We start from the raw sequence: 60,948 nt of genomic DNA, 5'->3' as shown, positions 1-60,948 counted from the left end.
AGGTAAGAAAAATCTAGATACTCTTGGATATGATCAGATAAGAACAAAAAAAGAATGATCAAGAAAGTTTTGGATCATACACGTGCAAATATCAAAAGATCCTCGTGCTAATAACTTTTACATCTAGGGACACTTTTTCACATTTCAATTACACTCCAAGGTACTTATCACTTGAAGCGCACATTATTCTATGTGAAAGACATTAGTACCCTTATAGGTCTCTCATTAATTTGACTTATCTTCTTTTCTCTTCCCCGACGACTCAGACTGAGTAACCCCTAACATCTCTCTGGATTGAGAATTTTCTTGACACCTCGTCCAAGATATCTTGCAAGCGTGTTCAAGTCTGACTCCCCAGCTTCGCCGATGGTTATTCTCCAGCTTCTTCTATCCACAACGGTGAACCAAATTGGAGTTCTCAAGTCTGGCTCCCAGATTCGTCGATGCTTCTCTCCTCCTACCAGTTGTTTCGACGTGTACAGCAAAAGCCACTGTATAATCAACGTTTCCCTTCTATCCACAACGTTTTGTATTGAATCTCAGGAGGTCTATAAGAGAGAGAAGAAAAAACACAGAGGAGCTTTTATGCAAATAAATGGTTCCCCTTCTTGGCAGTTACAAGCAATGGTATCAAAAGGTCTTGGCTTTGATATAATCCACAACTTGTGAGATCAAAATAAAAAAGTTAGGTGTAGACAAAAAAAAAATTCTTATTTTTTTGTTGAGGGTTTTGTTCACATGAATCCATGCCCACATCTATACTTTTGGTGAGGGTTTTGTCAAGATATAGATGTAGATGTGTTGGTGTCTACGCCCATACGAAAGAGAAGAAGAAAAACATAGGAGCTTTTATGCAAATCAGTGGTTTCTCTTCTCGGCAGTGACAAGCAATGGTATCAATAGTATCTGTCTTAGCTTTGGTTTTGTTCACAATTTGTGAGATTCAGAGAAGTTTGGTGTAGACAAAATCTTGTTTCTTCTTCTTTTGGTGAGGGTTTTGTTCACATGAATCCATATCCACATCTACATTTTGGTGAGGATTTTGTCAAAATATAAATGTTAATGTTTTGGTATCCATATCCACATTTTTCATGTTTACACTTTCTCATAAAGACATAGTTGTCCAAAAACTCTATTGACCCCACAAGAAAATGCCTCACATGTGGAAAGTGTCTTTGAGTATAAGGAAAAATCAAAATATGTCCTAGAGAGTAATCAACTCAGAAATTTTTACATCTAGAGACATTTTTTCACATTTCAATTACACTCTAAGGCACTTATCACTTGAGGCACACGTTATTCTATGTGAAAGACATTAGTACCCTTAGCTCTCTCATTAACTTGACTTATCTTCTTTTCTCTTCCCCGATGACTCCGACTGAGTAACCCCTAACATCTCTCTGGATTGAGAATTTTCTTGACACCTCGTCCAAGATATCTTGCAGGTGTGTTCAAGTCTGACTCCCCAGCTTCGCCGATGGTTTCTCCAGCTTCTTCTATCCACAACGGTGAACCAAATTGGAGTTCTCAAGTCTGGCTCCCAGATTCGTCGATGCTTCTCTCCTCCTACCAGTCGTTTCGACATCTACAGCAAAAGCCACTGTATCTGCAACGTTTCCCTTCTATCCACAACGTTTTGTATTGAATCTCAAGAGGTCTATAGGAGAGAGAAGAAAAAACACAGGAGCTTTTATGCGAATAAATGGTTTCCCTTCTTGGCAGTTACAAGCAATGGTATCAAAAGGTCTTGGCTTTGATATAATCCACAACTTGTGAGATCAAAATAGAAAAGTTAGGTGTAGACAGAAAAAAATTCTTATTTTTTTGTTGAGGGTTTTGTTCACATGAATCCATGCCCACATCTATACTTTTGGTGAGGGTTTTGTCAAGATATAGATGTAGATGTGTTGGTGTCCACGCCCATACGAAAAAAAAAGAAGAAAACAGAGGAGCCTTTATGCAAATCAGTGGTTTCTCTTCTCGGCAGTGACAAGCAATGGTATCAATAGTATCTGTCTTAGCTTTGGTTCTGTTCCCATTTGTGAGATTCAGAGAAGTTTGGTGTAGACAAAATCTTGTTTCTTCTTCTTTTGGTGAGGGTTTTTTTCACATGAATCCATATCCACATCTACATTTTGGTGAGGATTTTGTCAAAATATAAATGTTAATGTTTTGGTATCCATATCCACATTTTTCATGTCCACACTTTTATTGTCCACGTCCACACATTTTTATCTAAATATTAAAATATTTAGAAATATATTGAAAGTAGATGTTGAAATATAGAGAATTTTTTTTATAATTTAATGTAATAAATAAAATATTTTTATTTATTAACATGCAAACTTAAATGCTCAAAGGATTTATAAAAAAGAAACATCTCAAAAGCAACTCATGAAACACAACCGGTTCACCACAGCTGCACGCACGATCTTTCTTTTTTCTATAAGCACATAATTTTCCAAATAATATGTTGGTCCCACCAGAATGTGCTTCACATGTGGTAAGTTTATTTCATTGTAAAAGAAAGACAAAAAGTGTTATATTGTGTAATCAACTCTAACTAGATACTTTTATATTATCAGATTTGTCAAAAATACAATTCTCATATATATTCCTCAATACCAAGTCAGACCAAGTCTCATGCAAAGGCCTTTTTTCACGGCGTGAAAATCTCAACTGTTTCATTTCTCCAACAGAGGCAAGCACGAACAAACGTTGTAACATGTAGTAATGCATCTATAAACAATCTCTTCTCCTTTGGGTGGAGAAACTAGAACATAGAAAATTCAGAAAAAGGGGAACTCGTTCAAGCCTAACCAGCTCGTAGACAAGGCAGGCATTTCACTTATTAGAAAACAAATGAATAAACTTATGATGATTACGATTGTTTATTTGCGTTTATTTTAGGATATACGTTAATCAAAATTAAACTTCAATTTATTAGTACTTTAAACATAATTTGGTCAAATATAGTTTGCATTCACATTTCACAATTTTTGTAAATGTTAATTCCTTTAACTTCAGTTACAAAAAAAAAAAAAATTCCTTTAACTTTGCATGAATTGCCTTTTGAAAATAATTTTTTCACACGTAAATAGAAAGGTAAAAAAGGCTGATGTATGTCGTGACATGGTGAGGGACATTTGTATGCGTAACAGGAGCTGAATAAGGTGAAGGAACAGAGACGAAGCGGTTCGTGCTGGTTCATGGTGGAGGCGTCGTCGGGGTTTGGTGTTGGTACAAAACCATAACACTCTTGGAGAAACATGGTTTTCAAGTAGATGCCGTTGACTTAACCGGTTCTGGTGTTAGCTCTATTGACACCAACAACGTCACCATCTTCGCTCACTACTCCAAGCCTCTCTTCCACTTCTTCGAATCCCTCAAACCCACAGAGAAGGTGCCAACCTTTTTTTTGAGCATTAATTTCAACAGTTAGATCATGTTTAATTTAAGACCATAACAAGTTACATATATAATACAGGTGATCTGGGTGGGGCATGATTTTGGAGGGGCTTGTATTGTATGTCTTATGCGATGGAGATGTTTCCTACTAAAATCTCTAAAGCTGTCTTTATCTCTGCTATGGTCAAAGCATTCTTGATCTCTTTAATCAAAAGGTACATTTTTCATATTACTTTATTTTGTCTTCTGCTCATCATCCTCTTTTTTAATTGCATTCATTATATTTTTTTAGCTGGGATCAAATGATCTGATGCAGCAAGCTCAGATCTTCTTGTACGCCAACGGCAAAAAGAACCCTCCAACCGCCGCTGATTTCGACGGATCTTTGCTTAAAAAATTTATATTTAATCAGAGCCCTCCAAAGGTAAATACAAACCGAACCATTACAATTCGGTTGATTACTGAATCTAATCTTTCATTTTGGTATAGGACATTGCATTGGCATCGGTATACATAAGACCCATCCCGTTCGCACCGGTTGGTGAAAAGCTTCACGTGTTCTACATAAAAACCATGGAGGATTACGCTGTATCGGTTCCTCTTCAGGAGGCAATGAACACAAATTGAGCCCGCCTGAAAAGGTTTTTGAGCTCAAAGGATCCGATCACGCACCGGTCTTCTCTCGGCCTCAGTCCTTGAACCGATTCCTCATCAAGATATCTCATATACCGTTCAAAAAGTTATCATGATATGTTTGAGCCGTTGATTGTTCTTTTGAATCGGGTACAAATTAAAACCAAACCGAGTTTTAGGATCTCGTAACCCCCAAAATTGGGCCCCTGTTATTATTTTGGGCAATTCTACTCAATAGACTATTTTCAAGTTTTGGTCACAAAATAGACTACAACGAAGAAAATGATCAAAATATTTCATTTAATAGATAAAAGAGTATTAATACCCTAGATATATAAAAAAAATAAAAAAATAATTTTTTTTTTATATAGTTTTAGATTATATGTTTTCAAATTCGAACTTTTTTATAAAAATTTTTTTTTTGAAATTTTTTTTTTCTTTTCAAATTTTCTAGATTGTTTTTTTTAAGAGTTGGACAATGAGCATAATATACCCCCAAAATTGGGCTCCTGTTATTATTTTGGGCAATTCTTCTAAATAGACTATTTTCAAGTTTTGGTCACAAAAATAGACTACAAGGAAGAAAATGACCAAAATATTTCATTTAATAGATAAAAGAATACTAATACCCTAGATATATAAAAAAAATAAAAAAATAAATTTTTTTTTTTATAGTTTTAGATTATATGTTTTCAAATTCGAACTTTTTTATAAAATTTTTTTTTTGAAATTTTTTTTTTCTTTTCAAATTTTCATTTTGTAATTCGAAAATACTTTTTGAAACTATTTTTAAAATTTTTATTTTCAAAATTTTAATTTTTAATTTTTATTTTATAAATTTTAATTTTTAATTTTTATTTTATAAATTTTTAAACCTCAATCCCAAATCTCCACCCCTTAACTCTAAACCCTAAGGTTTGGATTAGTTAACCCTAAGGGTATAAGGGTATATTTACCGCTTTAATGAAACATTTTGGTCATTTTGATTCTTAGAATCTATATTTGTGACATAAACTTTTTTAGTGCTATTCTAGGGTATTTCCCTTATTATTTTCTTATGTTATTTGGTCATTTAGTTTTAATATAGAAAAACTAATCTATCTGATAATCTACTAATTTTATTTTTGTCTTTTTTTACCCATCTCGTTCTGTTATGTTTCTGTTCTTTTCCGTGTGTGATTTGAGTGCTGATCGGGCCTTCCACTAGAGAACAAGTGTTATAGTAGTCACAAAACCATAGCATTCTCTAATCTCTATGATAGCAAATCATTGATGTATCTAACCTCAATATCGAAAAACGTTTAGTGACAATTGATATTGAAGAAGTTTCCTATCACAATCAAGCTAAGGTATGGCTCAGGTCGCAAATGGAACGAAACAAGCACGGGGAGGGAACTATCGCGGTTGTATTTTATGGTCAGTTTTGGAGTTGAACCCATGAGCTGATGGCGATAATGAACTAGAGCTTGTCTGGACATGAGCCGGCCTAACACAATTTCTTTCAAGATATTCAGTCACTTTTGTCTATGAGACCAATGATAGGACTGTTCATACTGATGTTCTGCTGTCCTCGCCAAAGGCTCGGTCAAAGGCTGTTAACAAGAGAAGTGAGATTGGGGATACAGGATCAGAAGCACAGACAAAAGCAAGTGAGAAGTGGTCATTACGAGGTGAAAGCAACGTACGTGATTTTCATTATTTAGTCTTAAACTTCACTAATAAAATTACAATATTTCTTCCTATTTATCAGATAAAAAATGACTCAATCTTTACTAGAATTTTAAATGCTAAAAGAGAGTGGAAAAGATTGCTCATCATAAGAGTAAGATGAAAACAAACAAGGACCACACTTTTCAAGTACGATTTCAAGTACGATATCTATAACTGTAACCAATACAAATTAGAGACACTAGAGTAGAGGTAAGTGTTAAAAGATTGCTTATCATAACAGTAGGATGAAAACAAACAAGGCCCACGCTTTTCAAATACGATATCTATAACTGTAACCAAAACAAATTAGAGACACTAGAGTAGAGGTAAGTGTTAAAAGAATGCTTATCATAACAGTAGGATGAAAACAAACAAGGCTCACGCTTTTCAAGTACAATATCTACAAGTACAACTGTAACCAAAACAAATTAGAGACACTAGAGTAGAGGTAAGTAAAATATTAGGGATCTGCAGTTTGATCTGTTTAGATATCCGGGAGCCCGGTACCAGATTTAGACAGCTACGTCCATTGCGGCACCCAGGTGGCCGGGTTTTCGGAACACATCCTGTATGTAAACGCACCAAATTTTCGACAAAAGGAGAGATAACACAAATATCTGAAGAGAGGCAACAGAGGAAGTCCGTCTCTGGCTCATATTTGAACAACCTCTTCTTAGTGTCATAGAAGAAAAGACTCCCTTCCTTAGAAACAGCCAATGGCGTGAACATCGTTGACCATTCCTCTATAACTCTCCTGTGCATTGGAATAAATCTATGTGCTAAAGTTATGGAGTAAGTCATACTCCATGTTTCTTCTTGTGCATCCATGATCCATATCTCTAGATTCCATCCAGGTTTCATCATACAGATGTCAGCTATGGCTAGACGATCATCAAGGTTCACTAACCGAGCTGCGGTCGAGTGCAAAGAGGGCGGAAGTACCTGGACATCCCGAAATTCTTCTGTGTGAAGATCGAAAGCTAGTATCTTATATTTACGAAAAAGGTCGAACCAGTAGATGGATCCTTTCAACACACGCCGACTTCCTTCTCGTATCAACCTTGTAAGGAGGTGGGACCAGTTTCCGCCATTGGCCAATGTCAACATCAAGAATCTGGTAATGGTTATGATCAAACAACATGCTCACTACTTTATAATTCCCGGTAACTTCGTCCTTACCGAATCCCATCGCCGAGTTTATATTGAATTCGCTCCACCATACTTCTGATAATTTCGAAACCTTGAAAAATTAATATGATAAGGAAAATAAATAAATTTATATTAGACTTAATTACGTACCGGTAGACATGTCGTTCTCATAGTGGAAGGGGCCGCTAATCTATTGAATTCTCCGGTCGAAGGATTCAAAACGCTGACCCAATTCGGTTCCGGTATGCAAACTACACCGTCACATGTCAAAGAAGGTCGTGTGGCTTCATCACACTTTAAGTAAACCATCTCGATCTCTTCGTCTCCTTGGAACCGCGATTGGGCCTGATTTCCGACAGCCAAGAATTTTCGGTTCTTTGGAACACTCATACGCCTGTCCGCGAACCTCCTCGACTCCATTAATGATCTCCATTCCCTCGAGACGGTTTTGAATCTGAGAATTTATTTTAACGGCAGCCTAACAAGTATTTCTTCCACCACATCGGTAGTTATGTAGATCTGATTAGGGTTTTCTTCTTCTTCCCCCATTATCTTTTTTGCTCTATATTTCCAGCATATCTTTCTTTAGCCCTTTTTATATCGAACGTAATCATTATAGGGGAATTGCGCTGTATGACGTTCAATAAGCGCATAATTCACTCGATGGCTAATTTCCCTAAATCACCGATATATGGTTCACCTTTTATAAAATATTGCCATATTGCCCTTCTTATTAACCAGGAGTAACTGGCAAAAAATAAAGATTAACTAAAAAAAATTAACTGTTCACTAAACTGTCGTGGCGCTTCGTTACCCCACATAATCCTTTTTTACTTTACCATACCTTTCTCTGTAAACTAAACACTATTCTTCTCTTTCATCACCACCCGAAATTCACGTTGTGTGTTGCCAGACTTTAAACTGCTCGTCACCGCGATATTACTTCACGCACCGACGAATCGGAACCCGGAAGGCATTCTACAGTTCTTATTCCGTCAAGATCGCATCCGGTACTCCCGTGAGTTCGATTTTACTTTTCTATTTTGTCGAAATTTCCAGTTACTCCGACCGGAATTGAGTCTTCTTCTCCGTTTCTTTGTTCTTTTCAACAATACGAGAGCTTTAATTGTCTATATCTCCTATGTAGTGTATCGATTTACTGGTCTTTGCACGTGGTAGTAAATTCCAGATAGAAACAAAAATCGATTCCGGGCCTTTGTTTGGAAGATTGTAAATGTGATTACTGCGTGGTCGCTTTCGGTTTTCTGTTTATTTGGTTTTCACCCGTCATTATCTGTACACGAAAATAGGATTTTGAATGTAAAGTGGTTTAATTGTTCACTCTGGGACTTAGGATATTTCATAAAACTGACCATACTAGACCATTTTCGTATTTTCAATTGCAATATAGTATGTGAATAACATAGTAATGCCGTTTGCTATTCCATTTATTGTGAATCTCTTTTTTTATGTGTGGTATTGTTTTCATTCTATAGAGTTTGTTATTGCCATCTCGGTAAGGAGAGATATTTAGTATCAGATAGCAACGGAAATCGGTTACATCAATACTAGATAGAGGATTATGAAACCCATTTCACTGTCTATCGTTTTCATTTTTTTTGGTTTCTTTGTTTTGATCCGTAATTATCTGTACAATATATGACTATATTGAATGGTAATTGATTTTTGTTAAGTTTGCAAACTCTTCTACTTCATATTTCTGCACATACTAGACCATTTCACTAGCTGGAATCGCATTCTATATGTATATAGAATAGTAGTGTACGTAGCTACTGTATTTACTGTCTCCGTTAGTCTTATGGGTTGTATTGTTTTCATGCTTGGCAGTGACAAAATGGACGAATTAGGTCTTCCTCTGAGAATGTTTGAGGCGGGTTCAGAACCATCAGGGCGGAAACGGGTTAATAACTACTTCAACCTACGGTGGATTGACATCATAAAGAGTGCACTAGAGGAAGAAGTCTTGGAAATGTTGAATGAGTCGCAGTTCCAGAGAGTTTTGCAGATGGGTTCGCATACTTTTTCAGTAATGTTCCTCCATTACTACCTCTCACGTCAGTTGCTAACTGCAAAGGAGTATGAACTTTGGTGGATCTTCGTTGGGAAGCCGATAAGCTATGCCATACAAGACTTTGCTCTAGTCACCGGACTGAACTGTGGCGACGGCGTTGGGTTAACTGGAGAAGCCGCCGAGAAAGGTATTGGGCGAGGGAAGGCGTCCGGTAAAGGCAAATCATCTATGTCAATATGGGATGATTTATTTCGTGGGGAAGAGAAGCCCACACCTGGATGGATCGTAGAGCGGCTTATGAAGGGTAAAAAATACAAGGATCGGTTAACCCGTTTGCGGCTTTCGTTGTTGGTATTGGTGGAAGGGATTCTGTGTCCAACTTGTGGGACAACAAAAATCAGACCCGAAATAGTGAGCATGCTTGGTGATCTTGACGCTTTCATGAAGTATCCATGGGGCAGGGAGTCATTTATACTGACTGTTAGAAGTACAAAAGCAAGATCTGCTGTTAATTATGTGAAGGATACAATGGCCATTCAAGGATTTACCCATGCGATGGTATTGGTTACTGTGACTGCATGTCCTTCTATCATTATTAAGACTGGCGGTGCGGATCCTCTAGCAGATTCCACCCTGTCGAGCGAAGAAATTATCAGCAGGGTTGTTGATAGAAAGGTGGTGGTCAACATTGTCTCGGCCAAGACGGTTGATCAACTGGGACAGGTTAGTCAATATTTTTTTACTATCTCATATATATGTCATTCCATATGTCAATTAAAATCATACTATTTCCTTTCCATGTACCTATACTTGATTTTATTTGACCATACTGTGACTACTTACTTTCTCTACCGTATATTTGTGTCGCAGGCATATGTACGGTCTTTGATTAGCACAGATGAAGAGGGTGAGGATCTTTATCGTGGGTTGGGAGATAAGGAAGATACGAGTGTTGATACCATGGTTGCTTTGATTGACGATGATTACCCATTTGAGCATAATACTTGGTCAGGTGGTGTGAAAGCGGATGAGGTTAAACTGAAGAAGGGTCATGCACAAACTTCGGAGTCAAGTGATGAAAATGTTCCCGAGCCGGTTGAAAAGGATAACGCTCATCATGGTGGCGTAGAGAGTGGTGGTTACCCTGGAGATCCGAGAGGGAAATCATCAGCTAACCCCTCGGGTGCCCCGCATGGTGGTGAGAGTTTCCATTTTGATGTCCAAACATTACTTAGGCGTGCAGCTGACGCATACGAGGAGAAGGTTATTGCAATGTATGAGGGCTATATTCTGAGTTTGAAGGGCCATTTTAATTCTGAAGTGGGAGGCCTTCGAACCAACTTACAAGCAGCTACATCCGCGATTGCCCCTTTGGAAAGTAAGGTCACAGGGGAGTTTGATAAGATCAATCAGTTACTGAAGTCTCGGCTTAGAGGTGCGGATATGGGACCAACGTATGGGTTCAGTCCTGAGAGACATTCGTCACCATTCCCAGGTCAGAATGATGATTTCAACAATCCAGAGGTTAATCCCGATCGACCCACTACACATACTGGTGCTCCTGATGGTATGGGTACCCATACAAAGTTCGTTGTAAGTCTCAATACAATGAAATTATTCTTATATAGTCTGCCATTCCATAAGCTCACCAGACTATTCCATTTCTTATTCCTTGTTTGTATTATTCTCCAGTCAACACAGCGAGATGGAGAGGATGTTGCAGGAACAGGGACCGCCTCGGTTGGTTTGGGTCAGAATCTGGATGAAGGAGAAAGGGGTGGAGGACTATCTCCGGGTAAACAGACCGACTCAACTGATGGAGTCGAATTTAGAGCTGAGACAGGGGGCGAGCATAGGGGAGATGCTCACATTGGACATGACCCCATAAACATGGAGGTTTGTCCTTTAAATTATGTTGTGTTTTATACCATTCTATGCAGTTTATGCAATTAGATCCTTTTCATATTGATATTGGTCACTGACATTTCCATACTATTTTAATTTAGAATCCCTCGCCTTCGGTAAATGTCGCATCCCCTGACAATGCTGATGCCGCCAATCCTCCATCTTGAGTTGATGTGGTAAGAGTGAGTAGAAACGTGATAAGCAGTCAAAATGTCGGCTTTGTCTTAATATTATAATAATGTATATTGGCTCATTAAATTGACAAATGTGGTTAATCTATCTAGGACCAAGTGAATGTATCATCGGAATGCCGCATTGATGACCCATTGTCTGGCGTCGTTAATAAAATTCTATCAGAAGCCGGCGTTGATAAAGTAAGTTGTCTATACTTTATTGCATACATAAATCTATATATCTACTCTATTTTGCAATTAATTCCTTTCTATTTGCTTTGCATTGCCAGGATCCACTCCGACCCTCTACTGGCTCTGGAACTGATGTACCTCAGACATCAGCAGATGTCATTCCGGAGAAAGTGGGTCTTGATGGTGTGCATGACGATCGCAGTGAGGCTGCTGTTGGGAAGAAGGGTGAGGATGTGGATGAAGATGATGTTACAATTACTAAAGTTCAGGTATAATGCTTTAGCATCTTTCCCGCTCGTATGTTAAGTGTGTTTGCAGATTTGATAACTTTATGTTAACAGGTTGGACGAGGGAACACTGATGCAGCCGGTGGTCAAGTAGATGGTGGGAGACGTTTCAGTAGACGTACGCATACAAGTACCAAACGCTACACTCCTCCTGCACCCACCGTCCGTAAGAAAGAGGGAAACAAGAAAGTGCCACGTCAAATGGATGATAATGTTCCACCTCTTAAACGGGTTAAAAAGGTGTCGGTTGAGCCAAATAACCCAAAGCCTCGTCCTCAAGAAAAACCCACATTTATAGGTGGCTTCTCCCCATTTACTCCTCCAACCCCAGCTGCAAGAGAGGCATTTTTGAAGATAATGGCAGAGGCAAAGTAAGTGGAAAACATTTCATGATTGCTATTCCATTTGAAAACTATATATTCCATATGATATAGTATGGTATATTTATGAAATAAACACCTAACTGTGTTAGCACTTTCCTTCAGATCAAATGCACCATCCCTCGGGTCAGTCATTTCCATTGCTTCTTTGGATGATGTGTTCAATTGTACCGGTGTTTGTTCGTATGAGGTACGTTATAACCCTTACTGCTTCGCATAAATTTTGTCTATATGTTTTCGTTCTTATTTATGTGTATATTGTAGACTGTGGATCGTGTTACAGGTTGGATAAGAAAGAGGCGTGACAGCAATCCATCTTCAAAATTTGACTTCATCCCTCCAACTTTTTTTATGGATCTAATCCGCAGTTATCCTGCTTTTGAAGCCATGCAAGATAAGGCCGCCTTCACTTTTCCGATGTCTCTGCGCAGCCAGTTCATGCACCGGCCACAGTGGTTTACGCAAGTAGATTTTCTCTACACTCTGATTCTGGTTAAAGACAGACACTGGGTTGGCATGATAGTATATTTAGCTATGTGGGCCATCTATGTGGTGGACGCGAACCAGACATGTCCTCCTATTTCTGTGGTGAAAGATGTCGTCAACCCGATATCGATTATGATGCCTCACATGATATCGAGGTTCTGTCTAACTTCCCGACCTCGTGAGTTGAATTACCTTCCGTTCCCCATATCTCGCATAGATATACCAGTTCTACTTGAACATCCAGGTATTGGCCGCCTCTCTATAAAATTTTTGTTTATCAAGCTCTAGTCTATACCATACGCATAAGCTACTATACTTTATGGGGTAGCCAGTATAGAATTCCACACTAAATTTTTAATAATCTTTTTCCTGTTCTTAGGGTACGCCACGGTGGTGGCACTGATTCTGTTAGAGATCGCTGCGTTGGGGAATCCTTTGATTGATATGTCTCTAACTGAAGAGGAGGTTCGTGTTGCAGCGGAGAACTATGCGATATCTACGCTGGGTATGTTTAAGGTGGTCCCCACTAATCCTGCAGTTTAGTCATTTTCAGAACTGTACTACTTTATGTTCATTCGTGTTTGATGTTATCCACATTGTGTTACGGAATTTCCTTTCTCCTACCTCTTTATGTTTTTCTCTGTGATGCTTTGTTTCTTCAGAATAACAAACGATGGTTTCTTATGGTTAATTTATGATGTCCTCAGTTACATGTTTCTTTATTCCATTCAAAAAAATAGTATATTTTTAAGCAGTTAGTGTTTACCGTTTAGAGTACTGATTGTACAACATGTGTAACGAAGGTTATCATAAGTCAGTCTATCTTGAGTCATACCCAAGTTTATGTTCATCTCGAAAATATTATATAAATACTACACATTCCATCTATATTCCATTCTATTTAAATTATCTTCAGAAAATAACTATTCTATATATGACGATTGATATTATCACGTTATAAGGGGTAATGGTAATGGGTATAGGGTTAAGGGATGGGGGAGGGTTTGGGTTTAGTTTTCCCTACGGGTTGGTTTGGGGAGGGGGGGGGGGTTTGGGTTTAGTTTCCAATAAGCGTGGGGGTGTTGATGTTTAGGTTTTGTATTATTAAAAGGGGTTATTGTATTGGATTTAGGGTTTAGGGGGTTGGGGTGGGGGTTTGGGTTTAGTTTTCCCTACGGGTTGGTTTGTTGTGCTTTGGTGAAAATGTTAACGTGTGTAAAGGTATTGGGTTTAGTGTTGATGAAGGGTTGTTTGGGGTGTTGGGGTTGGATGTTGGGTTTATGTGTCTTTTTATGGGGTGTTTTGCAATTTTTTTTAAACGGTATAGAGTTTCTTTTGTAAGGGTTATTGGTTTGTATGCGAATTTCAGTTTTAACCATATTAACTTTTAATATAGTATAGTGTTAAACAATAATGGTATAGTGCTTCATCTATTTGAGTTACTTCTAAAATGTGTATTTTGTTTAGGGTTAATGTTGGGGGAGGGGAGTTTGGGTTTAGTTTTCCGTAAGGGTGGAGATGTTGTATGCAAATTTCATCTATAACCATATTAACTTTAATATGGTTATGTGTTGAAAAATGGTATAGTACGTCATCTTTTTGAGTTACTTTTGACTATGTATTTTGTTGAAGGTTAATGGGGGGGGGGGGGGGGTTGGGTTTAGTTTTCCGTAAGAGTGGACATGTTGTGTTTAGGATTTCTATTGTTAACGGTTTAAAGGTATTAGTTATAGTATAATACTGAAAATAAATGGTATAGAAAAAACAACCTAAAAGCTTAAGGCTTATAAGGTGTGAGCAAATAGTGGAGAACGGCATTATTAATATTAGACAAAAGAGAAGGTCTGGGGGTGTTCCGTACAACAACCACAAGAGTTGTTATTTAAAGGAGTCTATATAACATAATGTGTACATACCAAATAGATAGATATATCACTGTAAAGCATATACCATTCTATTTGGTTAAAAGACTGTTTTCCCCCCCTTTCCACTTCATGTACATGCCCGGTCTTTATACGACACTGGCTACTGCATAATCACCCAGTTCCCAAAAGATTTCACGGAACTGCCTTCTGCTGCCTTTTCCATAGTTATAGCTTATCATATTGGGTTGCGGCAGGATGCCCTGTTGTGTCCTGAACGGCCACAACGTTTGCATTTCCTGTTTGACGAGCTTCCTCCTTTCTACAAACCAAATTTAAACATCTATCATTCTTGCGTAAATGTAGAATATATAATGTTCCATATTAATAGGTATTACGACAATATTTACATATTGTACTTTATATTTAGTCCATTTGAACAATTACCTATACGGCCTGACTATTCCATAAGCTGATCTAACTATTCCGTTCAGTAATTAGAATTTTCGTAAATGGTAGAGTAGCTTACCTTGTACTCCCCACGTGATAGGATGCGGACTTTCCTAGGACGCCCAGGTGGGCGGCGTACTGCCGGTGGAAGTAATGGAGCTCTAGTTCCAGATCCGAGTTCTAATCCACCAACAGATGGGACCGGATATATTTTTCCGATGAAGCCTTGTCGCCATGTTGGTACACGGTAAGCCGGTGCCACCAGCGCATCAGATGGAAATCCAACCCTGGTTGAACAAGCAAGCGCATGCATACAGGGTATCCCTATTAGTTGATACTCACCACATGTGCAAGTACCGGGACCCAATAAAACTGTGAAGCACTCCCCGGTGGGGTCCTGCACTTGGTATTCAAGATCGGCTATATCACGTACAGCCATAGCGGTGGAGAGATCAAAGTTTTCCTCCACGAGTTTCCTGACATTTGGGGTGATAGTTCCTTGCTCACGGGTTGATTTCGCTCGACGCAATGCGAACCAAGACATAACTGTTGTACGTATGTACTCAAACATGGTAATGAGGGGATATTCACGTGCTTCCTTAAGCACACCATTCCAGGATTCAGCTATGTTTGAATCCATGACGTTGAACCTATTCCCCCTGAAATGAACCCTAGTCTACTGGTCGAACCCTGTTAACAATATTAATAAGTACTGGGCAGTTTTATATTTAGTACTATATTGTAGTAGATATAATAGAAATGATGCAATATAGTATAGTACCGTTGTGTATTATATAATATCAGATAGAATCGTTACCTATATCAACCAAGTAAGCCGCGCAATTTGGGCTGATTTTCTGAATTTCAATAAACTTCTTATTAAATTCAGTCACGGTGAAAGCTCTTGCAGCAGCGGACATAAGGTTCCCGAGTCTGCTACTCTTGTATTTTGCAATCACATTTCTCCACAGATGGACAACACATATGACATGCTGAGCATGGTTGTAGACCTGTACAAGTACAAATATATTATATAGATGGTGAACGTTACATATAGTATAGTTGGAAAAAAAAATAGAATGTGTTTAATTTAATGTTCAATAAAGATTGTCCGCATATTTACCTTCCTCAGTCCAGAGGCGATACTTGCATGGCGATCAGAGATGAAAACCAAGCCCGGGGTATCCAGAACAAAAGTTTGTAGCCTCTGGAAAAACCATTGCCAAGCATCGTCGTTTTCGCTATTAACAACAGCAAACGCAAGGGGAAATACTTGGAAATTCCCATCTTGTGCTGAGGCTGAAAGAAGGCACCCACCATACTTCCCTTTAAGCGCCGTCCCATCAACAACAACAACTTTCCGCATAGACGAATATCCTGCCACCGATGCTCCATAAGCAACAAAACAGTATTGAAACCGTGTTCCACCTTCTTCTTCATCCGTACTTTCTAGGTAGCATACGGTTCCTACATTACAAGACTGAAGGAGTGCCAAATATGGAGGTATCAGTGCATAACTTCCAACCATTGTCCCCATTGCATGCTCCATCGCCATCTCTCTAGCTCTCCAAGCTTTCCAGTATGAAACGTTGACATGAAATTCATCTAGCAATATTTTCCTTATTGCTGCGGCAGTGGGGCCCTTCTTAATACCAACAAAACGAGATTGCAATATCTGGCCAATCACGACAGTCGTTGCAAGTTTGTGGTAGTTTCTACAGTCATCAACGGTGCAAGAGTGAACTAGGTTAGCTTGTCTGACTTGGAAGTTCCCACTTGCATCTAACAAGACCGCATACACGCGCCATGGGCATGCATCACCAACGCATTGTGCAAGTAGTATGGAAGGGCTAGAACGAGTGGTCTTGAAATGGAACTTCCTGTTTATAGCATGTATTGCAAGTTTGATTTTGCAGTCGGCTTTGGATTTGAATGTGCGACCCACATAAAAGTCATCTCCCTCGTATTGGATGTCGGCCAGAGCCGTGTCAACCCCTACAAAGTCAATGAAACATTCAGCTGCATGTCAATTGTTTTATATAGTATGGAATTAACTTTTATTATATCAATATAGTATAGCCAACAAAATAACAAATCCATTCTATTAAATTTCATTCCTTATCATGTCACTTTACATTTGTATTTACTTAAAAGTGTTTTTTTACCTGATCCCTCCCGGTTGTTGAATACAGGTGGAGCATCCCTTCCAAAAAATGTTGGCGTATAGGGGTTGTTTAGCATCTCGTGGAGTGCTTCATCGAATTTACCCCAGTGTAGACCATCGTCTACTGGTAATTCTTCTGAATCATCTGAACCAAAGTTTGAATCTCCAACTCCACCGTCAGTGTCAGGAATGCCAGAATTTCCAAATAATAGACGTCTTCGGACCGGCCTAGACCCTTCTCCGGTTTCACCAACAACTGCGGGAACAACAGGAACGACCATGTCATCATCTGAGTCAGACTCTGAATCTGTTTCCTCTTCCACAGGACGTTTGTTTTTTCCCCTCTCATTCGTTCCTGTCTGAGGGCTGGTAGCGCGGGTGGGATCACGTCTCTCTGTGATTACTATTCCACCTGGTGAAGGTGGAATAGTACTCCGTCGTTCTTTAGATCTCACCGCCTTTGAAACGGAATAGTCTGGAACTTCATGTAGAATCGCCTTTCCTTTTGGTTGAGTGAGTGGAATGGTCAGTGGGGTTTCATATAGTGCAAAGGTATGCCAGTCTTCTTCATCGCCTCCATCTCCAACATCCTCGGCCATAGGCACCCTCTGTTCTGTCTCGCGCCCCTTAGTAAGTTGCTTCCCTCCATGTGATTGGCGGTAGATAGAGACATATAGAGGAACTTCTTCAATAGATCTCCTCATGTTTAGAAACACACCGACTTCTGTGTCCTCGGTTATGTACTGAGGCATTTCGAGCTCTCCATCTCCAAAGCTCACCCATTCTGGATACTGATATGAAAGCTTGAGCGTATCATCTGTCGATGATAGTTGATAGCGTTCTCTCACCGAAGTCAATAACTCTATCATTGTCATCCCGGAGAATATTTGAATGAAATGTTCTACTTTGGACGTTATGTCAGGTTCAAATATCCACCGTTGATCGCTATCACGGACCCACGTCCCATGTACAAGCAAGACTTTATCTTGCCCTGTCATCTGCAGGTTGGAGCAAAAAAAATTACTATCTCAGATCTACATCAAATGGTCCATTCCATAATGAGACAATCATTTCTATCAAATACTATAATGATCATCAACTACAAATACAGATAAATACAAGGATTAGTTGGTTGTTACTGATGATTACCTGTTCGAATCTGCTGAGCATTAACTCGTTCTCTGCTTTCACCTTCGTCAATGTCTTTTTCTTACTTAACAACGAGATGGACAGACTGTCAAAAGTATATGGAATACACGATATATTGTGAGGGTGGTCTATTCTGATCCACATATTTACTGAACTCAGTAAATAGCATGCGGTTATTTTCATGAGGACGTGGCTTCTACTCTGTCCTTAAGATCTGCACAGTGCATGGTGAATATCATCAATTCCTCCTTCCCGCAACGTCATCTCTCTCTCTATCACATCGTCATCTATTTAATTTGCGAAACGTCATCTATTTCTCTCTCTTTCACCGAAGACTTGTAAGCGTGGAGGGTAGAACCGAATGAGGTGAGAGACAATTGATATCCATTTAATTATGTCAAAATCATGTTCATATACTTAATTTCTCTCCCAGACTTAGCTATTTCGCCAATTAGCCTAGCCCATCATTATATTAGATTTGTTTTCCTTTTTTTTTTTGTTCAAATATATTAGATTCGTTTTCCTTTTTTACGTTTTCTTACATATCTACCTCAGTGACTACTTAATCTTACAAAAGTAATGTTTTAAGGTACGCTCGTGTTTAAGTTAAAGTCTTAGATGCGGTCAGACTTTGACCCAAAAAAACAGATACGCTCTGCTTTGAAGTTTCCTCTTATCTTTTTTTTTTTTTTAATATCAAAATTTTCTTTATCTGTTAAGTAGATTATGTCGTTTACCATAAAATTTACATATTTGGATTTATCTTTTTCTTTATTAAGTGGATTTTTGGAAAATAATTATTTAGACATGGGAAGATGAACATGGCGATTGGAACTACTTTTTATGTTATTAACATAACATTGTCAACATGTTTAGTAAAAAAAACACTGTTAACATTATGGGAAAATGAACGTGGCGATTGGAAGCCATCCTGTTAAATACAGCGAATCATAGTTGACACTATAAAGTGCTCCGGATAAACACTAAAGTCTTACGATTGCGTCTTCTTTGTTATTGTTGTTATTTTCCCTTTCTATATGTGCAGGCTATATTTGTGGCATCTTACTAGATGTTTCCAAATGAAATTTGGTAGCTCATCAAGAAACTTCTCTATTTACTTAACCAAGGTTGTTTTATGGTTACATGCATTTCAGTTTTATTCATCTGAAACCATGATACATGTTTATGGAACAAAACAACTTAAATCGACATTCATATATATTACTGGAGTTAAGGTTTTCCATGTTTTCTCAGTTTCCTTCATGTGCAGTTTGAAACAAAATAACTTTTAATTTCGTTACAAAGTTTTCAGTTTAAAAACAATGGTTTGGAAAAATGTTCTACTCAGATCCGGCTCGGAAAAGGTCCAAAACAACACGGGCCAGAAGCACAAATTTTTTGAAGATTTATTAAAAAAATAATAATGTTTCAAAATGTTGCTTAGAAAATTAGAATTTGATATCTTTAGTATTTTCACCACAAGCTTTAACCAACTGAACTATAAGAAGTGTTGAAATTATTGGCCAGAAAACAATATATTTTCACAGAACCGGAAGCTTATGCTTCCATGTTTTCTACCCAGTTATTGGCTGGAAAACAATATATTTTCACAGAACCGGAAGCTTATGCTTCCATGTTTTCTACCCAGGACCACTACTGGTTCTACTTGATCACGAAGGAATTTTCTCCAAGAACTGATGAGGTTTGTTGTCTGTAATTTATCTTAGTAGCGAAATCCTAACATTAATAGTTAGGTATAGGTTCTCATAAGTTGTTTGTCTTTCTGTGGTTATTATTGTTACAACCTCCCTGAAGAAGGATATGAATAGCAAAATTGACATGTATCGTTCAAATGGTATCCGTCTCCTCTGCCAAATAATAGACGAAAACCTTTTAACACCAACTGAGAGATACTTGAAACAAGGCATTGTTGAAAAGAATCATGGTGTTTCAAGCTATCTGCTATCATGATTTTTTCATGCTTATTGGTTTCAATATCAATACTTTTCTCATGATGGCTGGCGTCCCTTTAGTTATTGCTTGACCTGAATCAACTTGAAAAAATTGAAGATGTAATTTTAAAAATGAAGCACATTGTTGCCATAATACAAAGGCCGTTCATGTACTAAGACCCGATCTATGATCTTAAAATTCTTACGTGTCCATGTGTTTAGTTTTTCTATCTACAGCTATATTTTTTGTGTTTTTCTTTTCGTAAAATATGTAGAAGAGTAGATAGCCCAGAGCTGGAGTTCTTGGCAATATGATATTTGGAAACTTAGCCGGAAGTAGCTAATGTAAGTAAAATGAGTCTATGTTTTCCTAGACTGACTATGCAAATCAATTTCGTTGACTTCTATTTGAGACTCTTTTTGTTTGAAGGCGAAGCAAATCATTTCCACCGCCTGCAATTCATTTCCTTTGCTTCCGCTTATGTAAGTAACATGATATAAACACATTATGTAGAGCTTCCTGAGGCTGTTGTATATGTATCTGGTTTCTCAACAGAGGGAACAGTTGTGGTGGCAGACATTGTAAGGGTGTTGAGGTTGGGAAGGAAATGCAACCGAAAAGAGCCAAATTCAGAAAAAGAATGCTTTGATTTTAGAAAACCATACGACACACTACTATTCTTACTTGTAATGGAGTTAACTTTTTATTTGATCATGGATGCACAAGAAGAAACATGGAGTATGACTTTTTTTTTTTTGGAACACAAACTTGCATTAATCTAAAAGGTTCAAGGTCCTCTAGAGGGAGCAATTACAACAGACACATTTAACAGGGGACTGCTTTGCCAAAGCATCCGTTCCTTGTTGTTTGTACGTCGAATCCAAGAAATATAAAAGAACTCAAAAGATGAAGATTAACTAATAATGTCAGCAAAAATGCCATATAACTTTGAGATTGGAGACCCAGATTTCAGAGCAGTAACGAGGACGAGGGAGTCAAATTGACAGTGCAAGTTCTGCGTGCCTCTATTGACACAGTTTGCCATTGCTTCTCTTAGAGCTAGAGCTTCTGCCACTAGAGGGAAAGATACAAAGCAGCAGTGAGACATCCTTTTGGTGGTGGTGTTGTTTTCCCGTATGGTCCATCCAAGTCCTGCGAGCTTCCAGTCTGCTAGCCACGCCGCATCTGAATTCAGTGTGGTCGTATTCGGTGGGGTTGGTTCGCGGGGAGGAGGGGTCGGTTTCAACGTCGGTCTCTTGATGCTCTGTTCCGAGAGCTATTCTCTAGCCGCCTTGATGTCCTTTCATAGAGCTTCCTCTGGGGGGTATTTTCTTGTTGCTGAAGATGAGGTTGTTTCGAGCGAGCCATATCTCCCAAAGTATCCAAGGAGCCAGCTCCCCTGCAACAACACCTGCAGGGGGAGACAATCCAGAGCGAAAAGATCATGCCAGCCAGATGCTAAATCTACCATTCCTCTAATATCAATACTCTGTGCAAAAGGAGCTAGGCTCCACACTCTTTGCGCAAAGTTACAGTGAAGAAAAAGATGATTAGTAGATTCAGCAACATTGCATTGTGTGCACAGATCACCTGCAGCTATGTTTCGAGAAGCCAGATTGCTTCCCACCGGGAGAGCTCCACGGAAAATTTTCCAGAGGAATAATTTGATCTTTGGGGTAGTGTGGAGCTTCCAAATGTATGCTTTCCAATTGATGTCGCTTAAATGGGGATCTTCTAGGGTGGCCGTGGACAACTTCAGGGCTGTTTCATAGCCTGATCTCGTCGTGTATTCGCCGGTAGAAGTACCTAGCCAGATCAATTTGTCCCGAGACCCGGTTCTGCTTGGTTTTAGACTGAGGATGGTCTCCTCTTCCTGTGAGAGTACTTGTCGGATAGCTTCGATGTTCCAGTCTTGTCGGTTTGGTTGGAGCAGCTGGGCTACTGTCATGTCTAGTTGCGCTTCAGGTGGTGGTCCCATTGGTCGCCTCTGTTCTGTGAAGCTTAGCCAAGGCTCACTCCATATTTTAGTGGATTCTCCATCACCAATAGCCCAGCCTGAGTTCTTTAGAATAAGATCTATCCCAATTATTAGTCCTTGCCATCCATGGGATTCTACGGACTTAGTGGTTGCCTCAAGGAAGGTTGTCTCTGCAAAGTATTTTCCTTTTAAGATGCGGCTGAGGAGACATGAGGGATTTTGGAGGAGACGCCAGCTGAGTTTCCCCAAGGATGCGTCGTTGAAACTCTCGAAGTCTCTAAATCCGAGTCCCCCTTGCTCCTTTGGCAATGTCATTTTTTTCCAGGAGACCCAGTCTATCTTCTATTTTCCGTCTTTTCCATTCCACCTAAACCACGTCACCGCTGATTGGATTTGTTTGCAAAGGGATTGGGGGAGCTTGAAACATGACATGGTGTGAGATGGGATGGGAGATAGAACGCTCTTGAGCATCACCATTTTACCTGCTGTAGAGAGGTGCCTGTTCGACCAGCTTCTCGCCTTGCTTTTTATCATGTCCACAATTGACGAGAAGATATCCCGCTTCCGTCTTCCAAAATGCTCGGGTAATCCGAGATACTTGCCAAGCCCTCCTTCTTTGTGGATTTGCAAGCAGTCTTTGATCTCTGTTTTGATGGACAGTGGCGCTCTCCGAGAGAATGTGATGGAGGATTTGTTGGTGTTGATCGACTGGCCAGAGGCTGTCTCATAAGGTCAAGGTTTGCTTCAGGGTGGAGGCATTGGTGCTGTCCGCTTTTAGGAAGAACATAGTATCATCGGCAAAGAGAAGGTGATTGATCCTTGGCATGGAGTATGACTTACTCCATAACTTTAACACACTACTATTCTTAGTTTTAATAATTTCATCTTTTAAATCAATTTTTTTGTATTATATTGTTTTCAACAATTCAACATTTCAAAAAAATGTTTTGAAGAGTTATCACTTTCTTAAAAACTTTTAATTTGCTAATATTTATATATATATATATTCTCTATTAGTAATATTAAACCAAAATAGATTTAACTATATTAAGGATTTTTAACGTTAAAGCCCCTCAACTAAGTTTGTTTTGGGTAAAAACCTCAAAACTAAGTATTTACCGAATAAACCCCTAAACTAACTTTATTTAATGAATTAAACATTTGCCGGTCGTAATTATTATTACTACCGGTAAATATTTAGTTTAGGAGTTTCTATATTAAGTAAACATAGTTGAGAAATTTTACCATTAAAAATAAAAAAATACAAAATTTTATAACATTATCTAAAAATTAATAACTTAAATTTTGAAAATTAGTATTTTTATAAATTTCTGCAAATATATGAGCTTGATTTGTTTTTAACATCAACATTATATATGTATAAATTAAAAATGTAATAACCAGAAAATATAATAAAAATTATCTAAAGATTTATTATTACATTTTTTTAGATAAAAAATAATTTTTATTATATTTTCTTTTTTTACATTTTTGACTTTTAGATAATTTTTAATACAGGTAAATCTTTAGATAATGTTTGTTATATTTTCTGAGTTTTTACATTTTTAATTTATACATATATAATATTAATTTTAAAACAAATATTATAAATAAGATCCACTAAGTTATAGATACAAAACAAAACAAAATCAAAATCAAAAGAATCGTAACTTATTTCCCTAATATTGGGTTCTTTGAAATTTCGGCTATATTTATTTAAATTAAGTAAATATTATATAACTGTTTTAACTGATGTTAATTCAGATAACATACCATCACTTTTATTAAACTGATGTTAAACAAAAATATGGTTTTTTTTTTAACTTCAAATCATGAATAATACGACCCAAAGGGTAAAGTACTGAAACAGAACAATAGAGACAACAAAATATAAACACTCATTCTTAAAAAAAGATCTACGAGTGTATAATGTTTGCTTCTCTAAAAATTTGTTGGTGAAGCCATGCTGGTCCACCCATTGCCAAATAAGATTGAAAACGCCCGTCGCACAGCACGCTCTTAGCAATCTCCCGTGCAATACCATTTGATGATGCAGACTCAGATTCAAAGGCCACAGAAGGGAAGAACAAACAGAGTGTACTCACTCTTGACAGTATTGCCCTGTACCTTGGCCAATTTACTTGTCTCATTACGGCACTGATAAGATCATGCAGATCAGACCCAACCACTACATCCTGATAGCCGAGATCTTTCATACTTTGCAGCGCCCATTCCAACATCGCAACTCCGATGTTAATCTATCAGGAGAGAACGTGAATGCTTCTCGCGCATGATGAAGAACATCCCCTCTATGATCACGAATCATAAAAGCGCCCCCACTATGCAGTTTAGCGTTCCTCCAATACGAGTGAATATTACATTTCACAGTACCTATTAATGGTGGATCCCATCTCATGTTCTCTCCCAACAGGCCACCTATAGACTCCAAACGTTGCTGCTCTACATTCAACTGATTCCAGGTCCTAGCCTCTTCACCTGCCTGAGTAACTTGAGAAGCTAGTGAGTCTTGAGAATCTGCATACAGGACCTTATTTCGATTCTTCCAAATGCTCCAAAGAACCCAAGGTATCGCTCTTCTTTGTGAGACCGGAAGGGATTCTACCGACATTAGTTTGAGGTAGCTTGACAACCAACCAATCAGACTGTTATCAGTTATCGATGGACCTTGGTGAAAACCCGCTAAAGACCACATCTCCTGTGCAATCTCACATTCGAAAAGAACATGTTTGATCGACTCTACTCCTTGTTTACAGAGCTTGCAGACTGTATCCAAATGCATCCCACGTGTATTCAGTCTTTCAGAGACAGCTAAGGCTCCAGAAACCGCTCTCCACATAAAACTTCTAATTTTTGGAACTGTTGGGACCGTCCAAATGGCTCTCTTCAGCTCCAACAACCCTTGAGTAGCCAAACTCATTTGTAAAGCCTGCTGTTCCTTTTCTTTTGTAGCCACCATGTATCCACTCTTAACCGTATAAGAGCCATGAGAGGAATAAGCCCAGATGTCTTTGTCCGCTATGTTACCCACAGGCATATGTAATATCCGGTTAACCTCATTAATAGGAAAGATCTCTTGAAGCTTATCTCCGTCCCATTGATTCTCATTCAGCTTAAGATCGGAGACTTTCAGGTTAACATCAATCATCATCTCCTTGTTAATAGGTCTGCGCGGAACTTCATCAATAATCCATTTCTGACTCCACACCAAAGTTGACTGGCCATCACCGATGGATCTAATCAGCCCCTTACTTAACAACTCCCTGCCAAAAAGGATGCTCCTCCACGCGTACGACGGTCTATACCCTTTCCCACACTCCATAAAACCCGTATTAGCATAATACCTTCCTTTGTAAATCCTCGCAAGCAAACTATTAGGTTCATTTAACAACCTCCAAGCCTGTTTTGCTAGGTGAGCTTGGTTAAAATCTTCAATATCTCTAAATCCCAAGCCACCATTCTCTTTAGAAATGCAGAGTTTTGGCCATGATACCCAATGTATCTTCCTCGTTTCGTCACACTCATCCCACCAAAAACTCGCCATTGCACTCATGATTTTCTGGCAGTGATGCTTTGTCAATCTAAAACATGACATAGCATAAACAGGTAAAGCCATAGCAATTGACTTAAGGAGAACCTCCTTTCCACCAAGGGAAAGCTTTTTGCCAAACCAACCTTGAAGTCTTTTACCCAAATTTTCCCCTATATACGCAAGCAACTTCCTTTTAGAACCACTGAAACATTCAGGTAATCCAAGATACTTCCCATCACCACCTTCATTCTCTATATTCAGGAACTCAGACAGCAATCTCTTCATAACCGGATCGATCCCAGCACCAAATGTTATTGCAGACTTTTGAAAATTGATGACCTGGCCTGAAGAGTCACCATACAACTTCAGACGTCGAAGAAATTCTGCACACTCTGCTAGTGATGCCCGACATAGAAAGAAGCTGTCATCTGAAAATAAAAGATGCTGCACCGCAGGACACGTTGGAGCTAACTTCATCCCTGATACCAGCCCTTGGTGTTCCGCTTGATTCATTGTGTGGACCAAAGCTTCAGCACACAAAATAAATAAAAATGGTGATAGTGGATCCCCCTGTCTGATCCCCCTTTTAGGCCTGAAATGGCCATAGGACTGTCCATTTAGCAAGACGGAGAAAGACACTGATCGCACACAGCACATAATCCACGAAATCCATTGCTGATGAAATCCCAGTTTTTGAAACAAAGCTTCAAGGAAGTCTCATTCCACTCGATCGTACGCTTTCGACATGTCTGTTTTTATAGCAATAAATTCAGACTTACATAGGGGATTTGTCCTTAAACCGTGCACCATCTCATGTGCAACTAAAACATTGTCTGAAATCAACCGGCCTGAGACGAAAGCTCCCTGGGCAGGAGAAACAATGTGAGGAAGCACAATCTTCAGGCGGTCACAAAGTATCTTAGACACAATTTTATACACCACTGAACATAAACTGATCGGTCGCAGATCCTTCATCTGGTTGGGGTTCTGAACCTTTGGTAGAAGGCATATCTCTGTAAAGTTCCAATCTGCCGGTAACTGACCCGATTCAAAGAAACTCCTGACCTCCAAAATCACCTGTGGTCCAACAATGCTCCAGATTTTTTGGAAGAACTGTCCAGTCATACCATCAATACCAGGAGAACTGTCACTTTTGATCGCCTTGACTGCTTTCTTAATCTCTGCATCCGAGGCCGGCTTAATCAAACCTCTGTTCATACGTTCAGAAATTCTTGGAGTCAATCCTTCCAATAATTCAGTAGAGTCAGCGATACCAGAAGAGTGGAAGAGATCTTCAAAATACCGCACTGCAATCTCACCCATCTGTTCCTCTGAAAAATGTTCCACACCCTCCGAATCAAGTAGAGAATGGACTTTGTTCTTCATTTTCCTCGCCTCGACCCACCCATGAAAAACTTTTGTATTCTTGTCTCCAACTTGAAGCCAAGAGTTCTTGCTTTTCTGTTTCCAAAAAGCTTCTTCCTCAGAGAAAGCTCTTTCTAAATCCAACCGAAGCACAGGCAATCTTGTCAGATCCGGGAAGATTTTACTTTCTTCCAACTCGAGTTCATGCCTCAATCTCTTTATGTTCACATTTGAATTCACATTGGCTGACCTCTTCCACTTTGAAAGCTCACGGCGACACGACTGAATATGTTCTGAGACTGAACCTTGTCTTGAAGCAAAATTATTACACCATCCCCTCCTGATCACCTCAGCTATCTCTGGTTTCTTACACCACCATTTATCAAACATGAAACGGCCTGACCTCCGCCGCCCCGACTCAGCTATACTTGTATAAATAGGACGATGATCGGGTCCTGTCTTCTCCAAGTACATAGTGTGCGATTTTGGGAACATTCTGAACCACTCCACGTTGCCAAAGGCTCTGTCTAGTCGACATTGAACCCAAACTTTTTCTTTTATGCCATTAGAGTTGATTTCTCTCACACCACCCCAAGACAGCCTGTTTCCAGAGCTCGGGATCTCTTTCAGCATACAATCCCTCGCCATAGCTCTAAAATCAAAAAAAGGAATTCTCTTGTCTCCGAGGCCCTCCAGCCTTCTCAGAGTTATTCATCAACTCGTTGAAATCTCCAGTCAAGAACCAACCTCCATTCCTGTTCAAACTAATGTCTCTGAGTTCATTCCAAATTGCAGCTCGTCGGTGTTGAACAGGATCACCGTATACAAAGGACATATAGAAAGTCACCGCACCCAGCTCTACCTCTGTATCAATAATTCTTGCTGATGCCGAAAAAACATTCACCTCATACTTACTCTTCCAAAACAATGCCAAACCTCCGCTTAATCCCACTGGGTCCACCAAAAGACAATGATCATAACCCAGCAAACTACGCAGCTTTAGAACGTGACTACTAGAGTTTTTAGTCTCTAGGAGAAACAAGAAATCCGGGAGATGTTCACGACACATCTCCTCTAGGCGTCGAACTGTCAGGTTGCTTCTCAAACCCCGACAGTTCCAAGAGAGCGTTGTCATTGAGAATTGGATGGTTTCGGGGAAACCATCAACCCTTTCACTTGTTTTGACATTTTCGAAGACACCTCACCTTCCTCATGCGCCTTACGCTTCATTGAAGCTTCGGCTCTCTCATTAGGCCCATTGTCGGAACCAGTAGGAACACTCTTTCTCTTACTCTGGCTCCTACGAGCCCACGATGATCTGCTACTTTGTGAATTCCTACTTCTAGCCTGTCTTTCAGAGGAGATGTTGCGGCCGCTTCCTATAGCAAAACCTCCAATGTCTGCACCCTCCATGCGTACCCCATCTCCTTGATTCACCAAATAACCTTCTCCTCTCCTACTCATCTGCTGATTTCGGATCGTCAAAAGACCTTCCTCCCTATGATCTTCCCCAAAACCCTCTGATAGACCCTTCTCAACTTCACCACAAGCTCCTCTTTTATCAGTAGCTATCTTTTGTCGTAGAGGACCACGGGAAGATAATTCTGAGATGTCCGGTGCAACCTCAGATTGAACTCTGCTAAAATCAAACACCCTGCCTCTGTCTGTGTTCACTTCCTTCGAAAGCACAGGTGCTCTCTCCAACCGTAAACAAGATCTTTGACCAATGGGATCCTTAGACAAATCTTGTAGAGTCATTATCATCCTTGATTCTCTGATTCTTCTCTCTTCAGGATCAGCACAGTTCATATATATCCGCATCTGTTCAAAGACTTCAGGCGCCACTACTGAGGGTGAAGGCTCAAAACCCGGAGGTATTACCGGTGCTAACAAAGGCATGATTTTGTCAACGAGATTAACATGGTGCTGGCGCGCTTCTGGTGCATGATGTTCTGTTGTGTTATGACGCATCATCACTCCTTTCCCTTTCTCACGAGAACCTTGTAGTAAAGGGCACTTTTGCTTTTCATGAGACAACCGCAAACAGTGATAGCATTTCTTCCTGATTCTCTCATACTCCACATCCACATATTCCACCCTGCCCTTTGGTAGCATCACAGATTTCTTGTCCCTTATAGGCTGATTGAGATCCACTTGGACTCGCACATAATCGTGTAACAAAGGCTTCTCTGGATCAAATTCAATGACCTTGACATGTCCAATGCCATCAGCAACAGCATCAATGGTCTTCAATGTAAAATAGTTCACCGGGAGATTATGAAGCCTCACCCAAATCGCCGCAGTCTGTAGATAATTCGGTGGAGGGTTCTCAACCCACCGCTCCATTGCCATCCCCCAATCATCATAAGTCCAAAAACCTTGCTTAAGAACCATCTTGATATCAGTTTCCAAGTCAAATATGAATTGAAACCTTTCCTTAGTCAAAGCGATGCCCCTCACACGTTCATAAACTTTCCAAATCTTTGGCATCGTTTTGAGCATCCTCCCCATATTCTGACACTCCGGGTTCAAAAGCCTACCAAGGATGCTTCTTCCTCCTCTTTCCATAGCACAAAAGTCATCATCATCAGGAATGATGATCGACTTATCCTCTCCCAGAGACATACTTTGCAATACTTCAGCCAAATTCGCATCCATTAGAAGAAGAAAGAGAGTTTTTGATCGCCGTAGGTAATAAGAATGTTGATTGCGAAGAAAACCCTTATGCGGCTGAAACCTAAACCCTAAATAGACCAGAAGTGCCGTCGAAGATTTTTTGGGAAACATAATATTTTCCCAGGATTTTCGAAGATTTCCAAAAAGATTTTGGAAATTTTCCTTAGTTATCCAAGTTGCAGCAGGGATATCCTCCCTCTGTAGATGAACTCCACTAGGATTGACCAGACGGCCCTCGCCCTGGGAGAAGATTTTGGCTTCCGCCGCCGTGAGTGTTGCCTCCGATTTCGCAATCGCAATCGCCATCCAATAAAAATATGGTTATATAATTTTTATTGGTATCAATTTTTTATTGATGTAAATTTTGTGTCATCTTCATAAGTGATGTTAACAAAAATAATAAATGCATCAATTATTTAAGTGATATAAATTTATAGAATAAAATCACTTTTGTCTAAATGATATAAACTAATAAAGATTACATCATTTTACTGAACTGATGTAAAATTAATTAATATTAACATCATTTACAAATAAGTAATTTAAAATGATATCACTTACTTTTGTGATACAAATTAAGTGATGCAATTCAATTGTTTTTTTTGTAGTGCACTAACTTATTCAACCAAATATTTTTAATTAAATATAATCATAGTTTACATATCTTTTAAAATTATTGTTTTAATTTAATACATAAGAATATAAAATACCAAGAACACAACAAACATATTTTATTATTCTTCCCTCTTGTTCTTTTATTTATGTCTGTTTTTTTCTATTAAAATAAGCATGCTAAGTTTATTATAATCCTAGCTATATGAATTATATTAGTAGAGTATTAACTCTAGAAAAGTCCTGTGAGTTTGACAAAAAAAAAAAATCTTGTGAACAATACTTTGATTAATATAATTAAATGAATTGCAATATAATAAATTAAATGAATTACCAAATAATATAATTTTGAATGACTTACCATATAATAATGTTAATTCATCTGTTTATATTAATAGATGAATTAAATAATTTTTTTCTTGATTAATATACGTTTAAATAACTTATCATATAATTTTTATGTTTTAAAATATAAAAATATTTTAATCATTTTTAAAAGTGATAACGCATATATGATATCACATTGTCATTGAAAAATGATTGGAATTTTTTAGAATTATATATTTGACTTTTTTGCATTCATTTGACACATTATATACTATATATATAGTGAATGAGTGAATTTAATTAATGTTGTTACATATAGATAAATTAGTTTTCTAAAATCTATGATTTATTTTATTCACTACTAATATAAAGATGATAAAAACTGTTTTTATAATTGTTTATATAGTATCATATGTATTTGTATGTATCTTATCAACTTATATAATGTAATCTAGATATTTAATTATTTTTATAAAAAAAATATGTTAATTCATCCATATTTAAGATGCTTAACTAGATCCAAAACGCGGGTTTATTTTAGAATTAAATAAATTATTTTTACACAAATTTTTATATAAGATAAAATATAGATTTGAACACATTTATCGGAAATCAGGAAACCAAACCGTAACATAAAAAAACAAAATTAACCTGAATTTCATATTTAACCGAGCGGATCCAATATCTCTAGAACCAAAAAACCAAGATAGAACCAAAAACTAAGAGTATCCCATTTTTTAAATACAAATTATATACCAACAAATGTTAGTTATATTTAATTTCTAAATAGCCAAATATCTAAAAATATTATTTATAAACCGACTTACCCAAAAAGGGAATTACCCATTTTTTTTTATTATAAATATTAAAATTTATCTAAATTATTCGTATTTTTGTCCAAACAACCTGAATAACCCGATATTTAAACTACCCAACCCGAATTATCCAATATTTTTATTATAAATTTGAAATTACCAAAAACCATATCGAACAGGAAACAAATTGGACCCGGATTTATTTTCGATATTAACTGGTTCTTAACTTTGGTACCCGAACCAAAGCAGAAACCAAAATAACTTAACTGAAACCGAACTATACTTTGTAAGTACCTGAAGAATTTCTAAATTTCTAGAAACACAACACCAAAAACCCAAAAAAAAGAACTGAAACCAAATGTTGATGACTAATAGTGCACTACATTAGATGGTGTGAAAAATTATTGTACTTTTACAAAGTATTTAACTCCTTTTAGTTGGGTATATATGTGGTTTATAGACGACTTAAGATATACGCAGTGTTTTCATACACGATTTAGACCCGCAGTCAAATCGGTAAATTTGGTAACCATATATAATATGGTTTCGCTTTAATGAAAAAACTCATTAACTAAAAATGCAATAAAACCTAAAAACCCGCCATTAACCCGTGAACTGACACATGTTGATCCAGTAAAATCCCAGAAAAATGTGATTAAACTTCTCATATACGTTTTATTACTATATAAAATTAAATAAACTATTTGATTTGTTATATAAAGTAAATACATTGTATTTGTGTTATGCATTTTAATTTATGAGTTTTGTAATGATCATATTAAAGTTATATTTGTGAGTTTTGAAATTAATAGGAAATTTTAATTATTTTAGTTATATTATTATAATATAACTATGTATATAGATGAAATCTCATTTTTTTCAAGTGAATTTTTTTTAGGATTCTCTTACACTCTCAGATTGTATATATATATATATGCACTAACAACATTTAAGTAGATTTTTAGGACTTATTCTTTTTTAATAGTATAGATATTAATTAGATTTAATTATATTTAACAGCTTTCAAAGATTAATGATTTCAATTATAGCTTAAACTAAGTAAGAAGATATTGAAACTGAGTTTACTTGGAGATGAACAATATTTTATTTCTCATTATTCTTTACTTTCGGTAACCAATAATGATCATCGTCTCTCAAGCCACAGGGCAGTGAACTAAAATTCAGAATGACAAAAGATCAAACATATGTTGCAACACATATCATAGTTTCGGCTTTCACTACTTTAAGACCTTTCTTAAACCTATTAATCGTAGCTTTGATATCTATCATCTTCAAAAGATCAGGTTAAACACTTCTCACAAAGTATTCCTATGTTGCAAGCAGTTTTCTGCTTCTGCTTTAGCTTTCATTTGCTTTAGCACTTTTCTTAAACCTATACAACATAGCTTGGACATGCATTTTCTTCAAAAGCTCAGGTTGACTTCTTTCCTCTAGATTCTAAAGGGTTGATATTGATTACTCTAACTGTTATTATCCTCTCTCACAATAACACATGTCTGGTTATCTTCCAACATCGGTTCAAATTCAAACCCGATCCTAGGGATCCTTCTTTTCCTCTCGTTCTTTTTGGGTAAACACGGTGAGAGATTCAGAGGAAACCCTGGTTTTTCCTACTTGAGAAACATATAAGACCATTTCTTTTTTATGCTTCTCCATGTGGTATAACTTATATTTTAGTTTATTATCTTGTTGCTCAAACAGTTCTCGTTCCTCCTCTTGTTTTTGTAACTATTCAAGCAAGCAACCCCAGTTACTCTATCAGACTATTCATTTTTGTTGCTCTCAATCCGTCAATGTGTTCTACGGAATTTAGAGATTAGGTAGAGTCATTGTTAACAGGTTGCATCTATGAATTTTCTTCGATAATATGAGTTTCCCCTCCCATGAAATCATCATTCGCTAACTCCCACTGCTGATCAGCGTTTCTAAGACCCTACAAATATAAGTCCAACAAAACTTAAACCATAAGGAAGATAGATCACCTAAATCACAGAAAAAGAAGAAGTCAATACTCCCAAAATCGTGTTTAAAAAAAGTAAAAAGTTCCAAAATCTAATTCAATTAAAAGAGGGGAAATCCCTCGAATCTATGAGAATAGAACAAGATGATCTTCTGGTGATTTCTAAAGGCAATTCAATATGATTGATTCAGCTGGGGATTTAGGTTAGAAACTTTCACGGGATATTTCGTGAAAATGATTAACCTTATTTTGTTGATGATTTAGATTTTCGATGTGCATTTTGATCTCTTCAAAGCATGAACTTTTGATTTCTGATGATTATGTTTTGTTCATTTTTTTACTCATAAGTCATGTATAATCTGGAAATATCTTTGCTTGTTCGCGAAATTAGGTACCGAAAAAACACACGACTTGATAAAATGTTAGTTTAATAAAATGGGCCTTATGTAACGTTATGGAATCTCTTTGGTATGTCACATGATATATTGGGGTAGTAAATGAGTTTAGTTAAACTATTTAAGTATAGTTAGAGAAATATAAAGTAAAACCAAAAATTATAATTATTTAGTGAATAGGTCCAATAACTTTGTATAAGTAGATTTTTTCAGAATGTTTCCCTTTTAATAGTATAGATTGTATGTTTGGAAACATAGATTATATTAGGTAATTCCATGAATAGTTTTCTTTCAAAATCTTTAATTAAATAAATGAAAAATGAAAAACCATCAACCAATCAAATTATAACAATTAATTGGGAAACTCAATTAATATATAGGAGGATCTACAACATTTAAATCACCAATCATGTTTTATCTTTTTTTATAAAGCTACACAAAAAAAAAGAGTTATTCTTGGGTTCACCCCCTAGGATGAACCTCTAGATTTACCAACCAATATGATTTCATTATTTCAAATTCGATATCTTTTAAAAAAGGAAACAAAATATTGTCAATTTATATTATGTTTTTTAAATAAAAAGGTAAAAAAAAAATAGTTGTTACAGAAAAACAAATTAAAAAAAAATATTTTTAACGTCGTCAGCAAATCACTAAACCCTAAATCTTATCCCTAAACCCTAAATCTGAAACCCTAAACCCTTGAGAAAATCCTAAGCCCTTGGATTATAAACTCTAAATCAAAACACTAAAACCCTAAAGCCTAAAGCCTAAACCCTAAATTATAAATCCTAAATCTTTGAGTGTTTTAGTGTTTAGTGTTTTTGATTTAGAGTTTAGAATTTATCCAAGGGTTTAGGGTTTACCCAAGGGTTTAGATTTTAGGATTTAGGGTTTAGGGATTAGGATTTAAGGTTTAGTTTTTTCCTGACGACGTTAAAAATATTTTTTTGTAATTACTACTATTTTTTATTTATTTATTTTATTTTTTTATTTTAAAAACATAATATAACTTCACAATATTTTATTTCCTTTTATAAAATATATCGAATATGAAATAACACAATCCTATTGGTTGGTGAAAAGAATAAATCTTAACCCCATCTTTTTGGCTGTAGAAAATATATTGCTTTTGCAATCAATTTTAAAGTTACGTTACTTACAGCTAAATCAATAAATTCTACAACCTAAATTCTATAGTAAAAATTTTATACTTACAATCCAACCAATCACCTCAATATAACAATTTGTTATTGTTGACATTTCAAATGATATCTAATTTGCTAACAACCGTACAGTACTTTGTTTTTCTTCTGTACTAAATTTTATAAGTTTTAGCTTTTTTAAGATTTAAAATATGTTTCCTATAAATAACTACCAAAATTGAGATAGTAAACTCACTGATGAGTCTTTGTTTCCCGAAATATGGCTGCTAGGCATAAATCCGGTCCAAGACTGATGGCTGCCCTAATCAAAACCAAAATCTGTACATTAATTAGGCGGATGCATTTTCTAAAAAAAATTAGTGGAAAAATTTAGCTTAATTTTTTTTTGATAATTCTTGTGTGCCCTAACCGCTTCTTTTGCCTAAACCCGTATTTTGGAGAGAAGGTAGAATTCTCCATATATTTTTATCATTTTATGCATTTTATATATCATCTCATGATCGATATATAATTCCTTCTATAGCAATTTATATTGGATTTTAAGAAATGCATACGAACAAAATTGGGAATGTCTTTCGTATTTATGTAATTTGCTCGTCCTGAATTGTGTTTAGAAAAGTATGGAAACCAAGCGTGGTGGTCTAGTGACAGACGAATTTTGGGTTGATAAACAATTTGGATTCGAAGGGACTCCATTATATTTTATCAGATGATTACGCGAATGTAAGTATATTACTTACGCCTATTTAAATAATTAGAAAAAGGTCTATATGTGGGTTGTATGTTTTCTTATAAATGAATCTGGGTATTTTCATAAATTCAGGATACCTCCAAATCAAAAATAAAGTCTGGAACTATTTTTTGTTCCATGCCTAGAATTTTGGCTATACACTACAAGCAAATAAAAACCCATGTTTCAACTTTCGTAGATAGTGTGTCGAAATATCCAAGCTCTACCAATGATATAACAAAAGAAATGCTTCCGTTGTAAAAAAATGCCGTTAGGTTTTGTTTTCCTTTCAGTTGTCATAAAGTTAATTATTTAATTTATTCATCCCTCTTTACGTGCAAACATATTGCGGAAATTTCTTGCGTGTTTGTTCATTTTCTTTCTTCTCTTCTCATCATATTTGTGTTCTAAGGAACTCGATAAGGGATGGTCCATCGACTGTATTAGTTATGAATATGCTATACATTTATCCTATATTTGATTTTTTCTAACTAACTCACGATGGTGATTGACGTTACCTCCATGGTTTTAGAAAACGGGTACCGTACCGTGTATAGTTTATACTATTGTACTCCTTTTTGTATACAATATGTTTTTTTTAGTTGAAAAAAAATATGTTTATTTTGTTCTAAATGAAGAAACCACCAACTTGAAGTTTTTTTTGTATGTAAACAGTAAACCCACGTAGTGTCTTCAACTCAAAAAATTGGCAATGTGGGTGGTGTACAAGTGTTTAATTTGAACTTTGGGTCAGCCAAAGTTTTTATTTGCTGAAAGACTTCCGGAAAAGACGTAACACATTCTGTCCAAATAACATATTCACAGAGTTGCCATTGTCTCCTTTCAATTGTTTTCACACGTGAGAAACTATTTTCACCGACACAAAGTTTTCATCCCCGTTATTGTTTCTCTCTTTTCTCCAAAAACAACAAAATAATTATTATTTGTTTTTCAGATCGTGATCTGGTTAGCGTCTACTTAGCAAATGAGACATGAGACGGAGAACGGAAACGGAAGAGGCTCTTCAGATCGTGATCTGGTTAGCGTCTCCGGGATCGGATCCGCAATGTTCTTCCGTGACCTTGATTGCTTCTCTCATGATGATTGGAGATCCATCCGAAGGTAAAGTGACAAACTTTATGAGTTTTTTTGCTTCTCTGTGATATAATTGTTGAATGGTTAAACAATTTTGAAGGTTTCTGTCGTCTTCGTCGCCTCTGATCCGTGCCTATGGTGGGATGCGGTTTGATCTCTGTGGAAATGGGAACCATTTGGTGCTTTTTACTTTGCAGTACCTTGTGGGAACCGAAAATCACACTGTCGATTTCTGTTTAAATAAGAAAATTAGGAAAACCCTAATTTCCCATTTCCCAGAGATTCCGGATATCTGCTAATACCACACGCCAAGCAATCAGAAAACAATAATGACAACGATAAAGTATAAGAAATCGAAAAGAGAGCAAAGTAGATCTTATTCCGAATTCGCGTTTGAGCGTTACAACAAGGTAAGAGCCTGAACTACGACAGCTGTCGGCGAGATTCCTAGTTCTAAAAACCATAAGACGGCAATAACCTAGTTGAGTCGCAGCTCAATAAAAAAAACGGAAATATGCCTAAATCGCTCTAAGTGCTAAGTTTGCTCAGAAAAAGATCCCTTCGTGCCTCTCGCCTAGGACTCCTTATATACTGACTCCTAGGTCGGTTTACGCTTTTCCTCTTCTGCCCTTAAGCCGCCATAGCATAAAAATGGAGATATTCCATTTTTTCCGATCTTCGTAATTATCTTCAAAATTTCGTATTTATCAGCGGAAACTTGACATTTATCTTTCCTCGCGAACCAAGCGTAAACCGTCATGCGGCTTACGGGCTGTTGGTTAAGAAATCGTAAGTTGTGCCTCGAGTCATGTCTTAGGTTCCTTTGGGCCGTCTTCTGACTCGAAGCGTTTATTACGGTTTCTTTCGATAAAGAATAAACTTCCCGCGGTTTTTACCGTAAAGTTTGACCGATGACTTAGAATGGCGGGAAACATGAAATGGGTTCGCTACGGTCTTCGGGAGATAGCATCGAAGGGTAGACGAGAATGCATGGACAAATGTCGTATCGACGTCTTCGTCCGCTCGGTCGCTACATAGCGACCGAGCGGAATGGACGCTCGGTTGCTACGTAGCGACCGAGCTTTGGCTCGAGGTTGGTCGCTACGTAGCGACCGAGCGGAACACGCGTTCGGTCGCTGCGTAGCGACCCTTTTCGAGCTCTTTGTCCGATGTCTCGGGTTTCCCCCGCAAAGCTTTTCGTAAGGAAGAATCTATTTCGAAAAAGTATTTGTCGAAGAAGGTTTTTCGTTTTTCTTCTTCGGGGATTTGGACGTTAACTTCGTTGTAACCGTTCTCGACCCCAACAGTTAGCCCCCCAGCTCGTTAGGATCGTGGATTTCTAGTGAGATCCCAACGTGCGGTATGGCGAGTTCGGACGAGATTAGTGTATTTGGGCGAAGTTCGTGTCCGAAAATCGGCAAGTAAATAATAATTTCTCATGTCTATACGAAGGGAGGTAATTTCTTCACAATCTTTACACTTACTCATTCTCATAGAGAGGTTTCTTGAAAAATTCTTTTTTCTTTCTCTTTCTCTCTATCATTTCATTCTTGATAAAAAAGAAAAACACGAGATGTCGAGTAAGAAGAGGAGTTTGAAGAAAGGGTCCTTGCCCGCGAACATTTCTGAAAAGCTCCGTGTGCCAAGATGGAATTCGTTCCTCATTCGGTAGACCCGGCCGAGAACGAGGCATGGTGGGTGGTGTGTTATGGTTCGATCACGCCTCCCAAAGAGAAATTGTTCCCGGTCATGAACCATCGCCCGGTGGAGGAAGGTGCACCAAGTAGGAGCACTAGCGAATTCCTCGAGGTCATGCGGTCGTTCTACCATATTTGGGATGTGGTGGAGTTCAGGGTTCCTCGTCAAGGAGAGCGCGCTAGTAGTCCCCCGGAGGGTTACTTTACTTGTTACGAAGCATTCGTAGTGCGCTGTCGTTTGTGGTTCCCGATCCCCGAAATTATCGTCCGTGTGTTGGATCGTTTTGGGGTGGAGATAAGCTAACTGAATCCTCTTGGCATCCAGCACCTCATTGGAGTCCTGATCCTGAGCTACGAGCATGGTCTCTCCCTCACCGTCGATCACTTCGAAGCGCTTCTTCGGTTACAGATCATCAAGGATACGGACACGTACAGGCTGGTTCCTTGGAACTTCATGTCAGTGGTAAAGGGGTTTACTTCTAACTTCAACTCGTGGAAGAAGTTTTTCTTCTTCGTTCGTGTAAACGTCGCGTCTGTTGAGGAGAGTTGTATCCCGTTGTTCTGGAGGTTGCCGAACGATCGTCCCTTCATGAATCCTCTTGCTCCGTTTCCTGAGGACATTATTGCGGTGAGGGATCTGCTCAGGAACGTTCTTTTTTTCTGGACTTCCTTTACGCCGAAGAGAGTTCGAAAGGCGCTGAGGTTTGTGCATCCTAGTCCTGCTTTGGGCGGAGAAACAAGGAGTGATTCCGAGCCTGATGACCAAGGTCCCGACGCTGCTACCACGATCGCGACGGGGCTGAACTCTTCGAAGGGGAAAGATATTGACCTCGGTGACCTGGAGTTTTCGGTGGACGATTGCATGCTTCCAGGATGGGATCCGGACCTTGCTTTCGGCGATGGGAACGGTACGAGCGAGGTCCCTATTCCGGACTTCGATGATTTCTTCGATGGTCTTCCGTCGGGCTTCGATGCTCCTCCGGCCACGAACGAGTCGGGGAGGCCGAAAGTCGTCGCGGAAGGATCTTGTATCATCAACGGGGTATAAGTTTTAAGAATTTTGACGATCCTTATTATATTATTTATTTTTTTTTTTTTTTGCTTATAACGTGTCAATCGGTTTTACAGGGCTTGAACTTGCTTGGATCGGCCATTGAGGCGAGCCATAGAGAAGCCATGATCTATCGCTTTAAAGCGGAGAAGGCGGAAAATGATCCTGCTCGCATGCGAGACGAGATGTTGGCGCGAGATGCTCAACTCGCTCGTGATCATGCCAGGGCTGTTCGTAGGGCGGAACGGAAGGGCAAGAGGGAAATTGTCGAGGTGATGAAGACTCGCGCCTCTCAATTCCAGGTTGAGTACGGGAATCTCAAGAACGCTTTCAACTCGCTGGGCGACTTCCGTGAGTGTCGCGGCTCAGTCGGGAGCCTTTGGAAGACGCGGGCGGATGACTATGTTTTCGAGAGGGAGATGGAGTTAATGAAGGGTGGCATGAAGGATCATGCTCACGCTGAGATGCTCATTTCTTCGATCGATGGGAAGATTCAGGGATTCTGGGATCCCATCCCGGTTTCTCCTGATACCGTAGAAACCACGACTGATTTTGCCGGTGACGATGAGGAAGTGAACTATCCCGCAGATGCATTCAGAGCTTCCTTGTCCGGGAATTTAAACTTTGATCTGTGAGTGTTTGACGGGAAAAAGTTTTTCCCTTATCTAGTATTTTGCGGCCAAGTGTGGCCTTTGTTCATATATGTCCGGCCGAGTGTGGCCTTCGAACTTTGTATGGGCCTGTTTTGGCCGTTTTTATTTTTATCGAGACTGGCCGTTGGTGGCTTTGAACCCCTACCGCTATCCGGTTTATATAATGGATGTCTGTTTGAGTTACCTTGTTTTGAGTGGGTTTGAAGTAAACATGAGTTGTCTTCTCATATTTAACTTCGTTGAGGCGTTCAATCTGTTAGTTTGTTCGTGAGTTTTGTCGTAGAAATTATTTATTCTTACAGACTTTTCGGAAACGTCAAGATATGAACGGAGAGACATGTTTTAGGATCTCTTATCATTTAGATATCATGTCTTGAGATGTCTGAGACCAATGCAATGGGTTTAGGGTAAGACCTAGGTTTACTCTCGGTTTTAAAGTTTGTGCGGTGACTAGCCGGCTATCGATTTTCCTGTTGAGATTTCTACCTGATTCGTACCGTTTTAAAGTCCGTGATAGGTTTTCGGCTTATATGACTTGTATGGCATGAACCGAGCATCTTTCCAGAGACAATTTTTAAGCCAACTGGAAGTGCTCGACCAAAATTTCGGATTTTTTTTTGTAGCGCGCTTTCGTCCTTATGTTGGACGCTCGAAGATCAAAAGAGTGATCAAGTTGCGTTTGTTTAAGACGGCTGATGTGTTCGTCGGGGCCAATCGACGAATGGAGTGTAAGGTTTTTGTGGTCGCCTTCAGACAATTTGTTCGTTTCGTCTCGACTTTTAACTTGGCGACGTCTCGCAGTTATTTCGAAGACTATACGTATATTTTCAGTGCAGAAGAGAGATTGTTTTGCGATTTTGGGCCATACGAGGCTACTGACAAGAGTATTAACGTTTGTAGATTTTCTAAGCGTGTTCTGAGACTTTTGCGTTAATTGAAGCGCAAGTGTCTTAAAAAGGAGCGACGCATATTGTAGTAAAAATTTTCAAAATCTCTAAAGAACTCGATTACAATAACGCATCTTTTCCTATGTGGGAGTATACGAGTATACGCACCCACTCCCCCCCCCTTTTCAGAGAGGGGGATAGCTGAACTCGTCTTTCGACGAGCTGCCTACGTACCTCTTTCGAGGATCAAGCCATCTCGTAGTTCTATTTTATGCCGAAAGCGTTTTTACTCGGCGATTGTCGCCGTGCTGACCGCCTTGATCGTGATGACCGTGGCCGGGTCAGCGTTCTCTTCCGGATGTTCCAGTTGAGTCGTAGTGGTGGCTTCGGACTCGTGCTGAGTTTCGACACCCGAAGCGTTTGCGTCAGCAGACGATGTTAAATCATCTTTTCTTGAAACGTTTTTGGTCGAAGATTTATCTATCTTCGTGCGTTTGCGATTTGCTGTTGCAGAGGTCGTCATCTGCCTTAACTTGTGCTCCGTGAGGAAGCACATTCGCGACTGTTTCTGACATCCCCAGATAGCTGCGACTCCGTTTGGGGTCGGGAATTTGACACCCAGGTGGTACGTCGATGGAACGGCTTGCATAGCGTTGAGCCATGGGGTTCCCATGATCACGTTGTAGATGGCAGGATGATCGACTACCGCGAATTCAACGATTTTTGTGATCTCCTTGGCCATGACTGGTAGCTGAATCGACCCGAGGGTCATCGATACTTCGCCTGAAAAGCCTGTGAGCGGTTTCGGCGTTGGAGTTACTTCTCCGAGTTTGATGCTCATTCGATTGAGAGTGTCGCAGAAGATTACATTGACCGTGCTTCCCGTGTCAATGAGTACTCTTCCGACTTCCAGATCTCGTATGACGAGGTCTATGACGAGCGGATCGCAGTGAGGTTGATCGATCCCGCCGGCTTCCTCCTTTGTGAAGGTGATTGAGCAATTCTGATCATCTCGGGTAGGTGACCATGTAGGCCAGTTTGCGCTCGACTCCACCTTCCGCTGGTAAGCCTTGATGGCCGAAACCGTATCGTTGCAGAATTGCGATCCTCCGATGATCATGTTGACTCTGCGACGATTGTTATTGTTCCTCTTGTCGTATGGCCTCCCGCCGCGTTTATCCCCAGATTGATTTCTTTGAAGAGATCTCTCCGCGGGAGGATTTCTGTCCAGCTTCGAGGGGCGATCGGTTTCGAGGATGAGATCTTTCACGCTGGTCACTTCCGAGAGCTCTCCAGCTAGTAGCTTCGCGGCCAGCCTTGCTCCCAGGACTTTGCAGTTAGTCGTGGAGTGTCCTCGGGACTGGTGGAACTCGCAGAAGGTGTTTTCATCATATCCTTGATTGCGAGTCCACGGATTACCCGTGGTTAGGCCCTGGTCCGAGCCGATCGCGTAATTGTGCGCTACTTTTTCATTTCATTCCTAGATCTCCAAAACACTATAAATATGTAGTCCATTTCATCAATAAAATAAGTTCAGTTTTGGTTGTTTATTTTGTTTCTTCTCTGAGTGAGAGAGAGCGTTCTTTAGCTAGTTCATTGGTGTGAACCGGCTTGTTCATTTGGTGGTCAGCCAATTCATCTTTGTGTGTTGTTTGGTGGTTAACCAACACATTCATTCTTTCTTTGGTGGTTAGCCTTAGATCGTGGGTATATCAAGAGTCATTCTGCATCTCTTGACGATCCCTTCAATCCATCTCAGTTCTAGAAGTGCCGTTTTCCTTCTCGGATCATATCCAACACCCAGCTAAAGTGATCCTCCCTATCTTAGGGTTCTTCAGTTGGTATCAGAGCCACCTTGGCTTGTTTGTTTTCAATTCATCTTTTCATCTTCTCATCTCTCCACGATTTTATTTTCTTATTTCTTGTTGGATCCGGGCTGTTCCTTTACTCCCTTGTGATCGCCAGTTATTAAAAAAGAAAAAAAGAAAAGAGAGAGAAAAAAATCTATCAAAAAAAAAAAAGTAAAAGTTTTGGCTTGAATCACTTCTGAAGAGAAATCCAGGGGGAGTGGTGGAAGAGAAACCCTGCTGGCTGAAGAGAAACCCAGCCTTAGGACAGTTAAGGCGGATCCATATCAAAATTCTCTTCATCTTTCTTTCTCTTTTCTTTTTCTCACAAAAGTTTGTTTTGGGTTTTGATTTCTGAATATTGACTGCCTATCATCCTTTGAACCAGTGGAAAGAACCCTGAGTGATCACCTAAAATCGTGAGCTAAACACTTTGAGAGTGTGAGAATTTTTATTTGCTAACTCTTTTGTTAAGTGTTTTCAGGATGTTTGGACTTCTCAAGAAATCAAAACTACAACAAGACGTTTACTTTCCTTTTAAAACTGTGTTAGAAAAAGAGCAAATGATTTTTGGAAATAAGAAACAGTTTGCTTCTAATGGGTTTGATTTTGTGCAGAAACAAAGAAACCAAAGGAAGAGACAAAACAAGTTCGATGATTATGAGAAGTGGATCAGGAGTGGTGATTGTCCCTTCACCAAAGCCAAGAGAAGCAACCGTGATGTGTCTGATCAGAACGAGCTTCAGACTTATGCCAGCTTGGAAAAGATGTTGCATAAGGCGATTCATGTTGTCCAGCAACTCAAAAAGAAGGGAAACACCAACACCTCTTCTGCACCAAAACAACAAAGTAATTCTTCTTCTCCTTCAAATTCTGATTTGAAAACTAATGTGTTGTCTTCTGATAAAAGCAAGGCTGTGAAAACCACAAGCAGGGCTCTTTCTACCAGGTGCTTCAAATGCCATAGGGTCGGTCATTATGCCAACAAGTGCCAAAAACAGAAATCGTTGGTGACTTTGGAGAAAATTGAAACCGAGCCAGAAAAGGAAGACTCTTTACCAATTTTCGATGACTATGCACATGAACCGAAGGAAGGGTCAGGTGGAGAGCAAAACTGTGGTCATAAAGAAGGATCTTCTTCCATTCACAAACCGGACCGAACTCAAGATGAGCAACGTTCTGATTATGGTTCTTTTGCTTATAATCCTTTTCCTTTTAATGTTTCAGATTTGAGGACAAATCTTTTTGAAGAGGAAGGGAATGATGTGCCGCAGTCCACGGATCATTACATGGAACCAGCTCAGCATGGAGTTCAGGACGTTCTGAACATTTCAACCGAGGTTCATGTTTTTCACCGTACCAGACTTGACTTGGATCATGCCAGACTTGAGAAAGATCTTGCCAGACTTGAGAAAGATCATGCCAGACTTGACGTGGATCATGCCATACTTACTGAGGATCATGCCAGACTTGACTTGGATCATGCCAGACTTACTGAGGATCATGCCAGACTTGACTTGGATCATGCCAGACTTGACTTGGATGGTGGAGAAACCGAAGACGGACATGCATTCTCATCCGGCGGACCATCCAGACAATCCCGCAAGCATTCTTATCTTTACCCCGTGCATCCATCTGGTTTGGATGAACCTGGACATCTTGACTAGTCTTCTCCATTTTCCGTACCTTGACCAGATCTAGTCTTCTCCATTTTTCGTGCCTTGACCAGATCTAGTCTCCTCCATTTTCCGTGCCTTGACTAGATCTAGTCAAATTTGTATTTTCTATGCATTGTTTTCCCACATTTTCTTTAATTGTCTTTGACTACAAAACACTATAAATATGTAGTCCCTTTGATGAATAAAATCAGTTCAGTTTTGGTTGTTTATTTTGTTTCTTTTCTGAGTGAGAGAGAGAGTTCTTTAGCTAGTTCATTGGTGTGAACCGGCTTGTTCATTTGGTGGTCAGCCAATTCATCTTTGTGTGTTGTTTGGTGGTTAGCCAACACATTCATTCTTTCTTTGGTGGTTAGCCTTAGATCGTGGGTATATCAAGAGTCATTCCGCATCTCTTGACGATCCTTTCAATCCATCTCAGTTCCAGAAGTGCCGTTTGCCTTCTCGGATCATATCCAACACCCAGCTAAAGTGATCCTCCCTATCTTAGGGTTCTTCAGTGAATGATGTGCTGCAGTCCACGGATCATTACATGGAACCAGCTCAGCATGGAGTTCAGGATGTTCTGAACATTTCAACCGAGGTTCATGTTTTTCACCGTACCAGACTTGACTTGGATCATGCCAGACTTGAGAAAGATCATGCCAGACTTGAGAAAGATCATGCCAGTCTTGACTTGGATCATGAGGTTTCACAAAATGATCGAGACTTCTCTCTCTTAGCTCGATTGCCTCATACTGCGCGTACCGGCGACCGTACTGATGGACTGATCGACCCTTTTGATCAGTTCATGCACTTTGATCAGCCAAATCTCACTAAAGCAAGGATCCTTCACCTATCTGAAGACATAGGACACACTTGGTCCAATATGGTTCATGATTTGGACATGGTGGTTCATACGGACAGTCCCACATCCGTCGTTCTCCTTACCGCGGTTCATGCTTCAGGATACAACGAATCTGGACAGAAGCCGAATAGTCACCTTGTCTAGTCTTATCTCTTTATTTTCATATTAAAGACTAGATCTAGATCTAGATCTACTTTTTCATTTAATTCCTAGATCTACAAAACACAATAAATATGTAGTCCATTTCATCAATAAAATCAGTTCAGTTTTGGTTGTTTATTTTGTTTCTTCTCTGAGTGAGAGAGAGAGAGTTCTTTAGCTAGTTCATTGGTGTGAACCGACTTGTTGATTTGATGGTCAGCTAATTCATCTTTGTGTGTTGTTTGGTAGTTGGCCAACACATTCATTCTTTCTTTGGTGGTTACCCTTAGATCATGGGTATATCAAGAGTCATTCCGCATCTCTTGACGATCCTTTCAATCCATCTCAGTTCCAGAAGTGTCGTTTGCCTTCTCGGATCATATCCAACACCCAGCTAAAGTGATCCTCCCTATCTTAGGGTTCTTCAGTTGGTATCAGAGCCACTTTGGCTGATTTGTTTTCAATTCATCTTTTAATCTTCTCATATCTCCACTGTTGCAGGCTGGGAAGCTGGGTCGATGAGATGGATGGATGATGGGTCGATCTTATCGGTAAGGATGAGACCGGATGGGAAGATGGTGAAGATGGCCGACTTGCTAGCCCTTTCTATCCAAACTAACCTGTAAACAAAGAGAAACAATGAGTTTATGAATAATTAAAAGAAGAACAGGAGCTAAACAGATAAAGGGATGGAATGGTTTATGGATAGATGATTGATGATGGAAGATGGATAGATGATGTTGGATAGATGATGATTGACTCTCTCAATCCGTGGGTTTGATTGACTCTCTCAATCTGGAATAACACTGGCTGTTGAATCACACAAACAACCTATGCTAGACGAATCAGTAGAATACAAGAATCACTCAAGTATCCTAAAGACAGATTTCTATTCAAAGACTCTCTTTGATAAAAATAAACAAACTGAATATTATTTCTTAAGGATTGAAAGGTGGTTTTTACAATGTACGACCATGAGCTTATATAATGCTCAGAAACAATAAAACTATGCTAGAAATTAGAAAGAGAATCAAGAATAAAAGGAAGTAGCCGTTAGGCTTTAAATGGCTTGCTTGGCCAAAAATAAGGAAGGTGAAAATTCTCTTGAGTCTTGAGAGTTTTGTGGGAAAACTCTGATGTCTTGGAACGTCTAGATTCATTCTGAATGTGTTCAGAAGGCAGTAGTCGAAGCAATAGAGCCGTTGGTCTTCAGAGCTTCTTTTTGGGAAAACATACCGATATGGTAAGTTGCCGTAAATGAAGATCCTGCTGATCCTATGCTTGCTGGTGTAGGGAAATATAAGGGGAGGCTCTTCTGGACGGTTGGATGTGTATTCTGGAAGCCTTGGATCATGTAGAATACGTCCTGGTTGGTTGAGCTCGGTTTGGAAACAATTGGACCAGTTGATTGTCCAATCTTTCCATAAGTTGCTCGGTTTGACCGGTTCTGGTAAAATGATTGTATCTTGAGATTTCCGTGGTCTTTTCTCCTCTTCTTGGGCTTGTTGGCTTGATAAGAGATCTACCTTAAAGTACAAGTTTTGGTTTGGGTCGGAACGCTTCTTCTTTGGGCTAGAAACAACTTCTAAACTCGGATACTCGCAGATGGACGGGTTGGAGAACCTCCGGTTTGTAAAATTCATATCTTCCTGGTCCGAGTAGCTTTGAAGATGATTCAAATTGTTCCTGACTCCTTGTTGAGTTTAGAATGCATGAAAATTGGTTTCATGGCCAAATTCCTCCTTGTTGGTAAAGCACACCGTTTTTACTGAACGCATATCCTGGTTGGTCCTTTGGTTAGCTGATTGGTGCAACTGCTTGGCCTCTGGTTCAGGTACTGATTTGATGACCGCATCATACCCTCTCCCTTAAAAAAGTTTCAACCTCGAAATTGGATAATCTGCACCAAGATAGAGCAAGTTAGGTTTCATCCTCTTTTGAGATTCTAGGACCTTACCTTGGTATTTGATCGGTTTGATCTTTGATGGCACATCTGGTGGCTCTTCTTTAAGTAGGAACGACAAGGCTACTCCTCTGTTTTGGTCTGGCACTCTGCTGGGTGGTGTTTTATCTTCTGGAACGTCTAGGATCAAGAGGTTGCTGATGACAACTTCTTTATTTCTTTTGGCATGTAAACACTTTGTGATCTCCTTACGTTGATCATCAATGTGATGCTTAGCCTCTGCCCCTGAAATAAATTCAACACTTTTGACAGGAAACAAGTGGATTATATCTGGGTTTGAAAATTTATAAATAAGACAAGTAAAGTTCAGATTTACCCAAATGGTTTTTGCTAGTTGAAGGATGATCTTTTTCATTGGATAAGAATGCTCATCATTCTTCTGGACCCTATGATCCAAACTTGGGCTTCCTGTACCATGAACACACAAATTAGTTTTACTAATTGTATCATGTTCTTGGGTCATACCTGGTATAGTGCTGGTCGGATTGGGCAGCATGGATCCCTTGGTATCGATCTCCTTAGGCCACATGTATGGATTTATGTCATGAGATTTATTCTGGTCCATCACAAGGGTTTCTCCTGGTGGTTCTTCTTTAATGGACTCATGCTCCTTAGGACCTGTATTAACACCTTTTGGCATAGACAAGTGCATTATACAAGCATTTGAAACCAACAAATAAGATTGAATTAAACTATCACTTATTTTTGATATTTCAGTTTTCTCTCCTAGTGATGTTTCTTTCAATTTCCTAGATGGACAAACAGCAGCAAAGTGTCCACGTCTATGACATCTATAACATGTCTGATCTTTTAAATTTTTAGAGTTAGAGGACTTACCTTGGCTTCTTATGTCCTCTTGTTGGTTGAGAGTTTCTTTGGACCTTTGACATACTTCTTGTATCCCTTGTGATCCCATCAAAAGTGTAGGGATTGGTCTCTCTTGAAACTTCTCTGTTTGGGACGACCTCATTGCTCCTTTGTGAAGTGTAGGGACACTTGATGTCACCTTCTTGGGCTTAAGGTCGTGAGCACTCATAGGCATAGAAGCAGATTCTAGTTTTAAGCTAGACACCTCTCTCCTTAATGTTGCTTGGTAATGGTGCTTTGATGTGGTGCTTGTCCAGCCTTGACACTTCACTACAAGAAAACAGCGATATTCTGACGGACATTCCGACGGAAAATGAAATCCTCGGAATATACCGAGGAATTTCCGAGGAAATTCCGAGGAAACACAAAATTGGGTTTCTTCGGAATTTCCTCGGAATATACCGACGGAATTCCGAGGAAACTACAGTCCGTCGGAATATTCCGAGGAAATTCCGAGGAAAACTCTGTTCCTCGGAAAAAACCGATGAATTCCGAGGAAATATTATAGCCGTTGGAGAGCCGTTGGGGGATTTTACAAAATTCCGAGGAAATTCCGACGAACTAGTTTTGTCCGTCGGAATTCCGTCGGAATTTCCTCGGTATGTCGGCAGGATTTAAACTATAAATACAAGCACTCCTCTTCCTCTTCATTCACTTCATATCTTCATCCTCCCTCTTACTCTATTTACACACGAATTTGATTCATAAAAAATATGTCTTCTTCAAATTATTTTCGTTCTTGGATCGATCGACCTCATTTGGATCCGAACACGAGATTGCTTACGGAAGAATACCAACGAGGTATAACTGAATTCATGGGGTTAGTTCACCGACAACCGGAAGCAAAAACAGGTATGTTAAGATGTCCTTGCTCTAATTGTAAAAATAGAAAGGTTATTAAAGAGTGGGATGTTTGGACTCATCTATATTTGAGTGGGTTTACACGAAGTTACAAAATTTGGTATCATCATGGGGAAACTGATTATGAACATGGTAGTACTAGTGAACCTCAGCCAGCGGTTAGATTAGAAGAACCAATTAGAACGGATGTAGATTATGGTGTAGGTACTGAGCAGATGGTAAATGATCATTTTAGAGGGGAAGATTTACCCAATGCAGAAGCTAGGAGATTTTATGATATGTTGGATGCTGGAAAGCAACCATTGTACGAAGGTTGCAGAGATGGTCATTCAGCTTTATCATCTGCTACAAGATTGATGGGCATTAAAACAGATTATAATTTGGCTGAAGACTGTGTGGATGCGATTGCTGATTTTGTAAAAGGTATTCTACCCGAGGATAATGTAGCTCCTGGTTCATACTACGAGGTTCAGAAACTCGTAGCTGGTCTTGGTTTATCGTATCAGGTAATAGATGTATGCAGCGACAACTGCATGATTTATTGGAGGGTGGATGAACAGCGGGTTACATGCAAATTTTGTGGAAAGCCTCGTTATAAAGATACAGTGGAAGAGTTCCAGTGCCATATAAAAGGATGTGGTATTTACCTTTGACGGAAAGGTTGCAGAGGTTGTATCTGTCTGAACGCACAGCGCAACCAATGAGATGGCATGCGGAGCACTCAACAGATGGTGAGATCAGACATCCTTCAGATGCAAAAGCGTGGAAGCATTTCCAATCAAAGTATCCCGACTTTGCGTATGAGAGAAGAAATGTCTACCTTGGATTATGTACTGATGGTTTCAGTCCGTTTGGCAAGAGTGGAAGACAGTATTCTCTATGGCCCGTCATTCTTACACCATACAACCTCCCCCCAAACTTGTGCTTGCGACGAGAGTTTTTGTTTCTCTCGATTCTCGTTCCCGGACCAGAGCATCCTAAGAGATCACTTGATGTGTTTCTTCAGCCACTAATATATGAGTTGCAACAACTATGGGCTCAAGGTGCTGAAACATACGATGTTTCGTGTAAAGAAAACTTTCAAATGCGGGCAGTACTAATGTGGACAATAAGTGATTTTCCAGCATATGGTATGTTGTCTGGATGGACAACGCATGGAAGGCTATCATGTCCATATTGTCAAGATAACACTGATGCTTTCCAACTAAAGCACGGAAGGAAAACGTGTTGGTTTGACTGTCACAGGAGATTCCTACCACCTGATCATCCATATCGTAGGAGTAGGAATTTGTTTACGAAGAACAAGAGGGTGTTTGACAGTCCACCTCCGGAAATTTGTGGGAAAGATTTGAAGATACAACTAAGAGATTTTGGTGCAGAAAGGACGCCAGAAGTCGGTGGACATGAGCGTTTTCCGGTAGATGCTGTTGGAGAACTACATAACTGGCACAAAAAAAGTATTTTCTGGGATCTGCCATACTGGGAGGATCATCTGCTAAGGCATAATTTAGATGTCATGCATATTGAGAAGAACTTTTTTGACAATCTCATGAACACGATCCTTAATGTTCAAGGTAAAACAAAGGATAATTTGAAGTCAAGACTGGATTTAGTCGATATATGTGCTCGTTCAGAACTTCATGTTGATGAGAATGGTAGGGCTCCTTTTCCCATATACCGACTTGATGCAGCGGGAAAAGATGCGTTCTTTGATTGGATTTCAAACGATGTGGAATTTCCAGACGGTTACGCATCAAATTTGCGTAACTGTATCGACAGAAAGGAAGGAAAGTTTACTGGCTTGAAAAGCCACGATTGCCATGTAATGATGCAGCGCCTCCTTCCGTTCGCCTTCAAGGAAATATTACCACGAAATGTTCATGAAGCAATTGCAGGGATAAGTGGTTTCTTCCGCGATTTATGCACGAGATCAGTGACTCTTGAAGGTATTGAAAATTTGAAGACTAACATAGCCGTGATTCAGTGCAACCTTGAGAAGATATTTCCTCCCTCATTTTTTGATGTTATGGAGCATCTTGTTATTCACCTGGCAAGAGAATTGGAACTTGGTGGTCCTGTGCAGTATAGATGGATGTATCTGTATGAGCGGTATATGTTCCATTTGAAGAAGATGGTGAAAAATTTAAGTAGGGTGGAAGGTTCTATAGTCGCACAGATGATCAATGAAGAAACTTCAAACTTTGCCGAGTACTACTTTCCAGCAGAAGTTCAGACCAAAAACAGAAGACCTGCTCGGCATGATGATAGAGGCGAACGGGCAACATATCATGTTACGGTTCCAGACATTTTCACAGACGTTGGACGACTTAGCGGAAAACCAAAGGACCGTCGACTTACTGAGCAGGAGCGCAGTCATTTGCAAACATATTTGCTCACCAACTGCGAAGACGTTCTTCAATATGAGAGGTAAATAAATGAGCTTACAAATTTTTATTTTAACAAGTTGAAATTTAAATCTTAATTAATTACATTATTGTCATCATATACAGGATTTTCATGGCAGAAAAGCGGTTCGAGTATAGATACGCCACAGAGGACGAACTAGAAGAAATGAAGCAGAGAGAATTTACTGGATGGATGTTTACTTATGTGAGTGCTTTAAACAAATTAAAATATATTTTATCACATATTTATACTAATTCACATTTATTGATATAATATATATATATGTGCTATTAATAGGTGTCTGCTGGTTTGGCCAGAGGTGAAACATTTGACGATTGGATACGTGAGATGGTCGTTGGACCAAACTTTGTTGTGAAGTCATATCCGAGATTTTGTACTCGAGGATATGCATTCACAACTCAGAAGAGGAGACGTTCGAGTACGACTTATGATGCTGGCGTTTGTTCTGCATCAGGAGATGATGTATACTACGGACACATACATGAGATTTTGGAAATCAAGTATTTGGGCATGGTTGGATTGCGCTGTACTGTTTTCTATTGTGATTGGCACGACAACACCCCAGATCGAGGTGTGAGAACAGATGCATTTGGTGTTACATCAGTAAATTCGAGGCGAAAGCTGCAATATTATGATCCTTTCATTCTTGCTTCCCAGGCCGATCAGGTAATTAAATGTTAATTATTCAGAATGATTCATCATCATGTGTATTAATTTATAATTTTTCTAAATGTTACAGGTTTGTTATATCAAGTACCCCCGGGTAAGGAACAGAGATGATCCATGGGTTACTGTTACAAGACTCAACCCGAGAGGCCGAGTTCAGGGAAGTTCTGAGCTGGAAGACCCACTACAACCAAGCACATCCGGCAACTGTAGTGCAGCAGAAGATTTAGCTGGAGTTGGCCTTGTAGTCGATTTAACCGACTTTGGAGAGGAAGCCGTCGTTCACGTAGAGGATGAACCAGTAATTGGAGAGTTTCACCAAGATCCAGATTCAGATTCATCTGGTGATGATGACTCGGAAACAGACTACCATTGAACTTATTTTTTTTTTTTTTTAAGAAATACCGAGGAAATTCCGAGGAACACTTGATATAACCTCTTTCCTCGGATAATAGTTATTTGGTTTATCTAGCAAGGCAAAGCTGAATACGAATTAAAAGCTACACAAAACACAACCAAATAAAACAAAGAAACCATGTAAAAGAAATACGAACTCATAATTAAGAAACCTAAAAAAAAACTCAGTTCAAAATTAACAGAAAATAAGACCATAAAACGTTAGAATAGAAAAGAAAATAAAATAGCCGGTGATAGCTCCTACTCCTCGTCTCCTGCTCCAGATGTTCCTGCATCGTTGGGTCTCTTGGACCTCTTTCTTACCCTGTGTGTACCACTCGAACCCGAACCAGAGCTGGATGGAGAGTTGTCCCGATGAACTACATCATCCTTTTGGCAACGACACGGCCTGATACGTGAAATGGCAGCCCAGATCTTGTGTAGCATGTCGTTGTTTGTCTTTATGCTCTGATCTCTCCAATGTTGTTGCTGGCGCGAAGTGGCGTTCGGTGGAAGCTCTTGCAGCTTGTACTGGCTGGAGTCTGATGGGAGTAGCTGATGGGGTTGTGAATCATCTGGAATGGCTTGTGCAGCCTCATCTTGTCCTTCTTCATCAACCACGCCCTTGCCTTTGGTCTGATATTTTGGCGTGAAGAAGGATGGCTTGTCTACTAGTGCGGTAGCAGGGGGTAGGAACTCAACTGCAGCCTCTGAAAGTAGAGCAGTCAGGCCGATCTGAGGCAGGTGGCAGTAGAGTGTTTTCTTCGCTCGGTCCTGGAATACGTAGACGTAAGGACCATCCCGATCGATCCTCGAGTGGGGACCAGCTATGAACTCCTTACTTACTAGAGAAATGACATCCAGGTAGTTCCAAGCAATGTTGTTCGATCTGTCCAGTGCTACCTGGTGGTTCTCACAGTCTACACCCACATGTCTAAGGATCCGAGTAATCACTGCACCAAATCCACATGCATTGCTCTTGGATTTGGTTACTTTCCCCTTGTATCCTGCTAAGTTTGCGGCCAGCACCGCTCCCATGTTGAAGGCAGTAGCAGGTGGGAATGTAGAGTTTCCAAATGCCGGTAGCAAATGCCTCACACCTTGGTACAGGAGGCACAACTCCCATTGCGTGACTGATGCGGCTGTGGTTGTCCCGTATAGCAATGAGCCAATGAGGCGTGTCGCATATCTCAGTACTGGGCTCCGGATAAGTGACTCCTTTGCCTGAGAAGATCTATAAACCCCTGTGCCAATCGTTTCCCAGAAGTTCAACAGCTCTGAAGTCCAATAAAGACCATATGTCCTCTCCCCCGCACTCAATCCAAATAGTCCGCAGAGGTCTGTGAAAGATACCTCATAGTATACTTTCTGCACTACGAATGCCAGAAAACCTTCCTGATGGCTATCATCGGGACGGGTGACGTATGCGGATGCTATGAACTGGCGTACCAACTCCGGATAAGTGGGTTCCTTGAGGTTGCATAGTTGGCCTAGACCCATGTTCTGGAACAGTCCTTCAATGTCTGCTTTGATTCCCAATATTGTCATCGTCTCAGGACATGCTAGTTGTGTAGCCGGAACGGCTACCTTCTTCATGTTGTTGTAGTGGGTGGTATCAGACTTATCCCACTTCTTTGGCCTTTGCTTCTCCAGCTGTGACGAACCCGCTTCTTGTGTGTTTTTCTTTGCTGATGTTTTCGTGCGCTTCATTCTCTACAAAATAGAATCATTGCTCTCAACATGGTTATAATCAATTAAGAAGGCAAAGCTGAACATGAAAATGAAAAGCGAAATCGAGTTGTGATAAAAAAAACGAAATTGAAAAAAATTCTCTATCCCTAAATCATCTCAAATCATGTTCCAAACTCGTTGATCACAGACAATTGTGTTCTATTCCATGTTTAAACATCTGTTTCATGCATATTTGATCAAGGAATCAACACGGAAATAAGAAATTCACAAAACCCAAAAAATTGCTCAAGAACACGATTTCAGAATGTGGAGATTCGCGGAGTATACCTGTCTTAGGGTGAAGACGAGTGTAGGAATCAGGTAGAGCTCGAAAAATCAAGTGGAATAGAGCCCAAAATTGTTCAAATCGGATGATTATAGAGAGAGAAAGGGGGGGCGAATTATAGGGAAATCGGAGGGGATGAGAGTTCTAAGGTTTAGATCCAAAAAAGGTCGGGTTTTGCCTTATAATTCTGTTTTCCGAACACGCATCGATCGATGCGTTTTGTTTCTATAACGCATCGATCGATCACATTCTTACGGCCCGGGCCATCTTGGTAATCGATCGATGCGTTTTTGTTCTATAACGCATCGATCGATGCGTTTTTAAAAAAACATACAAGATTTTCCGAGGAAATTCCGAGGAACAATTCAGATTGTCGATCGATCGATGGGATACTCTCATCGATCGATCACAATCTTACGGCCCGGTCCATCCTAGTAATCGATCGATGCGTTTTTGTTCTATAACGCATCGATCGATGCATTTTTAAAAAAACATACAAGATTTTCCGAGGAAATTCCGAGGAACAATTCAGATTGTCGATAGATCGATGGGTTACTCTCATCGATCGATCACAATCTTACGGCCCCGTCCATCCTAGTAATCGATCGATGCGTTTTTGTTCTATAACGCATCGATCGATGCATTTTTAAAAAAACATACAAGATTTTCCGATGAAATTCCGAGGAACAATTCAGATTGTCGATAGATCGATGGGTTAATCTCATCGATCGATCACAATCTTACGGCCGGTCCATCCTAGTAATCGATCGATGCGTTTTTGTTCTATAACGCATCGATCGATGCATTTTTAAAAAAACATACAAGATTTTCCGAGGAAATTCCGAGGAACAATTCAGATTGTCGATAGATCGATGGGATACTCTCATCGATCGATCACAATCTTACGGCCCGGGCCATCTTAGTAATCGATAGATTTGTTTTTGTTCAAAAACGCATCGATCGATGCGTTTTTTTAAAAAAAATTACGTTTTGAAACCCCAAACACTAGTTCGTCGGAATTTCCTCGGAATATTCCGAGGAAATTTCGAGGAAGAAGAGGGTTTCGTCGGAGTTCCCTCGGAATAATCCGAGGAAATTCCGAGGAAATAGGGTTTTTAAACCGAAAACAACGTTTTGCCGTTTGAATAACACCTATATAACCCTTATTAAGTGTCTTACGTTCATTATGAAGTCAAAAATTTGTTCCTTACCGTATAATTAACACTTTTCCGATTGTATGAACGAAATCTCGCAACATAAGAGAAACACTTATACCTTTTAACGAACGGTAAAGGGAATACTTTCAATTAGTTTTGAAATTTGTTATTTCATGGTTTATGCTCATGTATACAAAGAATCCTCAATGGTATGCATTACAATTGTATAAGAAATGAAATACGGCAAAAAAAATTGATGTTTTGAAACCCCAAACACTAGTTCCTCGGTATTTCCTCGGAATATTCCGAGGAAATTCCGACGGATATTTTACTATCTGTCGGAATTTCCTCGGAATATTTTCATTTTACCGGGCAAATATTTCGCGAAAATTGAAATTAGAATTCCGACGGAATTCCGACGGATAATGTCCGTCGGACCCTAGGTTTTATAACCACGAGCCCCTTCTTCTTCCCCATTTCTCTCTTCTTCCTCTGCGCGACTCCTCTCTTTCTCTCCGGCGATTTCCCCCTGAAATCCGACGATATCTCCGGCGATCTCCCTCTTCTCTTACACAAATCATGTAAGGACCCTATCCCACTCTCTTAGGTTCTATTTGTTAGGTTTTTGTGTAGTTTTGATAGATTTTTGTTAGGGTGATTGGTTAGGATTGTGATTTGGTTGTATAATAGGTTTAGAATTGTGATTTGGTTGAATAATTTGTTTTGTTGAATTGATTTAGATTTTTTTATAATTTTTTTATTTTTTGTATTTATAAAATCGATTTTTGTATATAAAATCGATTTTTGTATTTTACAAAACGATTTTTCTATATAAATTCGATTTTTTGGATTTTACAAAAAAAATTTCTATATAAATTCGATTTTTTGGATTTTACAAAACATTTTAATTATTAAACAATTTTTATTTATTAAAACTATTTTTTTGTTTATTAAAACTATTTTTATATATTTATTAAAAAAATTTAATATATATAAATCTTTTTCTGTGATTAAATTATTTGGGATTTTTTTTTAATAAAAAAAATTAATTTATATATTTCTGTATTTATTAAATATATTTTTTTAATTTACAGGTCTCATGATGATCAGACCCGGCCTCGACAGCGTCGTGGTCGTGGTGGTACGGGGAGCCAGTCTCGGGATTCCAGCCATTTTCAGGATTCCCCTTCGCCCCACAGCTCCAACCATACATCTCCCTCTGCTGCACCCGCTCATGCTCCTCTCGCTCCCGCTGCTGCATCCGCTCCTGTTCCTCCGGGAGTGATGAGGGTTGCGGAGTTGGTTCAACAGCCCGGTCGTGACCATCTTCCGTATCTCACTCCGTATCCACATGGACGGGGTCAAACATGGTAATTAAACATTTTTTTTTCTTTAAATTTGGATTCATTATTAACCGTTTGTTCTTTTAATAAGGTTCAACCGATCCGGGAACGGGATCAGCGCATGGATCAACCGTATGATGTACTCGGCCCTCGACAGTGGACATCCGACTTTCACTCACTTCCCAACCGACAAGCAGGTTCTGTGGTTTCGTCAGTTTGCGGTAAGTATTCTAATTTTTTACTTATATTTTTAATCTTTAATATAAATTTTCTACTAGTTGTGTTTTTTTTTCAGCAAGAGTTCAACCGCTTTTTCTTCAATTATTTGAGTTTCAGAATTTAAATTTATTGTGCATTTCTTCTAATTTCTAATGTTTCTTTAATTTTATGTTTTTTTTCAAGGCGGAAGAAAATGATGCCGAGCCGGTCGATGATCTCGCCCTAATGAGGAGGGCGTATACCAACAAGAAGACCGGCCAGATTGATGACGGTCTTGTGAGGGACGTGGTCGACCTGGTCCAAACTCAGGTGGTAGACGAAGTGTCTCAGCTTCAAACCGAGGATGACGCTTCGACGGCTTCGACCAACTTGTCCCGGTTTCGAATCAACGAAATCGTTGAATCCGTAAGTTCTTTTTTTTAAGTTCAATTCATTTATTTCTTGGTTTAAATTTCTAAATTTGGCTTTTTTCTATTCAGTCGGTTCCAAAGAAGAAGGGACGTTTGTTCGGTTTGGGTCGTCGCACCCGGTCGGTTCCTCCTTCTTCTGCACCACCGCCCTTTGTTGATCCAGAAGTACTTACGGCTCAGTTGAAGGACAAAGATGATCGAATATCTTTGTTGGAGACCCAGATGGCTGCTCAACAGGCGGGCTATGAGGCACAGAGGAGGCTGAACCAGCAAATGATGGAGATGATGCAGAGGATGTACCCGAACGAGGTGTTCCCGGACGTGCCAGACCCGTAGTTTTTTTTTTCCCCAATCTCGGAATGTTTTATTTTTATTTGTGAAACTTTGAATATTAATTAGTATGATTTCAATTTTACTTTTAATTTCATATTTTCGAATTTAAATTTCAGAAATTTTATTTTTTCAAAAAAATTAATATTTTTTACATTCCGAGGAAATTAATTATATTTTTCACTACATCGATCGATGCGTTTTTGAACAAAAACGCATCGATCGATCCGTTTTTTTTTTAAAATATAGCGAGGGACATTTCCCTCGGAATTTTCCGAAGGACAACTCCCTCGGAAAATTCCGAGGAACGGATCCCTCGGAATATACCGAGGGAACAGTTCCTCGGAATAAACCGAGGAAAAAGTCCGTCGGTATACTCCTATCGATCGATGTATATATGTCCAAACACGCATCGATCGATGAACTTCCGAGGAATTATCCCGACGAAGTTCTACCTCGGTATATTCCGAGGACTTTTCCGACAAACAAGGGATCCTCGGAATTTCCTCGGAAATTTATTTCCTCGGAATTCCGTCGGAAAATTCCGAGGGATTTCAGAGGAAAAAAGAAATTCCGAGGAATTATTTCCGACGACGTGTTTCGTCGGAATTGCGTCGGAATAACGATATTCCGACGAAATTCCGACGATTTTTTCCCTCAGAATCCTTGATGTTTTCTTGTAGTGCTTCTTGGCTGGAGAAAGTTTCTCAACCTTCTCTGGCTTCTTTGAAGTGGACAATGACTTCCTTGGATCAGGACAGTGGGCGTGCCTCTTCTCAGCAGCTGGTCTTGGCTTTGGTGTTGACATTGAACTCCACCGATTTTCTTGGTACATAGGCCTTGTAAGAATTTTGTTGCTGGCCCTGAGCTTCCTTACAAACTCCTTATACATGCGTGCCTTAAGATCTCTCCAATTGAGTACTGGATTAGAGTAGTAGGTCTGGGCATCTTCTTGTTTCCACCAAGTGTAAGCCTTTCCAATAAGCATATCAAGGGCATATGATAGCTTATCTTCGATGTTCTTTACTCGCAGCCACTGCTTCATATCATCCTCACATCTTAAATAGACTCCAGGGTCCATGCTAGAGCCTGAAAAGACTAGATAATCAGGTGTGTTCCCACGTTCTGCTCTGGATTGCTTCTTAGTGGCAGCTGGTGTTGATTGAGCTTTCCTAGCGGGGATGGGTTTGGATCGGCCTGGTACCTTGTATGGAGTAACTCCATAGCTGGCTGGCCTCAGTGATTTCTTGAGAGGATTGCAAGCCTGGGTAGGATATGTATCACATTCATCTTCCTCTCCCATACTGATTTCAGAATAAGTGTCAATGCTCCATGATTTGTTTTCTCGGCAACCTCCTTTCTTGTAAAATCTTATGTTGCCTTGAGAGTGGTCTGGTGGTTCAGGTTCAAGACTTTCTTCACCAGGGTCGTCTCCACACTCTGAACTAGAGTATTCATCAGCAGAACACGATCTTTCACAGCCATTCTCCTTACTGGACCATGCTTGGTCGGTTTCATCGATATTGGAGTCTTGGCTTGAATCAAAAGGGTCTTCTTCTTCTGAGTAATATTCCATGGCTTCTCCTATGTATTTTCTCAATGTTTACCTTGCACAAACAAAGAGAAGAAGAATCAATTCGTGCCTTATCAAGACAAGGAAATAAGAATAAAGAGAGGATGGAAACTTTGTATTTTTTTTTTTTTTTGAAATTTTGTTTATGAAAACAAATGGAAAAATTCACAAAACCTTTTTTTTTATCAATTAAAGCACGATATATATATATATATATATAAAGGAAAACAAGGGAAATAAATTTTTATTTTGTTTTTTTTTTTTAATTTATAGAAACAAGGAATTTTTTTTTTTAATGCAAATGAACCGAAAAAGGAAACTAGGAAATGAACTAATGCAAAAAGACTAAATGGTTTATTTTTTTTTTAATATTTAAATGCACAATATAACTACTATATGATATGCACGAAATGGGTATAAAATAAATATGAGATTTTTTTTTTTTTAATTTTAAGGATGCAACATAAATGAGGAAAATTCAAAATGAGAGGTTTTATGGTATGCAAAATTAAATATGGAAAGGGGAGCTGGGGGAAATGAATGCAAACAACTAAACTAATATGTCAAAGGAATTTCGTGGATCAAACTAAAAAAACTCTTTCTCTTTTTTAATTTTCTTTTCTCAAGAACACAAAATGCAGAAATTCAAACTTGAAGCAAATAACAATTTTTTATGGCTTTTTGGTTTTATAAATGAAAACTAGCAAGGAATAAAACAAGAACAGGGATAGATATGGATTGATATCACCTGATATAGGAGCTTTAAGCTCTGATACCAAATGTTGCAGGCTGGGAAGCTGGGTCGATGAGATGGATGGATGATGGGTCGATCTTATCGGTAAGGATGAGACCGGATGGGAAGATGGTGAAGATGGCCGACTTGCTAGCCCTTTCTATCCAAACTAACCTGTAAACAAAGAGAAACAATGAGTTTATGAATAATTAAAAGAAGAACAGGAGCTAAACAGATAAAGGGATGGAATGGTTTATGGATAGATGATTGATGATGGAAGATGGATAGATGATGTTGGATAGATGATGATTGACTCTCTCAATCCGTGGGTTTGATTGACTCTCTCAATCTGGAATAACACTGGCTGTTGAATCACACAAACAACCTATGCTAGACGAATCAATAGAATACAAGAATCACTCAAGTATCCTAAAGACAGATTTCTATTCAAAGACTCTCTTTGATAAAAATAAACAAACTGAATATTATTTCTTAAGGATTGAAAGGTGGTTTTTACAATGCACGACCATGAGCTTATATAATGCTCAGAAACAATAAAACTAT

The 60,948-nt window shown here is 39.1% G+C and overlaps 3 protein-coding genes and 2 pseudogenes across 3 annotated transcripts; 3 read left to right on the top strand and 2 right to left on the bottom strand.

The window, feature by feature from the left end:
- Nucleotides 1-366: 366 nt before the first annotated feature.
- Nucleotides 367-4,703, top strand: LOC125590503 (annotated as a pseudogene).
- Nucleotides 4,704-6,083: 1,380 nt separating this feature from the next.
- LOC106425592 lies at nt 6,084-7,968 on the bottom strand (annotated as a pseudogene).
- A 787-nt stretch (nt 7,969-8,755) lies between these two features.
- Nucleotides 8,756-12,898, top strand: LOC106425575. The gene is made up of 9 exons (XM_022706650.1): nt 8,756-9,655; nt 9,803-10,525; nt 10,625-10,828; nt 11,122-11,211; nt 11,301-11,471; nt 11,544-11,860; nt 11,975-12,059; nt 12,134-12,599; nt 12,735-12,898. The coding sequence occupies exons 1-9, from the start codon at nt 8,756-8,758 to the stop codon at nt 12,896-12,898; spliced, it is 3,120 nt and encodes a 1,039-aa protein (XP_022562371.1).
- Nucleotides 12,899-14,455: 1,557 nt separating this feature from the next.
- Nucleotides 14,456-15,307, bottom strand: LOC106425574. Its single transcript, XM_013866306.1, has 2 exons — nt 14,747-15,307; nt 14,456-14,539 (listed from the first exon to the last, which is right to left on the bottom strand). The coding sequence occupies exons 1-2, from the start codon at nt 15,305-15,307 to the stop codon at nt 14,456-14,458; spliced, it is 645 nt and encodes a 214-aa protein (XP_013721760.1).
- Nucleotides 15,308-36,084: 20,777 nt separating this feature from the next.
- LOC111207633 lies at nt 36,085-40,927 on the top strand. The gene is made up of 2 exons (XM_048763719.1): nt 36,085-36,650; nt 39,449-40,927. The coding sequence occupies exon 2, from the start codon at nt 39,497-39,499 to the stop codon at nt 40,004-40,006; it is 510 nt and encodes a 169-aa protein (XP_048619676.1). The 5' UTR covers nt 36,085-36,650; nt 39,449-39,496; the 3' UTR covers nt 40,007-40,927.
- Nucleotides 40,928-60,948: the final 20,021 nt, after the last annotated feature.

This window comes from Brassica napus, chromosome C7 (assembly GCF_020379485.1).
Source record: "Brassica napus cultivar Da-Ae chromosome C7, Da-Ae, whole genome shotgun sequence".
NCBI classification, from domain to species: Eukaryota; Viridiplantae; Streptophyta; class Magnoliopsida; order Brassicales; family Brassicaceae; genus Brassica; species Brassica napus.
The sequence above is the reverse complement of the archived record's forward strand: the minus strand, read 5'-3'. Positions and strand labels throughout refer to the sequence as shown.

Bases quoted from the DNA above. Each gene is read 5' to 3' on its own strand.
- LOC106425575 (XM_022706650.1), top strand. From the start codon at position 8,756: ATGGACGAATTAGGTCTTCCTCTGAGAATGTTTGAGGCGGGTTCAGAA. The intron at 9,656-9,802 runs GTTAGTCAATAT...TTTGTGTCGCAG, and splicing joins CGGTTGATCAACTGGGACAG to GCATATGTACGGTCTTTGAT. The intron at 11,861-11,974 runs GTAAGTGGAAAA...ACTTTCCTTCAG, and splicing joins AAGATAATGGCAGAGGCAAA to ATCAAATGCACCATCCCTCG.
- LOC111207633 (XM_048763719.1), top strand. From the start codon at position 39,497: ATGATCTATCGCTTTAAAGCGGAGAAGGCGGAAAATGATCCTGCTCGC.
- LOC106425574 (XM_013866306.1), bottom strand. From the start codon at position 15,307: ATGGATTCAAACATAGCTGAATCCTGGAATGGTGTGCTTAAGGAAGCA. The intron at 14,540-14,746 runs GTAAGCTACTCT...TTTGGTTTGTAG, and splicing joins TATCACGTGGGGAGTACAAG to AAAGGAGGAAGCTCGTCAAA.